General features: G+C 46.0%; 1 long non-coding RNA gene across 1 annotated transcript; it reads left to right on the top strand.

Annotated features, from left to right (window-relative positions):
* Positions 1-20,514: 20,514 nt before the first annotated feature.
* On the top strand, positions 20,515-38,294 carry LOC144889857 (uncharacterized). Its single transcript, XR_013622119.1, has 5 exons — positions 20,515-20,580; positions 30,481-30,562; positions 32,007-32,439; positions 37,490-37,630; positions 37,762-38,294. It is a non-coding gene; the product is annotated as an uncharacterized LOC144889857 (long non-coding RNA).
* The last annotated feature ends 33,795 nt before the right edge of the window (positions 38,295-72,089 follow it).

Raw genomic sequence — 72,089 nt, 5'->3', positions numbered from 1 at the left:
GATATGGATTGTGTGGTATAATCCAACGATTGTCGACAACATGTTTAACCTTTTGCACCTCAATGCCGCCATCAGCAACTTTTCTCCTCCGGTACAAAGGATATCCATCTCTACCTGATTGGGTCTCCAAGTGAAAATCTTTCGGGTAGTTCTTGTTGCATTTTCCAGCTCTCATGCAAGGTGACTTTCTATTAAAAGGTCCACATGGTCCATGAACCATTTTTGTCAATGTAATTTTATGGAGTAATGGATCTTCATCTTTACTGGGCAACTCTGCACAAATTACAGCATCTATTTCATTGGGCATGATCTTCTCCTTTAGCCAAATCAATATATGGGCATGTGGCAATCCACCTTTGCCATTCAAATGTTATGTGGAATCGTACTTTTCCAAATACGTCTTTTTTTCCTTGGGCAAATCCATAAAAGCAATGATTTTTTTTGTCTGAAAACTCTTGCTATTACATCATGACGCTCATCTGGCTTTGGATTTACCATGAGAGCTCTTTTGATCTATAGCCACTGAGAATTGTAAGTGTATGTAATGAATAAATCAGGTTTTTCATAATTCCTCACATAACACATTATATCTTGTATTTTCTCATTCATGTACCTTGGTCCACCAATAAAGTTAGAGGGAAGAATTACTAATTTTCCTGTTGTTGTCAGATCTCTGTCATTTCTAAATGTGTCACTTAGATTTTGGTGATCAGTTGCTCGTAACTGAGCTTGATGGGTCTGAACAAATGATATAATCTTTCCTATTCAATTTTAGCCCACATATCAACTGCAAATTGGTAGCAAACAGATATGGATCTTAGTATTGTGTTGAATTCATGTTCTTTCCATTAATCGATTATGAATAAAAATTATTTTCATTGATTATTTTCAATCGGCTGTCTCTTTGCTCGATGACGACAGCTCTTGTGCTGTGCTCCTGACCAACCAATAATATCACTACTTCATCTTTAATAGGAGCATTGCATCTCCTTACATGTTCTCCAGCTGGGGTTTTATCAGCATGGACGATTATTTTATAGTGATCTGAATTCATCTTTTCCATTGCAGACTTTATACTGGATACATAAGGATTGGTGAAGCATATCTTGAAGAGCATGAACACTGTTTGAATCAAGATTAGGAAATTGTAAATTTGTTCTTTGTTTGGCCTCTTCTTCGTCATTACTCATGAAATAAAATTGAAGAAATTTAGCAGGTTCATCTCGTAATGGTAAAAGAGAACCAGGTTTGTGATGAATCTGGCCTTGAATTCTAAAAGTGGGCATATAACCATCCTCTCTGATTTGATTTGTTCCAAAAGATGTCATCTGAAAGCAGCTGTTGTACTTTCTTATGTTTTTCAAGAACATTTTAGAATCTGGAGTTATTCCCATTAGAGCAGCATTTATTGGTTCTGGCGGCTCCCTCAAAAGTGGTAATTGAACTTCACCATTTGAGCAACACATGGAAGGTGGCTCTCTTTTCCATTTTTAACTCAACTGGACTATGCCCAGGTGAGTTTTTGTCGACACCCAGTGTCCGTCGTCTGTCGTCTGTCTGTCTGTCTGTCGTCTGTCTGTCTGTCGTCTGTCTGTCTGTCGTCTGAAAACAATTCGACGTCTCCGCTCTAAAAGTCATAAATATTGATAAAATTTGATGAAACTTGTTGTGCAGCATATTTAAGACATAAACTAGTTTGGGATTGCATTTGGGCAGGGTGGCCATGTTGAAAAATCAATTTTTGTCATATATTTTTTAGCACATTTAAACTATATAGTTTGTGGTTCTATTATGCATATTCTAACCATATTGATATCGACCAGTTGAGTTCAGGTTCCCTGGAACCTCTCTAGTTTTGCATGGCAATACTCACATATTTTTGATCTCCCAATATCATAATCAGTGTTTGATTCGTCGTCAATGTTGGGATCATAGTTGAAAGCATTTAAGAATAACGTTGGTCTCCTTGCTGCAGCTGTTCTCCAAACAATCCGTTGTTCTTGTTCAAATTGTTGCCTTCTTATTCTACCCTCGTCATCTTCTCATGCCCTTATTGCAGCTTGTCACTGTTGTTGCTGTGTTAGCCTTCTTGTTGTTGCCTCTTCATCTTCTCTTGCCCTTATTGTAGCTTTCTGCTTTTGTTGCTGTGTTAGCCTCCTTGTTGTTGCCTCTTCATCTTCTCTTGCTGTTATTGCAGCTTGTCTTTCTAGCTGTTCTCTTAAGTGGGTACATCTTGTTTCCTGTGTTTCTTGGGACCTTGTATTCTCGTTTATTTTGACACATTTGGATTTTGTTGAAAATGAAGGGTTTTTTTTGCTCTTCTTGGCATGCTGAAAAAGGGAAGGTATTTCCAAATAAAATGTGAAAATTGTGCATTGCAAAGGCATAGTAATGAACATAAAGGTGTCAGAGTAAGTAATCTAAATGATTATGACATCCAAAAATCAGAATTTTTTTTTCCCTTTTATAATTTGTTTCGTTGTCGTTAGAATATCCACATCGTAATGGACAATAAACAGTTTGGGGTGTTCAAAAATGAGGTCACGCTAAAATCTCACACCCCTTAAGATGTTACATGATGCTTGAAGTCTGCCCTCCTTCACATCACAGTCCCGAGGGATGGCGGCTTGATGACGATAAGTAATTCTGGTGCCAGGAATTGGCGAGGATAGCCAACCTATTTTCCCTCTGCATCCACTTCTTCCTCTTGACAGGGAGGTGGTGTCACTTTTTTCTTCCATCGACCAGCTTACACTTGCAGTGAGATATCTCCGCAAAGCTATAGCTGATACTTCATAGAGAAAAGCTCTATCAGAACTTCATTAAAAGTTCAGGAAAAGCTTACCCAGAAATGTCCAAAAAGTCCTTCAGCTCATTTTAATATGTGAAGAAAAAGGTCTATGTAGCCCCTTCAAGGCTCTAACACTTCATAACGTTTGGACATACACCCACCCACACCAAACACCCACCTCTCACCCACCAAACGTGTGGGTGTGCTACCCCCAAGCGTTAGGTAGCACACCCACACGTAATTTTAGAATGGATAACACATCGATAAGAGGTCGTAGAAATCGATAATGTCATAAGAAATGAAATATATATCACCTGCGATTGAATGTTCTTTAATAGTGACCAGATTTTGGAATGGATAACACATCGTTAAGAGGTCGGCGATATTGATGTCATAAGAAATGAAATATATCTCACTTGTGATTGAATGTTCTGTAATAGTGACCAGAAAACATTTGGAAATCGAAAAAAAAAAATCATGCCAAGGTTACCTGTGGATCCACCTTTGATGTGTTACTGGATCCTCCCCTATCCCCTGGTCTCGGTAAACCTCCGAATCCAGAGAGGGTCCCCGGCAGAAAATATGTTCCTTGGTTGCAATCAACCAATAATGACCCTCAATGGAACCAGCAAATGAAACGGTCAAATCAATAATGCAACCACACCAGGTTATGAACAAACAATAATATATTGTAAATCACACTGGAATTACGACACCCATAATAATATTCATTCACCCTACGATACCTATCTGAAGATGGTACCACCTTATCGAGCCCCTTGACCCCAAACTCACGGCACTTCCCCAATGTCTCTGTACTCCTCCAAGGTGAAGTCCCAATGCCTCTGTACCCCTCCAAGGCGAAGTCGATTCGCTCCCGCGATCGGGGAATCAATGCCCGATCAAAGTCAATTGAGGCGTAGGTGGTTGAAGTGACCCCGAGGTCATGTGGTTCAGCACCCAGCAGTATAGTGGTGGAAAGGAAACCTCCCAAAGACGTGCTCTGATGTACACATTTGCGATTCAATCACCGGGTCTCCTTATAATTCTCAAGCGCCCTTTCTTGCACAGCCGCCCTGGCAACCCACCGGGGAATAATGCCCAGCCGACGCGACAAAAACTGGTTCACTGCAGGTTGCGCACGTGGCGAAGATTGCGGACGGCTTTCACTCGAACCCTGGCTTTGAGGCAAGGATACTCTGGAACCTCAATGAGGATACCCGACGACACAGGCTCCACAGCACTCCGGCGATATCTCTTATCGCCCGAACTTCCCTTCAAGGACACAAAGTTCACTCGCCATGTACGCTCGGCCAAGCTAGGTCCGGAGCGTTTACCAAAAACCTCCTTTTCCTTTTGCCTTACGCGCTCTTCCTCCTCGCTCCCTTTCTCTTCCGGGTCAGCATCCGGATTTCCGGCCACATTTTACGAGGAGCACTTTTACCTTTTAACCACAATAACCCTTACTGAGAATGGGAGACAACAATAATAATAATACAATAATAATAATAATATAATATTAATAATAATACCAACAATAATAATAATACCAACAATAATTAGGGCCGAATCCGTAACAAATGTCTCACGCTGACGGAACCTCTTAATTAAATGAGATGTTCGAAATCTGTTTCATTGTTGGACAATTGTAACGCATTCTCTAAACAACTATGTGGGTTTTACGGATCAACATCGCTTGTTTTAAACTACAGGATGTATATTTGGAGGTGTATATTTAGTAAAGTTAGTTTGAGGTAACCTTTTTCTTTTTTCAAACTGTTTTTCACACTTGAGAGTAACGTTGTTAGATGAGCAGTAAAATTACCTTTAAAACAATGTATCGGTTGTATTTTTTACTCTTTTCGGTTTTTGGATAATTAGCGCATTTTCGAGGTCATGTGACTTTCTTTGCCGAACTTCCCGATCATGTTAACTTCTTAAGAGCTGTTTCTCCCATATCAAAACATATTTGATGATCGGAGCTCACCATAAAACTATATCGCTATATCCGTGTTGAAATCCGATAAAAATTGGGCTTTTAATAAAGATTTGTACATGTGAATCGACCCATGGAGATCTTGGAAACAAGTGGTGGCTCGGATGGTCTTCAGTTATGAATTGTGAGAAAATAACTGTTATAATAATAATAATAATAATAATTCATTTATTTTGTATAGCGCTTTTCCAGAAGCCCAAAGGCGCTTTGACAGAGTGGAAAACATAATGCATAACAATACATGAAAACAACAATTGCAAAAAGACAAGAATCAAGAAAACAAACAGCAGCGATATACGGCATATATATAAGACAAGAATCAAAAAGACAAGACAAGAATCAATAGGGAGATATTTAAAGCAAAAGGAGGGAGAAGGAGAAGAGATAGTCAGGGGTTAAATGCTGTGGGTTGAATGTTGAATGCAGCGTTGAACAGGTGGGTCTTTAGTGATGTTTTGAATGTGGTGAGTGAGGAGGAGTCTCTGATGGTGTGAGGTAGTGAGTTCCAGAGGGTGGGAGCAGCGATGGAGAAGGCCCTGTCCCCCCAGGATCTGAATTTGGTCCGGATGGAGGGGGTCAGGAGGTTGGTACCAGCAGAGCGGAGGTTGCGGGTGGGAGTGTGTCTGGAGAGGAGGTCAGCCAGGTAGGATGGGGCCAGGTTATGGAGGGCTTTGTATGTCAAGAGGAGGATTTTGTACTGGATTCTCTGGGGGATGGGGAGCCAGTGAAGCTTGTAAAGGACGGGGGTGATGTGGTCACGGGTCCGGGAATGAGTGAGTAGACGGGCAGCGGAGTTCTGAATGTATTGGAGTTTATTGGTGATTTTTGAGGGGGAACCATAGAGGAGGCTATTGCAGTAGTCCAGACGGGAGGTGATGAAGGCGTGGATGAGGGTTATAAAACACCTGTTTAGGTGCAGGGTGGTAAAAGATGTTGTCCTTTAAAGTTTCGTGCTGAGTAAGCTTGGGAGCTCAGAGGAGTATGTTCACAAACAAACAAATGTACATTTCGCTTTTATATATTGTCGAATACCCGTTCACTACGGGGTGGCAGGAAGGGTCATTCGTCTTTGGGGTAAATAGATTACAGTCGATCTATGGTGAGGTCTCAAGAACATTGGGTATGTGTTCATTTACCAAGTTTCTTGTGGAGAAATCGTCAAGTGGTTTAAACATTCGAGCAAGCACTTCAATAAAACCCGTTAAGGAATGGCTGGCTTGGCAAGCGCAAGCTAGCTGCTTTGTAAATGAGCACAGCCCAGGCTTTCTCCCTTTCAGTTTCGGGTTAAACAGCAGGATAATTTTTCAAACGATTGCTACAAAAAACGCCACGGTAGCGGCAGGAAGGGTGATTTTATTAACCCAACACTTGTGGGGTACATAGAGTAGTAGAGTACAGTCGATCTTTGCTCAGTTCTGTAAGGAAAACTTGCCTCACGGATGTCGTGATTTCTTAATTTAGTGTTACGAGCAACGGTACCTGCCCTTTGGGCGGGGCTTCAAATGGGATGCCCAAATGAAAAGGCAAAATATCAGAATTTGAAGGCTTTTTTTTATTTTAAAAGATTCATATCAACATCCATAGAATATCACACGCAAATCCTCAAAATCTAAACAGTACATGGCGCCCATTTTGAAGAAAGATTGAAATCTGCAAAACGGAAGTGGCTGCTGCACGTCTTTCTCAGTCGCACATTTATGTGTGAAGAGTGCGTGCCGAATCTCACACGGAAGCGGCCGCTACACCTGTTTCTCAGTTGCTTTGCACACGCTGCCATGTTACTTCGGAGCCGCACGTTTATGTAGGAAGAGTTTGGCAAGAGTTGATTGAGTCTCTCCTGGTACATAGAATAAACAGTATTTGTAGAATTTCAACAAAAGCCACATCACTGTTCATATCGGTAAATATTATTCCATCGTGTTTGGAAAAACTGGAAAATTGGAAAATTGGAAAAACAATATGGCCTATTTTACTCCCAGGAGTCCGAGGAATACCCACCCAAAATATCGTTGCGATTGGTTAAGCCGTTTTTGCGGTACCTTCGAACGGACGGACAGACATTTGGTGAATTATTGTTAGATAAAGAGCATTAGCGACTGTTTAAAAAGATAATCATACGTATTTGTGGTTTAATATATTTTTACTTCTGTTAGAGGCCTTTGGGCCATTGCTCACATGAAAACGCCATGATAAGCTATTTATAAACGTTGACTCGCCGTTTGTTCAAGGAGGAAAAACCCCTTGGGTAGGTGGGATATTTATTGGTGTTGATATTGTTTTGTAATAACATGAATATTATGCTACTATCGTTAGTTTGGTGATAAGCAGCGGCCTGGGCAAACGCCACGATAAAGCTAATTTAACATGGATATACACCTCAACACACAACACCATTGATGGCTATGGTGGGGAAGACCTGCCTGGGGAAGAAAACACCCTTGGGGAGGGGGGGCAAACGAATGCACTTCAACCTTCATTGTGTAACCCTTGGTCATCCCATCAAGTTTGATTGAGTTTGGATGAGTACCGACGGAATGTATGGCGGTCAAAAAATCATCATAGTGGGGGGGGGGGGGGGGGGGCATGGGTAATTTTTTTCTTTTTATGTCAAATTGATGCAAATGTTTCGTTTTCAGTACAAATTTGAAGGTAAGGACCTTTTGAACAATTTTTGTTCGAGTGTCAAGCACTCAGATTAAAAAATGGGGCTTCTGGGGACGTGGGGTATTCCAGAACCCCCCTCCCCCCTGTCCTCCCTCTCCCCACCCCACCAGCCTATGCAAAATATGGAAACTGTTGTAGCTTATGATTGGATGATCCGATCTGAACATATGAGGTATGTATGGATTCAGGATCAGGGGTAGCAACTTGTATTCCAAGCATATTGCCCATAGAAGCAATAATTTTGCCGGTATCGGCGCATATCCACAAAAAAAGACCAAGGATCAGAGGCCCGTTAAGCTGAAACATGTTTAAAAACAAACAAACTGGACAATTGTACTCGGACCCAATGATATAGTGACATTTTTATTTATATTTGAACTGTTCTGCAATATGGTGGTGAGTAACTGCTTAGACAATTGCTTAAATAACTCCTTGAACAATAGTTTGAATAAGAAAGTGGCGAACAAATCGACCATATATACATGTCGGTTTTGGAAATTGTTCTGGTCCAGCTACTTCTCGCATTTGCATTTGCACAGACGTGTGCACTTCAACTTTGTCCTCATGCACTTGCATAGAGCGCAGGTACTTGTGCAAGTGCACTTCACATCCATGTGGAATACATCCTTGGTGAGGGGCAGCGAGGTCCAAATGGGAAGCAGCTTGCTGTCCCCTTCCTTCCACCCATGATTATTGGGGTTGTTGACAGGCATCATGGAACTTTGGGCTGTTGTCCAGATGCTCACTTGGAAGACGCTCCTTTTGAGATGTTGATCCAAAGAATCACTCGTTGGGGGAATTCTCTCCACGTCCCTCGTCTTCTGTAAGAACATTCTCTTTCGGACGAGGTCAACGTCATTGTCCTCGTTTGACTCATTGGAGTGCAGCCTCCAGACAAAGTTCGTTGCCACGTCTTTCAGCCTTGGTGATATTTGGAATGGAGTGTCGATGATCGTTTCAAATTCCTCCATGAGGGATGGCGCTTCGTGCATCAACTTGCAGCAGTATCGCTTACCCTTAAACTTGAAGGAAGATGTGCTGTCTGATCCAGTGAATGCATGGAAGAGGGCCATCACGTTGTTGTGCCCAGGTTTGTGGCGATAGTGTTTCGGGAGATCATTCTGGTTGTCTTTCCTGCTTTGAAGGAGATCCAGATTTCTGCGGCCGGATTCAGAGCCATGATGTGAAGGCAATTACTCAGAAGGATTACGACAACATCTGTGTCTCCAGTATGAACCATCCCAAGTGACGATGTTTGGAGGGTGTGGAGGAGATGGACTAGGACACTTCCTCATGTCGGCCTCCTCATGGTTGCATTGATCCATTGGTGGACTGTTTCCAACATGGTGGACTTTATCACCTGCAGTGATGTAGACATCCTTGTCATCTGGGAACTGTCCTTCTGTTATCTTTTTTGACAGAAATGAGAACAGTTCCTTCTTGGTATCAACGTTCGCCAGAAACTTCTGCCAATTTCCTGGGATTTTGGCAGTACCAGATACGCGTTGTCGGGTGCCTGGTCCTCGTTTTTCCCTTGTGCCTCCTTTGATTGTCAGTGCAACCTAATGAAGGGTTTTCTTCTGTTTGATTTTGGCAAAAGACAGACCATCCGCAGCTCGTTGACACAGCCCTCATGAAAAAAATGGAAAACGTTCACCAGGAAAGGGATGAAAAAGAAATACCAGATTTGCGTTGTTACTTTTTGTATTTATTGTCTCATTGGTGTGAAATATCATGTCAGATATGCTCCAATCATGTTTATTTAATTTTTATTCAATAACTCATACATGAAAAACCTGGGTATAGACACCAAAATCGCCATTCTCGGTTCAATCGTACAGAAGCTATGAGGCATAATCCAAAAAAGGCCTGAAATTGGCAGCCATCTTTGATTTTTGGCATACCAGAATATTCAAAACATCAATATTTTGAGAAGTTGATTCCTCACACAGTGTTATCTTAAGATAGCAATACAAGTTATATTACACAGCAATTGTGTGAGATTTATGAGCTTTTTCAAATAAATTTTGTAATTCATGATTTTCGATTGCTGCCATTTTGGAAAATGGTCAAAAAAAAAAATTGTGTGAGTGCTTGACGCTCGAACAAAAATTGTTCCATTGGCCCTTACCTTCAAATTGGTACTGGAAACGAAACTTTTGCATCAATTTTAAATGACTGAGAATCCGGGCACCCCACTATCAGACAGACAGACAGACGACAAATGGCGTATTTTAGTATGACAGATATGTAATGGCACATAATGTTTAATTCTCAGTCAGTGGAGAGTTTGGAGTTGTCCATATCCCCATAAGTAATCCTGATCAAACCGAGAGATGTTCACCAAACCAGTTGAAAGCCTTGCATGAGATTTACCATCATGACATGACTGCACTTCATGCAATCACTGATTTCTGCCAAGCAGCTTTGTTAAACAGGTCACAATGTGGAAAGCCACACAGCTGGTCGCTTCCACATTTTTCTCAACATCAATGGTAAAGTATTGTTAATGGAGGGAATACCAATAAACATGGACTTCCAAAGAAAAGAAGGGGGGAACGAACCTCTGTCCCCTAAAAGGTTGAGATTCAAGTGGATGTGGCCACTACCCAGACCAAGCAGCAAGAATCTAAATCAAATCAAAAATGCCTCAGCGGTCCGCCTTTTGTGATCCAATAACTTTCGTTCTCTGTTTTCCCAGTCTTTTCACCCCATAGCCTACTTCCTTGTGTAAATCTCAACTCAAAAAAAAAAAAAAAAAAAAAAACATTTCCTTCTCTGTTCTCATTCGTTTATTCATTCTTATTCGTTCGTTCGTTCTTCGACCACGTGTTTCTCCCCCATTTCCCCAGATAGTTTTCACTGTTATTAACCTTCAATGTTTACATTTTCCCCTCGTTATGTATTCCGTCATATATTATAACACCTTTTTCTTCTTCTTCTTTAAAAGGCTGCTTTCAACTTGCTCACCTAATCTATTCATCCCCCCAAAAAATTCCATCTCCTATAGTGCCTTTTTTCTACATTCCCTAAACTCTCCTGCACTCCATCCTCCATCCAGCATCCTAAAACGTATTTTTAACTCGAAGGTCACAAGAAACTCATTTTGCAATAAATGTTCGTTTCCCATTAATCGTACACTTTCTAAAATCAAATCTCACCCCTCCCCTCCAAATCTTCCCCATAACCCCTCCCCTCCAAATCTTCCCCATCACCCCTCCCCTCCAAATCTTCCCCATCACCCATCCCTTTCAAATCTTCCCCCTTTCCCCTCCCCTCCTAATCCTCCCCATCACCCATTCCTTTCAAATCACCCCCTTGCCCCCTCCCTCCTAAACTACCACCTCCCCCTCGCCCCTCCCCTCCAAGACTCCCCCTCGCCCCTCCCCTCCTAGACTCCTCCCTCACCCCTCCCCTCCAAATCTTCCCCATATCCCATCCCTTTCAAATCCCTCCCCTTCTCCCTTCCCTCCCAAACTCCCCCCTCGCCCCTCCCCTTCAAATCTCCCCACCCTCATTTCTTCTCAATTTCCCCCCTCTCACTTCCCCTCCTCAAAGCGTCCTCCCCGCTTCTTCCCCCTTCCAACTCTCACCTCCATCTCCCCCAACCTTCTGCCTCGCTCTTCCCCATCCTCAAATAACACCTCATTGTGCCTCACCCAATCACCATCAAACCTTTTGTCCGCCCCATCCTTCCCTTTCTCCGAGCTATTCTGAAATCTCTGACACACCTTCAACAGCTCTCCCTACCTCTTCCACCTCTTCCACATCTTACCCTACCCCTCCTCCCCCCTGTTCTGTATCCGATGCTCCCCCTTCCTCTTCATTAACGGTATGGACCTCAAACATCCGGGGCCTTCGTTCAAACTTAACTGATCTCTCCATACAGGTTGCTTCTGTCAAACCAGACGTGATCTGCTTCACAGAAACTTTCCTCCTTCATGATTTCTCTGATTCCTTAGTATCTCTCCCGGGTTACTCCCTCCTCCGGTATGATAGACCTGAGCCTCGTCCTGGAGGTGGGGTTGCTATCTTTATCAAAAACTCTCTTCCTCACTCGCCCTGCACTGCACTCTCTCCATCTCACCCCCAGGAATACCTCTGGCTATGGCTTCTCCTTCGCTCCCACCTCTTGTTCATATGTGTGTTGTACCGTCCACCAAACAGTGATGACTCCATCTACATCTCGCTGTCTGATAATATGGACCAACTTCTATCTACTCATCCCAACTCTCTCTTCCTCATATGTGGTGATTTCAACTGTCATCATGCCAGTTGGCTGGGTGTGGGTACCTCTCTCACCAGCCACGGCTCTTCAGCAAAGGACTTCTGTGACTCACTGGGACTGACACAATCTGTCAATTTCCCGACCAGGATCTCAGTCAACGGAGCATCTTCTCTTCTGGACTTGGTTATGACTAACTTCCCTGAAAATGTCTGCTGCTCTTCTTCTGCTCCAATCGGATCATCTGATCATGTCCTTGTTAAAGTGGACATCTCTCTGACCATCCTCAGGGAGCCTGCACAGCGTCGACGAGTCTGGCATTTCACTCAGGCCAACTGGCACAGTCTTCAAGCAGTCATCAATCATCTGGACTGGTCTCCCATCTCTACCACCCCTGACAACAACTCATCCTGGGAATTCTTCGAAAGTAAATTGCGCTCTCTCATGCACAGATTAATCCCATCTCGTCTTCAGTTGTCATACCCTTCCTCCCATCCAGGGTACACGGAATCTTGTGGTGAGGCTGTTGCCCAGAAACAACTTGCCTTCGTCTCCTCGAAAGCAAATCCAATGGAAGGAAATCTCATTTCCTTTCACAAAGCCCGAAACAAGTGTGTGTCCACCCTCAGGAGAGCCAGGAAACAATATCTCTCCGTTCTCAAGACCGAACTCTCTTATCTGTCTCCCTCTTCCAAATCCTGGTGGCATCTGGTCAAATCCGTTTCTGGTGTTTGTTCCCCCTCCATTCCCTCCCTTACCTCAAACGGCAACACAGCTGACTCTGCACGTGAAAAAGCTGAATGCCTCAACTCTGTGTTTGCCTCTAAATCTTGTGTCCGAAACCCATCCCTCTCTGTACCCACCATACCCAGTCGTACCCAGCTGCTCCTGGACTCTGTGTCCTTTCCTCCTGACAAGGTGGAAAAGTTTCTGTCAACCCTCGACTCTGATTCTGCAACTGGACCCGACGGCATCAGCCCACGGGTCCTAAAATCCTGCTCTGCCGCTCTATCTCACCCTCTCTCTGTTCTCTTCACCCTCTCTTTTGCTCAACGTCAACTGCCATCTGCTTGGAAATCAGCCAACATCACCGCTTTGCACAAAAAAGGTGCAAAAACAGATCCTAGCAACTACAGACCAATCAGCCTTCTCCCAATCATCAGCAAAGTCATGGAATCCATCATTGCTTCGGATATGAAATCTTTCCTCTTCTCCAATGGCTTGATCTCTGATCATCAATTTGGTTTCAGACCAGGTCACTCTCCTGTGGACATGCTGCTTCTGCTGTCTCAACAATGGATGGAGGTCCTCAATGCCAAACAGGAAATTAGAGCTGTCTCCCTCGACATATCACGTGCCTTCGATATGGTCTGGCACCCCGCTCTGCTCACCAAACTCTCCTCCTTTGGTATCCATGGAAATCTCCATGCATGGCTGGCGGACATCCTCTCTAGTCGTCGTCAACGTGTGGCCCTGAATGGGTTTCTCTCATCTCCTCTTCCTGTTCAGGCTGGAGTTCCCCAAGGCAGTGTTCTGGGCCCTGTGCTTTTTCTGGTCTTCATCAATGATCTTTCTGACTCTCTTGAAAATCCTCTCTATCTCTTTGCTGATGACTCCACTCTCTGCCACTCCATTCCTCTTCCCTCAGATCGGCAGTCTGCAGCCTCCTCACTCTCTGAAGATTTGGACAAAATCACAGACTGGTCAAACAAGTGGAACATGTCTTTCAATCCTGACAAATCTCACACTCTTACTATGTCTCTCCGAAAAGATCGACTGGACAACCCTCCCATCTACTTTCTCAACAATCCTCTCCAAGAAGTTGTCGCTCAAGCTTTTGGGTCTCACTATCTGCCATGATCTTTCTTGGGAAAACCACATTTCCAAGCTGGCCTCCAAAGCCAGTCGCCGACTGGGCATCCTCCGTCGTGCGAAGTCCTTCCACGGCACAACTGAGCTCCTCACCACATACAAGGCTTTCATCCGCAGCTCAATGGATTTCTGTTCTCCCCTCTGGGCCGGTGCTCCTGCCTCACACCTAGCTCGGCTTCACGCTGTTGAAACCAAAGCTTTCAGAATTATTGGAATCTCCCGCGATGAAGCTATCTCTGAGGGCCTTTCACTCACTCACCGCAGGCAGGTAGGTGGTCTTTCTATCTTCTACCGACTCCTCTCCGGCCTTGCACCCCCAGCTCTCTCTGTGCTCTGTCCCCCAAATATTCCTACAGGTCGCACAAGATCTGCCAGCAACCCTCTGATGGTTAAACTGCCGAAATCTCGGCTCTCTGCTCACCTTCACTCTTTCATTCCTCTTTTCTCCCGCCTCTGGAACAAACTCCCTCACTCCCTTCAATCCCACTCCTCCCTCCAGGTCTTTAAAACAGCTGTTCACCACCATCTCTTATCTTCCCCCATCCAAAACCTTGATCTTTTCTACCCCCGCTAATTCACCCCAGATCCACCTTGTTTGAAATTCCAACTTCATTCCTGGAAGTCCGGGCAGTGTCCATATGTGTTATACCTCTCCCACCCCCCCTCCTTCCCATGCCCCCCCCCCCCAAAGCCCTCGCCCTCTCTCAGATCTCTCGATGTCTGATGTCTCGATGTCTGATCTCTGATGTGCTGTCTTTCCCTCGCGGTCCCCATGTACTGTCTTTCCCTCGCGGTCCCCATGTACTGTCTTTCCCTCGCGGTCCCCATGTGCTGTTTTTGTCTTTCCCTCGCGGTCCCCATGTACTGTCTTTGTCTTTCCCTCGCGGACCCTATGTGCTGTCTTTGTCTTTCCCTCGCGGTCCCCATGTACTGTTTTTGTCTTTCCCTCGCGGTCCCCATGTGCTGTTTTTGTCTTTCCCTCGCGGTCCCCATGTGCTGTTTTTGTCTTTCCCTCGCGGTCCCCATGTACTGTCTTTCCCTCGCGGTCCCCATGTGCTGTTTTTGTCTTTCCCTCGCGGTCCCCATGTACTGTCTTTTCCTCGCGGTCCCCATGTGCTGTTTTTGTCTTTCCCTCGCGGTCCCCATGTACTGTCTTTGTCTTTCCCTCGCGGTCCCCATGTGCTGTTTTTGTCTTTCCCTCGCGGTCCCCATGTACTGTCTTTCCCTCGCGGTCCCCATGTGCTGTTTTTGTCTTTCCCTCGCGGTCCCCATGTACTGTCTTTCCCTCGCGGTCCCCATGTGCTGTTTTTGTCTTTCCCTCGCGGTCCCCATGTACTGTCTTTCCCTCGCGGTCCCCATGTGCTGTTTTTGTCTTTCCCTCGCGGTCCCCATGTCCTGTCTTTGTCTTTCCCTCGCGGTCCCTATGTGCTGTCTTTGTCTTTCCCTCGCGGTCCCCATGTACTGTCTTTCCCTCGCGGTCCCCATGTACTGTCTTTGTCTTTCCCTCGTGGTTGTCAGCTCTTTCACGAGCCTCGATCTTGTATACAAAAAAAACAAAAAACAATATCAAAAAATTAAAAAAACAAACAAAAAAAAATCCAAAAATAGATCCTTCCAACTACAGACCAATCAGCCTGCTCCCAATCATCAGCAAGTTCATGGAATCCATCATAACTACTGACATTAAATCCTTCCTCTTCTCCAATGGCTTGATCTCAGATCATCGATATGGATTTAGACCAGGCCATTCTACTCTGTACATGCTGCTTCTGCTGTCTCAAATGACAGATGTCCTCAACGCCAGACAGGAAATCAGAACAGTCTCCTTTGACATATCTCGTGCCTTCAATATGGCCTGACACCCTGCCATGCTCACCAAACTCTCCTCTTATGGTTGGTATCCATGTAAATCTCCACACAGGGCGCACGGATGTTCTCCTGTCGGAGTCAACATGGGGCTCGAAATGGAATTCTCTCATCTCCTTTTCCTGAGCAGTCTGGAGTTCCTCAAGGTAGTGTTCTGGGCCCTGTGCTTTTTCTCATCTTCATCAATGATCTTTCTGACTCTCTGGAAAATCTTTATTGTGATGCTGATGACTCCACCCTCTGCCATTCCATCTCTCATCCCCCAGATCGAAAGTCCCGGGAAAAAGGCAGCCTCTATCAATAACTCTGGATAAAATTACAAGTTAGTCAAACACATGAAACATGTCTTTCAATCCTGATAAACTCATACTCTCACCTTGTCTCTCTGAAAAGACTGTCTGGAAAACCCTCACATCTACTTTCTCAACCATCCTTTCCAATAAGTTGTGTCACTCAAGCTTTTGGGTTTCACTGTCTGCCATGAGCTTTTATGGGAAAACCACATTTTCAAGTTGACCTCCAAAGTCAGTCGCCAAATGGGCATCCTCCGTCGTGCGAAGTCCTTTCTTGGCACTGCTGAGCTCCTCGCCACCTTCAAAGTGTTCATCCGCTGCCTGATGGAGTCCTGCTCTCCCCTTTGGGCTGGGGCTCCTGCCTCAGACCGAGTGTGGCTTCATGCTGTTGAAACCAATACTTTTAGGATTGTTGGTATTTCCCACGATGAAGATGATAAGGAGGGCGTTTCACTCTCACCACTGGCAGGTTGGCGGTTATTTTATCTTTTGTCGACTTCTGTCTAGCCGAGCACCCCCTGCCCTGTCTGTGCTGTGTCCCCCAAAGATTCCTGCATTATACACAAGATCTGCCAGTAAACCTCTTCTTGTGAAACTGACACAATCACGACTCTCTGCTCACCTTCACTCTTTCATTCATCATTTTGCCGCCTCTGGAATGAACTCACGCACTCTTCACTTCCACTCCATGCTCCAGGTCTTCAAAACAGCTGTTCACCACCATCTCACGTCTTCCCCCATACAAAACCCTGATCTTTTCCACCCCCTTTAATCCATCTTAAATCCACCTTCTTCAAATTCCGATTTATTTCGTGAATAAAACGTCCCTGTCGTATTCATCTTGTTTGTCCTGTATACCCCACCCCAACCATCTCTCTTTCACAGATTTCCTGATTCCCTGTTCCCTACTGCTGTTGTACTTCTAACCCTCGCTCTCCCCCTGTTGTCTCCCCCTCCCTTTATCAAATGTTCCATGTTTTAGCTCTCATAGGAGCCTAGACTAAGCATACCAAAAAAAGTTTACCTGTCTCCCCTTCTGCCCAATACTGTCCTTGGTCAGTTTCTCACTGTGTGGGTGTTTTGACTGCAAGTGGATGAGAACAAACAAAAGGGATATTTGTTGTTCTCCCAGGAAGAGTATGGCGACTGTCTGCACGCATGGAAACTGGTTCCTCCTCGATTCTGCACGTCTGGTTGACTGTGTGTATTTGTGATCGGTGCAGTTCCGGAAACAAAGAAATGAATGACTTCGGTGGCACTACTGATCATCAGACTTGGCCTTTTTCTGAACCATCAACTCTGAAATTACGTTGAAGACAATTAAAGGGTCTGTCACCAGTCCCATACTGACAAAAACAGGGACTAAAACGGACTCTTCTCTGCCACCGTTGTGAAGGTTAAACACTGCTTCAAACCTGACCAGGCTTCAATTGGAATGGGGCTTGAACCTCAATGCCATTCAGTTTACAGTGCGTTATGAGTTAGCCGTAGTCGTACAATGACGAACATCGACATTATTTAACCCAAACAATGGACGAGTTGGTTAAATCATGCATCAGTTCAACATTAAAGTGATTAATCGGAGAAATAAAAACGGGACTGCGGGTCCTGAAGCTTCCTGGATCAGAAGCAACAGTCACTCAAACCCCACAGACCTCCTCAGAGTTTGAATTTTTTTTTTCGTGAACAAACTTTGGTGCATCACGGGTGAAGATGGTTGTAGTCAAGTTTCATCGAAATTGTGTGTGTAGTTTCGGAGAAGAAAGTAAATACCTATTTGGGGTTGGGCCAAACATCCCCCCCCCCCAGTCGGCGCCCAAAAATGAGCGTAGATTTTGATGTGGTCAATCAATACACCTTGATTAGGTATCAGACATGCAGCTTGTGGTCAGGTTGGTCCAAATCGTGTTTGGTTCAAGTAATAATGACGAGTATTTGTGGACTCACTGACTCACATACGCTCTCACTGACTCAACTCACTCACAAACATACTCACCCACTCATATGCAGACTCACTCACTGACTCGATCAACTCAATGACTGACTCAACTCACTCACAGACTTACTCACACACTCACACACTCACTGACCCACACTCATTCACTCATTCACTCACTCGCTGACTGACTCATTGACTCACACTCACTGGTGTGAGTGGCGGATTAACGCCCGGGCACACGGCACGTGCCCAGGGCTCCCAAATTCCATGGGGTCATACAACAATGGAACCCGAGATCACGAGAGATGAGAGATAACGTGAGATCACGGATTGTGGTTTATATTATTTCGAGATGAGACCGAAGGTGGGTCTCACTTTGCTGACAAAGCAATCACCTGGTGAGTGGTGACAAACACAGCGCAAAGGGGTTACTCCATCTCGAGGAAGGAAAGCACTGTCACGTGATTAATCGATGAAAAAACGTTTTCCCTGGTGTTTACCTGGACAGGACTATTACAAAGTTAGGGATTATGAGGTTAGTATTGGTAGAAAAAGCACGTTTAGTAAAATAAGAACAACGTTTAATGTATACAAATGCAGCAATAATAACAATAAAAATTGTACAATTCCTAATGTTAATACATATATCGACATTGTTGATCAAATCCGCAATATAATATATTGCACGATCACAAATCACACACAATATAATATATTGCACAATATAATAATATTGCACGATTTAAAGTCAGAACCAAGTCCCAAGGTGAAACAAAACAACTCCAGCAATGTTGAAAAGCGAATCACAGCTCAATTAGTGCGGCAATCGGAAGAGAGCATACCTGCACCAGGTGAACAATTTGTGTTTTGTTAGGTCGGACACTGAAAGGTCGGATCTGGATTCGACTTGAACCAAAATCGAATCGCTTGTTATCGTCGCTTAGCAACTCATGCACCAAGTTTTGTCATAATTAGTTCACAACTTTTTGAGATGTCGTGCTGTAATATATCGTTTTTGGCCCGATCTCTCATTGGTGAAGAATCACTGAAAAAAAAAAAAAACTCGGAATTAGATTCGGATCTTCACCAAAATCTAATATTTTCGTGCTTGTCACATCCACAACCTCTGCACAAAATTTGTCCGAATCTGTCCACAATTTTTGAGAAAATCTGTTCACAAACCAACAGACAGACAAACAGGTGTGAAAACATAACCTGCATCCACCTTCGGTTGCGGAGGTAACAAAAGGTGAAAAGGGTTCAACATCACCCGAAATTAACTTTGTTCATTACACAAGCAGCAGAATCAGAAAAGGGTCTCTCGGTCTGTCGAGCTTGTGTGTTCAGACACCAAGCAGCTTGCTATCGCTTGCCAAGCCAGCCGTTCCTTACCAGCGGTGTTGATTAAGTTTTTGCTTGTGTGCTTAAGCCAGTTGTCGATCATTCCACGATAAACTTTTTGTTCTTCCACGAGCCTCGAGTATGCAAACAAAAACAAATAAAACAAGACTGGAAGTCTAACAGCGGCGTCGCCAGGCTTGTTTGATACTTTGGATGAAGAGGAGATAGTACGACCTGGGTGGAGATACCAGTTTGCAAATAATGTAAGTATCACATTATTTTGAAGTACAGTACTGTAAGTATCTAAATTGTCTGTCACCATGGAAACGAAGAGATTACATTGAGATCCTGGTTTATTCCATATGTTGGTGAGTTAGTCAACACTATCAAAGTGCTCTCAGCACCATCCCGTCATACACCACTGTGTGTGTTTCGAAATGAGGTGTTTTACAGCAGCCGGAGTGCAAATCCTGCCACCACCTTCTTGAGAGAGGAACCAGTGAGTTGGTACTCATTTTGCCGACCTCGGAAGCCTGACAGGTGAGTTAACCCACCTGGTGTTAATTCAACAGCTGACTGGGATTCAAACTCAGCACCCGAGGATCCCAATCCCTCCACCAAAACCGTTAAACCAACACCAGGCTTCGGGTGGATGGAGACAGTCATCAGAAATGCTTCCATATTTGAAGATCCCATAATCAAAGTTTTAATTAAACCGACGTGGATTGGGCGCTTCGCCACACGTCGGTTCACAGGGATCGGTGTAAAATGATAAGGCCCAATAAAAAAATTATTAGCTTATCACCCGATCCAGGCTGGAGAAATGATGAGGGAGGGCGGTTTTTTTTTTGGTTTTTTTTTTTTCCAAAGCCAAATCTCACCCGGTGTTTCTGGCGCGTTGACGGTCAAGGTAAAATACGTAACATTGTGGTAACTGCGCATGCGCATAAAGTAAAAACTATCGATCCGATGACTTCCGGAGCGCGATTCAATCGTTTGTTGTTATTCGGAAGGAATCGTCCGCTTTTCGAGCAAAGAAAGACCGAAACGATGATCGAAAAAAAATAATCGGAACTCGACCACAAGTGATGCGCGCGGGGGTGAAAAGATAATAATTTTTTTTATGGGGCCAAACATCGCATAATTATATTGGCTGTTACTGGTTGTTAAATATAACTTCATAGTATGACATATTTTCATTTTCTTTGTACTGCAACTGGTAATGTTAAATTTAATCAACCTGACCCCGAATTTTTTTCTGACGCACTTCCGGTCATACAGTGCACTGTTCTTGGCGGGGAGCGCCTCACAACTCACAAGTATGTGTACATACGTAATCAGGAAATAGTGCTGCATAATATCCCTGATTTGTATCGATATACTTTAGTTTGAACACTGTTTCCACAAGATGTGTTTGCCAAGCCCAGAGTCATGCATAGGAATACCTTGTAATGTGCGTGTGATTGTTTAGATTTTAGACCATGTTCAAAAGTAGGTCCAACGGCTTTTATTCATTCGCCAAACGTCCTTGAACGGAAGAGAAGCCGCCGAATCGAATCACGGCACCTCGTCTTTGGATCCCAGAATAAAGAGGTAACAAGGTTTTCCTTCATTATAATTCAGTGTATAAATATGGCGGACATCTATGGAACAAAGCATAATGTGGTTTCAAGGGTTTTTAATATCGAGCTTTAGTATTAGTTTATTTAGTTTCTGTGCTCTCCTCCGCCTCGTGTTTCTGGGCCCAAACCACGTGGTTTTGAGGTCATGCATCATGCTCTCCGTCTCTGTCTATTGGAAAGTTAAACTATCGAGGTGTTTAACAGATAATGTGACATTGTTATAACTATTGTTATTTTGTTTGTACCGTAGGCCTAATCGTTTATACTGTGTTATTCGGAGTTCGTAACTTCCTTGCGGTGTGCGAGCGTTTTATTGTGAGAAGATTTTCTACACAAGACCCCCGTGTTGAGATCTTTGCTCCTGATTGTGCTGAGACATCTACAGGATCTTTGAGGGTCGAGAACTCCACTGTCTGCAAAGTTTCACTTAATTTAATAAATTTCCATGGATGGATCCACAGCATGGATTACTCTGCGGCTCTCCCTCATCGGCCTAGGAATTTGACACGAAATCCGAACCTCGTCAAATTGCGATCCTCTCAACGCCTCGTCCCGTCCATCTCAACACCTCGTCCCGACCCTCTCAACACCTCGTCCCGTCCATCTCAACACCTCATCCCGTCCATCTCAACACCTCATCCCGTCCATCTCAACACCTCGTCCCGTCCATCTCAACACCTCGGCCTGTCCCTCTCAACACCTTGTCTTATCACTCTCAACGCCTCATCCCGTCCATCTCAACACCTCGTCCCGTCCATCTCAACACCTCGTCCTGTCCCTCTCAACACCTTGTCTTGTCCCTTTCAACACCTCGTCTTGTCCCTCTTAACACCTCGGCTTGTCCCTCTCAACACCTCGTCCCGACTCTCTCAACACCTCGTCCCGACGCTCTCAACACCTCGTCCCGACGCTCTCAACACCTCGTCCCGTCCATCTCAACACCTCGTCCCGTCCATCTCAACACCTCGTCCCGTCCATCTCAACACCTCTTCCCGTCCATCTCAACACCTCCTCCTGTCCATCTCAACACCTCGTCCCATCCCTCTCAACACCTTGTCTTGTCCCTCTCAACACCTTGTCTTGTCCCTTTCAACACCTCGTCTTGTCCCTCTCAACACCTCGTCCCGTGGCTCTCAACACCTCATCCCGTCCCTCTCAACACCTCGTCCCGTCCCTCTCAACACCTCGTCCCGTCCCTCTCAACACCTCGTCCCGTCCCTCTCAACACCTCGTCCCGTCCCTCTCAACACCTCGTCCCATCCATCTCAACACCTTGTCCCGTTTCTCTCCGCACCTCGTCCCATCCTCTCAGCACCTCATCCTGACCCTCTCAGCACCTCATCCCGATCCTCTCAGCCCCTCATCCTGACCCTCTCAACACATCGGCCCAACACTCTCAACACCTCGTCCTGACCCGCTCCACACTTCAGCCCACCCTCTCAACACCTCGTCCTGATCCTCTCAACTCCTCGTCCTGACTCTCTCAACACCTCGTCCTGAGCCTCTCAACATCTCGTCCTGACCCTCTCAACACCTCTTCCCGTCCCTCTCAACAGCTTGGCCTGACCCTCTCAACACCTTGTCCTGAGCCTCTCAACACCTCGTCCCGACCCGCTCCACACTTCACCCCACCCTCTCAACACCTCGTTCTGACCCTCTCAACACCTCGTCCCGACCCTCTCAACACCTCGTCCCGACCCTCTCAACACCTCATCCTGATCCTCTCACCACCTCGTCCTGATCCTCTCACCACCTCGTCCTGATCCTCTCACCACCTCGTCCCCATCCTCTCACCACCTCGTCCCCATCCTCTCACCACCTCATCGCCATCCTCTCACCACCTCATCCCCATCCTCTCAACACCTCATCCCCATCCTCTCAACACCTCGTCCTGACCCTCAACACCTCATCCCCACCCTCTCAACACCTCATCCCGCTGAGCACCGATTTGAATTCAATTAATGGATCGCCAGAACTCAACTTTTTGTCGCTCGAAACGTTGCCGAATTCTTTTTTGATAAATTCCACCAACATTATGGGATTATTAGGACCCAACGGTTTGGACCCATAGGAGGCCGATATTCTCACCAATAATTTGACTTGGGGATCTTTAGGGGAAGGGGAAGCCCCTGCGCTTGTCTCCTGAGGGGGGAACGAAGAATCCATGTACTCGGAATAGGACGAGCTGATTAGTAATGAACACACCCAGCACCTTCACTGGGTGTTCATTAGAAACTTTTTAGTTCTTGCCAAATCGAAGATTTCTCAACTATTTTGCTTGATCTTATGCGTTATTGTGAAAAAAAGAAGAAATGATTTGATTTTGGTGAAGATCTGGATCTGAGCATTATAAAAGATTTTTCACCATTGAGAGATCGGACAAAAACCGATTATATATCACGTGATGTGAAAAACTTGTGGACGAATGATAACAAAACTTGGTTCATGAGTTGGAGAAGAGACAAGAACAAGCGATTCGGTTTTGGTTCAAGTGGGATCCAGATCTTAGCTGTTTGTTTCCGATCGAACAAAACAAACGGTTCACCTGGTGCAGGTGTGCTCTCAACAGAGTGCTGTTCTCTTTGAGCTATGTTTCGCTTTTCATCACCGCTCGGGTAGTTTGGTTGCATCATCACCGCTCGGGTAGTTTGGTTGCATCATCACCGCTCGGGTAGTTTGGTTGCATCATCATCCTCGGGTCGTTTTGTTGCATCATCACTGCTCGGGTAGTTTGGTGCCACGTTGGGGCCACGGGAGGCACCTCAGCCTCCACCTGGGAGCATGAGGTCCCATTGGCCACGCCCACGACAGGACGCAGAGTTGCAATCGATCGCTCAGAGCGATCACGTGATGTTCCTTGCCGCGCGATTGCGTTTTTTCACATTTGAGCGAGGAACATTGCCATTCACACCACATAGGTTTTTTTTCTTTCAACTTTAGATCCATATTTTTTGCCATAACGTAGCGCATTATGGCTCTCGAGCTCGAGTTAGCCAATCACCTGGGAGCATGAGGCCACATTGGCCACGCCCACGACAGGACGCAGAGTTCCAATCGATCGCTCAGAGCGATCACGTGATGTTCCTTGCCGCGAGATTGCGTTTTTTCACATTTGAGCGAGGAACATTGCCATTCACACCACATAGGTTTTTTTTCTTTCATCTTTAGATCCATATTTTTTGCCATAACGTAGCGCATTATGGCTCTCGAGCTCGAGTTAGCCAATCACCTGGGAGCATGAGGCCACGTTGGCCACGCCCACGACATGACGCAGAGTTGCAATCGATCACTCAGAGCGCCGCGCGACTATATATATATATCACTCAGATCCCTCACAATCGACCACCACCCCCTCCTCCTGCAATACTAAATATCACCCAGATCCCTTGGAATCGACCACCACCTCCTCCAACAATACTATATATCACTCAGATCCCTCGGAATCGACCACCACCTCCTCCTGCAAGACTAAATATCACTCAGATCCCTCACAATCGACCACCACCCCTCCTACAATACTATATATATCACTCAGATCCCTCACAATCGACCACCACCCCTCCTACAATACTGTATATATCAATCAGATCCCTCACAATCGACCACCACCCCCTCCTACAATACTGTATATATCACTCAGATCCCTCACAATCGACCACCACCCCTCCTACAATACTGTATATATCACTCAGATCCCTCACAATTGACCACCACCCCTCCTACAATACTGTATATATCACTCAGCTCCCTCACAATCGACCACCACCCCTCCTACAATACTGTATATATCACTCAGATCCCCCCTTCCCCCTCCCCTCTCCCCTCCCCTCCCCCCTCCCCCCTCCCCCCTCCTCTCCCCATCCCCTCGCCCCTCCCCCTCCCCCTCCCTCTCCCCCCTCCCCCCACCCCCATCCCCTCCCCCCGCCCCCATCCCCTCCCCCCTCCCACCCCCCTCACCCTCCCATCCCTCACCCTCCCATCCCTCACCCTGCCATCCCTCACCCTCCCCCCTCCCATCCCTCACACCCCCTCCCCCTCCCATCCCTCACCCTCCCCCTCCCATCCCTCACCCTCCCCCTCCCATCCCTCACCCTCCCCTCCCCATCCCCCCTCTTCTCCCCTCTCCCCCTCCCCCTCTTCTCCACCTCTCCCCCTCCCCCTCCCCCTCTTCTCTCCTCCCCCCCTCTTCTCCCCTCCCCCCCGTTCCCCTCCCCCCTCCCCCCTCCCCTCCCCCGCCCGGCAATGCCGGGTACTTCTGCTAGTATATTATAATGTGCATTTGATAAACAATATCCATATGTATTAACAGAAACACGAGCATTTATAGAATTGTAATGTGATTATTGTTACATTTGTATACATTCAATGAGTTATGCATTATTACACTTAACCTGCTTTTTTAGCAATACGAACTTCACCCCTTAATTTTATAATAGTTTCGTTTCGTTAAACATCAGGGAAAAACGTTTTGTTTTTTTTAATCGATTAATCTTGTGACAAAGCTTTATTTCCTCGAGATGGAGCATTCCCTTTACACTGTGTTTAGCACCACTCACAAGGTGATATGTTTTGTGGGTAAAGTGAGACCCACCCTCGGTGTCATTTCGAAACATTGTGGACCACAATCGGTCTCGCGTTATTTCTCATCTCTCATCTCTCGTGATCTCGGGTTGCATTGATTGCATGACGTCATTGCATTTTTGGGGCCCTGGGCACGTGACCAGTATTCACATACGTTAATCCGCCATTGCGGACAGAGCAGCGCTCACTCGCATGTGGTTCACTCTTAACCTGGAAGCCATCGCTGCTTATTCTTTCGGCCCAGAAAATGTATTTCCGGTCTCTCGTCAGCGCGCACATCGATTTTGACGCTGCGCGTCAACAATTTTTTTGTTTGTTTCAAATTTCCAACGGTACCGACAACAGCGCGTGCCTGATGTTGCCGGGCCGGCGCGCTATCTCGGGAAATACAGGCCTGTGATGGTCGCCATTGGTATCGACGTTCACGCACGGTTCTCCCCTACAAAACTACGTTTAGTTTTTCCAAACCCAACCAGCCGTTCCAAAGATATGAGTCGTTTTGTGTGCTGTGCCGTCATGAATCCAATGGGCTGGATATTGTCATTTATTGAAACGAAGACGTTCTTTGTGTGGGTTCGTGTGAAGCAACCACAAGGCGGAGAGAGATGCGGTTGGTCTCGTTAGTTAGGGCTGGATCCTCTGTCGTTTGGCATGACGTTGTAAGTGTCTGTGATAATCTGGTGGACTGGGAGAAGAGATCGTGGAGACCATCGGCATGGATTCAAGCGCATCCACATTAGCCCAGCTGCGAATGCGCCGATTTGAATAACACCATACAGCCCCTCTGCGCATGTGTGACTTTGATGCACATGCAGCGTGTCATCCCATACACGAAGATTGGTCCAGGGTGTGTAGTCATTTGCGCATGCGCAGTTTTTTCAGCATTCAAATGCTTCGGCAATCGCCTGTTAGACCACTTGCGCATGTGCAGTGTTGATGTGATCGACACATTGGAATATTTTATTGTACTTCGAGTCTATTTCGAGAACAAAATGGCAGTCTGTAATATTGTTATGTCAGGGGGTTAAGGGAATATCTGGAGTCAGATAGATCTGTGTAGGTAGGTATTCGACTGTCACGATAGGGAATCTACGTTGTAATAAGTTATATGTGTCGTCCGGTTTGTCGGTATAACTATAAGCTGTGTTGATGTCCCGGCTACGAGGGAGCAGGGCGTGCTAAATAGTGCAGGGATTATGGGTAAAGATTCCTTTGTTCGCCGTCCCCTCTGTCGTCAAACCTTTGTCCCTTATGGCAACGCACACCTGTAAACCCTCAGATAGGTCCTTTAGTGCACACAGTAATTAAATTCCCTCACCACAACAACTTTGGAAAACAGACAGGAAGCCAGATCGGGGCACCGCCGGGTGGCTGCCGCTGGTTGCACCATCAGCTGGCCTGGTAACATCGCGGAAACACGGACTGTAACCATGCCCAGGGAACGTGTGATTGGTTGGCGCGAACCTCCTGCCAATCAGGGCGGGAGGCGCGAATACGCAACTGAGGAGGAGGTTGTTCATTGGAGGGAAGGCGCTGGAAGGTTCAGTGGACAGCGGGAAGCTGGAAGGGACTGGTTGGTGGCGCGCCAAGACTGACGTCACCGGGGAAGTTACAAAAGAGCGCGCTGCCCAACATTCTCTCTTCCCTTCGGCTCTCTGACTCGTCTGGGCTCTTGTCTCTGCGCTTCCCTTCTTGGTCTTGGGAGGTCCATGGTGGTCATTGGTTTGCCATCTTTGTGGTGCTCGGTGCTTTTGGTGCTGTGAGCGGGTGGGACGTCGTGTGTGATCGATTTGGAGCTTGGAGCGAGACGTGCTGCTGAACAGACGAGGCCGGGGCGAGCGGGTCGTTCGAGGCCTAGTGGCGCACGAGCGGGGCCGAACGGAGCCGCGTTTGGACGGTGGACATGACAAGATGGACAGTTAAGACGCACCACATTTCACAAATACATGCCATAACGCTTTATTGTCCACTGTCGCACCGCAGAGCAAAAGGGGGACTATGGTTTTCCCCTCCGTCCGTGTGTCCGTCCGTCCGTGCGGGCGTGCGTGCGGACATGCATGCGTGCGTAAGCGAAGGACCGAATTCTAATTTGGTGTGTGGGTGCAACCCACTTCAAAATCCAACATGGCCGCCGCCATGTATGTCTGACGCCATGTATGTTTGAACCTTGTGAGCGGAATATCTTGAAAAATAAGCGAAGTACCAACTTCTAATCTGGTGTGTGGGTGTATCTAGGCATCAGGAAGAATGCTATTGAAAATTGGGTCGCCACATCAAAATCCACGACGGCCGCCACCATATATATGTCTGAACCTTGTGAGCGAAATATCTTGAAAAATAAACGAACTACTAACTTCTAATCTGGTGCGTGGGTGTATCTACGCATAAGGGAGAACGCTATTGAAAATTGGGTCACCACGTCAAAATGCAAGATGGCCCCCTTGCGTCTTCCACTTTGTCAACTCACCTCACTTCACTGACGGGGGACCTAGACGAAATGCTTGTTTTCCTTTCATTCATTCCTGTGTCCTGTTGTTGAGTCTGGTGTGTGGGATCCCAATTTAGGATCATTATTTATTTACCGTCGCATTTCATTGTATCGGGTCCGTAATAAATCTCTTTTTGTACATTCAATCTTGGGTTGTTCGAGTTCGTTAATTCCCGACAGGACCGGAGCTGCAGTCGGTGCACTCCAGGTAAGCGCTTTTCCCGCTTCTTCCTCTCCCCTTCTTCCTCCCGCGTTCATCGTGAAATCCGTGTTTGGTCATCGCCTCCATTAAATCCGTTTGAGTATTAACTCAAACGAGTCCCTGCTATTAACTGGAGGGATCGCGTGTCAATATGCTTGAATAACATAATGATTTTCAGAATAAATACATTTTAAAATAACTCATTAAGCTTGTGTTCCTTATGAAAAAAAGGCCAACCTGTCCCATTGGCTGTCTTTAATTTCTCTCTGGATGGCGCCACGCCAGATGAGGAGGACAGCAAGGCATGAGAACACAAAAAACAACACCTTTATATATGCAATCAATGCTTTTCAAAAAAAAAAGAAAGAAAAAAAAACCTCATCGCCACATAAATTCTGGAACTTTGCTCTGACCAGAGACCAGCAATATATTTTTTCGACCTTATCTTCAATTTTATTTTCGCACTATAATGTGGCGGTGATATACAAATTGCTGATGTCACAAAGAAGCTTCTTACAAAGAAGAAGAAGAACTCCGTACGCAACTGGAAGTATTCAACAACGATGAAGAACTTGGACCAGGTTATATTGTAAACCTCGTGGTGAAACTGCAACTGTGACGAAGGTTTACTTGATCAGATCTGATCTCATTTGAAGAGGTCATAGATTCTCATTTTATTATTAATACTGAGAAAGATCTGCAAAATGCTTATTTGAAGATAAAATAATTTTCTGTTCGTTGATGACGGAAATGATGATAAGTTAAACGAGTTTTTATCAAATGTATGTGAGGCATTTGATTGCTCATTTAATGAGTTGTTTTTCATTCTTTTTATTTTATTCACTGCATTGTTTAATATCACGTCATCACCAAACCTCATACAACGATGTTTCAACCTATTTCTTCCTTTTAACTATGAACCAGGCAGAAAGTTTTTATAATTAACTTGTATATCCAATGTGACCTCAAAACGAGGAGATGTTATCAAGGTTGTACATGGATGGATGGATGGATGGGTGAGGGATCTATGTGGCGTTGATACGGAAAAAAATGTCGGTCCCATCTGCTACATCCAAAAGTAACCCTAACCCTAACAACTCAGGGAGGGGAGAAGGCGAGGGGGTAGGGGCGAGGGGGGAGGGGAGGGGGAGGGGGGAGTCAAGTCGGAAGTCATTGTCGTCAATTGAATGTCGCATTTATTTTTTATTCCCTGTCAAATGGCATTGGTCCCGCATGCCGAACCCGGAAGTCGGAAGTCATTGTCGTCAAATAAATGTTTCACTCTCTGCCACATGCCGTTGGTCCCATGTCAATTGGATGAAGTTGAAAAATTAACGTTACGAAGTTTCTCTGGGACGTATTGATTCCGAATATGAAGTTTAACAATTAACGTTCCAAATAACGCGAAGTTTTCAAAATTTTAAGGTGTGCTGTAGTTGCTCTGAGACGTACTGATTCCGAATATGCCTTTGGTTTCGCTCTGCGATGAGTAGTTCTCGAGTTATAAGAGGACAAACAAACAAACAAATAAACATACTTTACTGCTTTATATATACTAGGGCATTGCCCGTACTATATCTATATCTAAAATTATATCCCCCCCTCTATTTACATGAAATGGTTTGGTCCAAAGCGAACGGCTTGCGAGTACGGTGACAATCCCCCCCCCCTCTATTTACATGCAATGGTTTGGTCCAAAGCGAACGGCTTCCGGAGTTTGGTAAAGAAATCGCCATCGCGTGCACAAACGCGCAGGAAAGCGAATGAATCGCAAATTCGGTTTTATTAGTTTTAAAACATAGTTTAACGCCAACATAGTTTGCAAACGTGAAATAAATGAATACGCTCTCAAATGTGCCATCCGAGGCAGAGTGTGTCCTCCACGTTCGGCACACGCGATCGTTCGCTGCTCTCTGATTGGTTGAATCGTTTTTTGGACATAGCTCGGTAAGTAATTGTCCGATTAATATGAAACCTTGAAAAGGCACATCCTCGGGTCCCCAGCAATATACCTGGCAAGTTAAAAGTATATCGGACCCGTGGTTGTCGAGAAACAGCGGTCACAGACAAACAGACGTACAAACGTACAGACGTACAAACAGAGATTACTGGAATTATAGATAGATAGATGGAGTTATGCTGTTTGGAATGAAAAAAAAGAGATATCGAGTTCAAGTGAATGACGAAATGTCGTGATGGTTTCTACTTTCTTAACGTGAAATTCGCGGATCGCCATATGCAGATTCACCACGGACCCACAATCGATGTTTCTGCACGTGAACATACCTGTTTGTTTGAAAACGGGTATGTTTTTCATGGAAGTCCTTCACGAACTTGCTGTCTATGTCTGATGTGTGACTGAAGGTGCAACAAGAATGTGGAATTTATTGGTTTCATGCTTTAGCATTCGCCGTTTCTGCATTGTTTGTTTGCTTCTGGCCTCCCATCCGTGCTTAGCATGTGTACCTCACTAATTGTATTAATTTGTGATTGGAATGATGCTGTTTAACATGAAAATATAGAGAGATTGAGTTTGAAGGTGATAAAGGAAATGACGTGAGGGTTTCCATCCGTAACATTCACGGATTTGCTATTTGCAGTTTCGCCATTGACTGTATTTGGTTGATTGAAGGTGTTTCCAGTATGGAGAACGTCTCGGGCACCTCGTGTTGATACGCAAAGGCAAGCTGATGTATTTTACTTTTACTGTATTTTATTTGGACAAACATGAACCATTTACTGAAAAGAAAAACTGATTATCGTGGCGACACTTCAGGGGTTGCGAAATGGTGGTGAAACGCATCGTCAGAAAATCCGACACTAAATGCAGTAAGTTTGGATTTACAGTGGCAGGGGATTCAGTCAGAGCAGGCAATCAAGTGCCTGTTAACTTGCCCCACCATATACCTGTGTGAGTCAGGGTTTTCACTTGTAATTGGCACAAAATTGAAGACCAGGAATAAACTGAAAGCAACTTTGAATGGTACTCTCTGAGTCAGACTCTCACCCATCCCACCTCGGATTGATCTGATTGGAAGTATCCCACTGAAGTAAGCAGCACTCTATGTTTAAGGCTCAAATGTCTTGAATGAGTAATCAAATAAAGTTATTATTATAATTACGAGGAGAGTACCCACCTTACGGTTGACCCTACGGGCAATCTTGTTCCAAGCGTGCAACACATTTTTCTGCTGACAACTGCTTTGATTTGAATTTCTTGCTGATTTCCTTTGGTGATATAGCTCTTGCAGATTTGTGTTCAACTTATGTGTTCTTGGTTTTTGAGGCATCTCAATTTTCCAGAAAAAAACAAACAGCAAACGTCAACCTCGTTAACAATACCCATAACCAACCCGCACCCCTTCTTTCCCCTCGCTTCCACCATCCCCTCACAATCCCCCATCAAGCATCACCCTAGCTAACAATACTTATGGCAACCCCACACGACTGCCCCCACTCCACTTTGCCTCACAATCCCCATTCAATTGTCACCCGAGCTAACAATACCTATGACCACCTTACCCCCCCCTCCTCCCTACCCCATCCCCTCACAATTCCCTATCAACCGTCACCCAAGCTAACAATACCCACGACCACCCTACACCCCTAACCCTACTCCCCCATCCCTTCACATTTCCCCATCAACCATCACCCTAGCTAACAATACCCATGACTGACCCACACCTCTCAACCCACTCCACCATCCCCTCACAATCCCTTATCAACTGTCACATCACTTTAACATCACCTTCAAACTCGGATAGCATCCTGGTGCTACTCGGGTCTTTGAAGACATCGTTGAATTAGAGTGGTCGATAAATTCTGGTCACAACGACATTGAATTAGAGTGGTCGATCCAGCTTATACCCTTATTATGGGCACCTCAGGATAACTTACTGGCAAATCATTTATTTGTGACCATGCTTCACATCTCAAAGGCAAGTGTGGCTGTCTCTTACATATACTGTCAGTCCAAATGTGGTGATCAAGTTGTATACGTTTACAGTTTAGCTGAATATGTGAACAAATTGGATGAAATTATAACTCTCCAAACACTTCAAACTGAGTAAAGAAAATGACATGTATAACGTTTCCATGATTAACATAAGCATTGTATCCTTGGCAGGTTATCGGTGAAATGGAGAACTTCTTGGAATGGCTCAAATCCCAAGGACTAAGAGCAGAAACAGCCCAAGCAGTGATAAATACACTTGGAATTGAGGATCAGAAGGTTATTCGAGCTTGTACTGAGTCGGATTCATTGTGGACCGAGCTCCTCTCTCTCGCCAAAGAGAAATTGCAATTTGCAATGTATGCTGACCTCTGTAAATTTATGAATTCTTTTTTGAAACCGCAATATGTCCAGATTGCAGGTTCTTCTCTTTTGGGAAGTATCTTCGTCAACTTAGAGAATGTTATTCGGGAACTTTCCAGTTTCTGTGAAAAGACTTTTGGATCCCAAAATGTGCACCTGGACAACGTTTCTGGTTTCTGTGGAATCGGGCTCGGTGATTTCGGCAGTCTCCAATTTCAGGATGATGGATTAACACCCAAGTCTGGTACGTGCATACTTTTTAAATGCAACATAGCATGTCAAGAAGTAACCTTTATGATCTGTGATTTCTTTTTTTATTTGAACCTCTGCCACAAAAAGGTGGGTGGAGGTTATGTTTTCACCTCTATTTGTTTGTCTGTGAGCAGAATATCTCAAAACATTATGGATGGATTCTGACGAATCTTGGACAGGTTGCGTGTGTGACGAGGACTATCGGTTAGATTTTGGGGAAGACCCGGATGTGGATCCAATAATTAGCCCTTCTGTCGCACAGCAAGAGACAGGATTTTGCCTTGTTTTTCTTTAATCCAAGTATGATATCCAGTCAAAATGCTTTATTTTATATGCTCGATGGGATAATTAGGCTGTACCTGAGCCAGGGATTACCAGGGATTGTTTTCCATGATTGCTTTTGGATAACGTTTCCATGAGTTTTCTGGAACGGGAATATTGAGACTTTTGCAGATGCATTTGTGGATTGCTCCACATTTCTTGTTGTGTATTTGGGTGTCGCCTAAACAGCAATTTTGTCTGTCGGTTGTTTTCTCGTATAGTTGTGGTCTTTCCCCAAACGGTGCAATCTCATCTCCACTATTTTGCCTGCCAGCTCTTATTCCAGTCTTCGCTGTTCCTCATTAGCCTTATACTCCTTCACCTCCATGTTCCCTTCTGTCCTGTGTGTTATCATCCGCTGTTCTTATTTTCATCCCTTTCATTTATGTTGGTGTTTTCACTCGGTCCACGATTGTAAGTCAGGTCTGTTTCCCCTCCCCATTCGTACAGGCATTTTACGAAAAATAGCTGTGTAGCCTCACACAAATTGCAACAAAAACAAACAACGAATTTTGATTCATGGATATGTCTTCCATCACATGAAAAAAGTCTTAAGGAATCCTCTGGGGGGGGGGGGGGGGGGGAAATTATGAAAATCATCAATGCTTAACCCTTCCAAAAACGGATTTTTTTTGCCACAAATCAGTGTTCTTGCACGGTTGTTCAAATTACTTATTAGTATATACCATGCTTAATGTTTGGTGAAGAGGATTTAAATCGATGAAGAATTCAAGTTTATAAAGAAATTCAGAACCTTTTTTTCGTCGTCGTCGTCGTCGTCGTCGTCGTCGTCGTCGTCATCACCATCACCATCATCATCATCATAATCATCCCCCTGCAGTTTCCACAAGCTAGAGTACACAACGTTATTTTTCTTGCATGTGCATCTCAGGGTGCTGCAGTCAGCCTGACAGGTGCACCTGATCACCTGCAGCAGTTTTTCAGGCGCAGGAGCCTGGGGCTGTCTGGAATGGCACAAGCCCCTCGTCACACTCTTTCCACCCCCACTCAGTCGGACGAAGTCCATCTGCCGATCCCTTCCCTTCCATTCTTGAACTTGCAGGTACACACGCAGGCTGTGGTACATTGCTGCTCCTGCTGTTGGAGGCAACATCTGTGGTTGAACGGGAGATAAGCTTGAAGCCACCTTCTCACAGAAGTTGTTAGGGTCAAACCTTTTGTCCGCCTCATCCTTCCCTTTCTTCTAGCTTATCTGAAATCTCTGACACAGCATCAACAGCCCTCCCTACCTCTTCCTCCTCTTCCACATCTTACCCTACCCCTCCCCCCCCTGTTCTGTATCCGATGCTCCCCCTTTCAAACATCCGGGGCCTTTGCTCAAACTTGACTGATCTCTCTATACAGGTTGTTTCTGACATACCGGACTTGATCTGCTTAACATAAACTTTCCTCCTTCATGATGTCTTTGATTCCTTAATATCTCTCCTGGGTTACTCCCTCCTCCGGTATGATAGAACTGAGCCTCGTCCTGGAGGTGGGGTTGTTATCTTTGTCAAAAACTCTCTTCCTCACTCTCCCTGCACTGCCCTCTCTCCACCTCACCCCCAGGAGTACCTCTGGCTGTGGCCTCCCCTTCGCTCCCACCTTTTGTTCATATGTGTGTTGTGCAGTCCACCAAACAGTGATGACTGCATCTGCTGTGCACCTCGCTGTCTGATAATATGGACCAACTTCGATCTACTCATCCCAACTCTCTCTCTCCCTCATATGTGGTGATGTCAATTGTCATCATGCCAGTTGGCTGGGTGTGGGTACCTATCTCACCTTCTGTGACTTCTGCGACCAGCAAAGGACTTCTGCGACTCATTGGGACTGACACGATCTGTCAATTTCCCGACGCGGATCTCAGTCAACGGAGCACATTCTCTTCTAGATTTTGTTATGACCAACTTCCCTGCAAATGTCTGCTGCTCTTCTTCTGCTCCAATCGGCTCATCTGATCATGTGCTTGTTAAAGTGGACATCTCTCTGGCCATTCTCAGAGAGCCTCCTCAGCGTCGACGAGATTCCGGCATTTCACTCAGGCCAACTGTCATGGTCTTCAGGCAGCCATCAATCATCTGGACTGGTCTCCAATCTCTACCACCTCTGACATCAACTCATCCTGGAAATTCTTCCAATTAAATTGCTCTCTCTCTCTCTCTCTCATGCAAAGATTTATCCCATCTCGTCTTCAGTTGTTTTCCCTTCCTCCCGTCCATGGCACACGGAATCGTGTGGTGAGGCAGTTGCCCTGAAACAACTTGCGTTCGCCTCCTGGAAGGCAAATCCAATGGAAGGAAATCTCATTTCCTTCCATAAAGCCCGAAACAAGTGTGTACCCAGCTGCTCCTGGACTCTGTGTCCTTCTCTCCTGACAATGTGTGTAAGTTTGTCAATCCTCGACTCTGATTCTGCAACTGGACCAGACGGCATCAGCCCACGTGTCCTAAAATCCTGCTCTGCCACCCTTTCACACCCTCTCTCTCAGTGCTCTTCACTCTCTCTTTTGCTCAAGGTCATCTGCCATCAGCTTTGAAATCAGCCAACATTACTGCTGTACACAAAAAGGTGCAAAAACAGATCCTTGCAATGACAGACCAATCAGCCTGCTCCCATTTATCAGCAGGTCTTTTCGGTCCTTTCGGAGAGACGTCGTAAGAGAGTGAGATTTGTCAGAAGTGAGATTGTTGAGACAGCAGAAGTGCCTCCGATACGGTCTGGCACCCCGCTCTGCTCACCAAAGTCTCCTGTGGTATCCATGGAAATCTCCACGCATGGCTTGCAGATCTCTCCGACTCTCTGTAAAATCCTCTCTATATCTTTGCTGATGACCCCACTCTCTGCCGCTCCATACCTCATCCCTCAGATCGGCAGTCTGCAGCCTCCTCACTCTCTACAGATCTGGACAAAATCACAGACTGGTCAAGCAAGGGAAGCATGTCTTTCAATCCTGACAAGTCTCACACTCTCCCGATGTCTCACCGAAAAGACCGTCTGGACAACCCTCCCATCTACTTTCTCAACTATCCTCTCCAAGAAGTTCTGTCACTCAAGCTCTTGGGTCTCACAATCTGCCACGATCTTTCCTGGGAAAACCGCATTTCCAAGCTGGCCTCCATTGCCAGTCGCTGACTGAGCATCCTCCATCGTGCGAAGTCCTTCCTTGGCACACCTGAACTCCTCACCCCATTCAAGGCTTTCATCCACCGTTCAATGGAATACTGTTCTCCCCTCTGGGCCGGTGCTCCTGCCTCACACCTAGCTTGGCTAGACGCTGAAGAAACCAAACCTTTCAGAATCATTGGAATTTCCCACTCTGAAGCTAACTCTGAGGGCCTTTCACTCACTCACAGCAGGCAGTTTGGTGGTCTTTCTGTCTTCTACCGACTCCTCTCTGGCCTTGCTCCCCCAGCTCTCTCTGTGCTCTGTCCCCCAAATATTCCTACAGGTCACACAAGACTTGCCAGCAACCCTCTTCTGGTGAAACTGCCAAAATCTAGGCTCTCTGCTCACCACTCTTTCATTCACCTTTTCTCCCACCTCTGGAACAAACTCCCCCACTCCCTTCAATCCCACTCCTCCCTCCAGGTCTTTAAAACAGCTGTTCACCACCATCTCTTATCTTCCCCCATCCAAAGCCTTGATCTTTTCTACCCCCATTAATTCACCCCCAATCCACTTTTCTGAAATAGCGACTTCTTTCCAGGAAGTCCTAGCTGTGTCCATGTTTTTTTTGTTTGTTTGTTTTTTACCTCATGTGTTTTTACCTCCCGCACCCCACCCACCTTCCCACGCCCTCTCCTCCCACAGATCTCCCGATGTCCGTGCTCTCAAATGTTGTACTTGTGTGCTTCCCCTTCTCCCCATCTGGTCTCCTGCTCCCTTTATTTTGTCTTATGTGTCTGTTTGTTTGTTTTTTGTCATTAATGTTAGCTCTTCATGTCTCATTAAAATAGCCTCTATCTTGTATCCAAAAAAAAAAAGAAGAAAAAAAGGGAGACTGCTCTGATTTCCTGTTTAGCATTGAGGCCTCCATCCATTGTTGAGCGAGATACCAGAAACAGCACGTCCATATTGGAGTGGCCTCGTCTGAATCCAAAATGATGATCACAGATCAAGCCGTTGGGGAGAAAGAAGGGTTTATTAATTATCAGGGGTGATGATGGATTCCATGAGCTTGCTCATGATAGGGAGTAGGCTCATTGGTCTGCAGGTTCAGGGATCTGTTTTTGCACCTTTTTTTGTAAAGCGATAAACTTGGTTAATTTCTGAGCAGATGGCAGATGACCTTGAGCAAAAGAGAGGGTGAAGAGAACATAGAGACGGTGTGACAGCATGGCAGAGCAGGATTTTGGGCAGAGCAGAATTTTTAACACCAGTTAATTCCAGAAATATTTTTGATGAAATTTATAATCTTTATATTATTTAAATTGAATTGAATACTTGAACAATGTTGAACACAAATCGCCTTCTTCTTACTTCCACTAATCTCCAGTTTAGCAGGACTTGGACATGGTAAATATGGTGGTGTATCAGGGTGATGTAGAAGACTGTTTCAATAGTGCTTAACATCCGGAAGTATTCTTTTTAACAATCTTTAACTTCATTATTGTATTTAAATTGAAGTATACATTCCATGACGTAACATGTTCTATCAACTCTCAAGATGGTTCTCAATCTCATTTACCTGAAAAAGACTGATGCTGATTTGTACACAGGTGATGTCCATCCTGCAAATTTGGAAGGCAGACAACACAACAACGATTCATCTGTCACAGAAGATTCAAAATGTGCGTATGCAAAGGAAGGTTCAGATGATATTCACATGACAATCGGAAGTGCTTCCCGTTTTGCAACTGGTGAGTGGAAAATTTACGTACAATCTTTTGTGTTGAAAAAACATAATTTTCGGCGAAGTGTTTCCATGGTTAAATATTTTGCATTTTGATTTTGACAAAAAAAGATGAAAATGTGTTCTTTGTTTCTGTAGAACAATCCAGAAGAAATATGGGACAAATAAGCTGCAGTCGCAGCTCGACAGTGAAGAAGAAGCTTTTTTTTGAAGAAACAATCACGACATCAAGACTCACTTTCTATAAAATATAAGTGCATGTCTGGGCTTCGTAAAACCAAGATTAATATTAAATTAGAAAAACACAATAAGGGTCGAGAAAGGCGAATACATTACAAGTGTAATGTGTGCAGAATGGAATTTGCTTCAGCGAGTAACAGCAAAATACACATGAGGATCCAAACTGGAAAACACCCCCACAAGTGCTCTGTCTGTGAAAAAGGTTTCTCTTTTAACAGCAATTTGAAAAGGCATATGAAGATCCACACAGGAGAGCGCCCTCACAAATGCTCGATATGTGATAAAGGTTTCTCTCAAAACTGCAGTTTGAAAAAGCATATGATGATCCATCCGGGAGAACGACCTCACAAATGCTCGATATGTGATAAAGGTTTCTCTCAAAAATGCGATTTGAAATTACACATCATGATCCATACAGGAGAGCGACCGCACAAATGCTCGATATGTGATAAAGGTTTCTCTCAAAACAGCAGTTTGAAAAAGCATATGACGATCCATACAGGAGATCGCGCACACAAATGCTTGATATGTGATAAAGGTTTCCCTCTAATAGGCCATTTGAAATTACATATGAGGATCCATACAGGAGAGCGACCCCACAAATGCTCGATATGTGATAAAGGTTGCTCTCAAAACAGCAGTTTGAAAAGGCATATGATGATCCATACAGGAGAGCGACTTCACAAATGCTCGATATATGATAAAGGTTTCTCTCGAAAAGGCAGTTTGAAATCGCATATGATGATCCATACAGGAGAACGACCTCACAAATGCTCGATATGTGATAAAGGTTGCTCTCGAAACAGCAGTTTGAAATCGCATATGAAGATCCACACAGGAGAGCTGAAATCTGAAATACCAGGATCTGAAAAATGAAGTTAAGAGGATTTCAAAATTAAAGAAATCTGAAATTGTTACCAGTGATAGCCGGAGCAACAGGGAATCCGGTTGCTCAATAAAACCCTAGCTCAGTACTTAAAAACCATTCCATGAAATATCACAACAAACAACCTTCAGGTGGAGGCTGTCAGAGGTTCAGTAAGGATTCTAAAACGAGCCCTGAGAACAAAGCTATAATAATGAAGTTTCACAAACTGGTTCATTAATAATGATCCTTTACCAAAAAGGGATTTGGAGATTTTGAGTTATGGGAGAACTGCCTCCCACCTTCTGAAACCCACCTATGGATATAACAACCAACCAGGGGGTCCTTAAAAATGTTCTATGTGTGACGATTTATTTTATTTCTAAACAGAGCTTGAACTTCAATAGTGCAAGCCATGCTGGAATGCTCGCATAAAAAGTTATCTGACTGTGGGAAAGGATTTGCTGATTCAGTTTTGTTAAATTCACATAGCATTACCCATACTGGCTTGTATGGATCTAGCGATCCTCAGCAGTAGGCAAGGTATTCAGTGAGCCTGTAAGGAGAAAGCTATTGTGAAAGCGTACAGCCCTTTGCGCATATACTTTGTGAGCACAACTTCTCATAGTACCATCTGTAACCCCTGACAACCAGCCAGACTCCATAAACCCCTTGATGAAAGCCATACGACTGGCTGTCACCAGAATGTTCACAATGACTGACTGCAAACTGGTGTCGGAATACAACAAGAATCTCAAAATTCTAACACATCTGTGTTTTCAAACAAAGTTTAATGAAAATGACATCTTAAAAAAAAATAAAAAAAATTTATTAATTGGGTTCTCTCCATGTTCTCATGAGAGAGAATTGTTGAAAAATTGATTCTAAAAACTAAAATGGTAACAGAACTTAATGTCTCAATCTGATCTTGGATCTCATCCTGCTTCTTTCAGGGTCTTCCTCAGGTTGCCAGTTTGTAATTTTTGTCTATTTTTTCCATGTACCCAGGCAAGTTCCATTTGAGGTTTTTGATTGTGACCAGTGTTTAGGAATTTTGTTTTCTCTCTGGTGTAGTTGTTTTTCTTGTCCCTCCTTGGTTTTGCTCAGATGGAATCTTTCCATGGCAGTTTGAATATCAATTTTTGCTGTAGTCAATGTTTCATGGCCATGTGTGATATGGGGAGAACACCCTTATTGTAAAATTGTTTATCAGAAAAAAACTCCTGCTATTTTTTTAAACTTGAATTTGTGAAGTGTTTCGTAACAAAGAGAGTTCCTGAAAGCACAAGTGCACTGTCTGTGTTGTTACCCTGTGCTCGCGAAGCGAAAACAGCGTTAGGCATTCGGTTACCAACTTGTGCCGCACATGCGTGTCTACATTTTTAAAATTCATTTTCTCGGCAACCTTTGGCCCGATTGACATCAAATTTTACCGTAGGGGCACCCTTGCCTGTAGTTTTTTTTGCTGATAATTATGACGTCATAGGTCACGTGGTACGAACGCCATCTTGGAAAAACGTTACACCTCGATATCTCTCAAACCGCTTCATGGAAAAAAATTGAAACATGACTCATTGTCAAGTGCACCCCATTGGGAATAAGATATGTTTATGATGATGTCATCAGTGCCTCCATTTAGACGTCATAATTCGACAAGTACAACGCTTGATCTGATCAATATGAAAAAAAAATTCCTCTGCAACTGTTAGTCCGATGAACACGAAATTTGCAGAATATGTGTTTCCTGCAGAATTTTTTGAATAATCATAACGTCATAGGTCATGTGGTACAGACGGCATCTTGGAAAAAATCAAAAAAATTGCACCTCTATATCTCCAAAAACGCTCCATTAAAAAAATTGAAACATGGCTCATTTTCAAGGACTCTCCTTGGGGAATAAGATATGTTAATGATGATGTCATCGGTGCCTTCATTATGACGTCATCATTCGACAAGTACAACACTTATCCGATCATTGTGAATTTTTTTCTCAGAAACTGTTGGTCTGATGGGCATGAATTTTTTACCATACGAGCGCCTCCTCCTTCAGAATATTTTAATGATAATCGTGATGTCATAGGTCATGTGATACAGGCGCCATCTTGGAAAAACCGAAAAATGTTGCACCTCCATATATCCAAAACTTCTGCATGGAAAATATTGAAACATGGCTCATTGTAAAGAACTCCATATGGGAAATAGATGTTTTTTTGTTTTTTTTTGTATGCAGAATCGAGGTGCGTGAAAGAGCTAACATTTATCACAAAAAAATAATCAAACACACAAACAAAATATATTAAAAGAGGGAGTGGTAGACAAGATGGGGAGAGAAGGGGAAGCACCCAAACACAACATTTGAGAGCAGGGACATCGGGAGATGTGTGGTAGAGAGAGGGCTTGGGCGGAGGAGGCGTGGGAAGGGGGAGGGGGGTGGGAGAAGTATAAACCACAAGGACACCAAGGACTTCCAGGAAAGAAGTTCGTATTTCAAAAAATTGGATTTGGGGTGAAATTAGCGGGGGTAGAAAAGATCAAGGTTTTGGATGGGGGAAGATAAGAGAGGGTGGTGAACAGCTGTTTTAAAGACCTGGACGGAGGAGTGGGATTGAAGAGAGTGCAGGAGTTTGTTCCAAAGGAGGGAGAAAAGAGGAATGAAAGGGTGAAGGTGAGCAGAGAGTCTTGATTTTGGCAGTTTAACCATAAGAGGGTTGCAGGCAGATCTTGTGCGACCTGTAGGGATATTTGGGGGACAGAGCCCAGAGAGAGCTGGGGGAGCAAGGCCGGAGAGGAGTCGGTAGAAGACGAAAAGACCACCAACCTGCCTGTGGTGAGTCGGTGAAAGGCCCTCGGAGATAGCTTCATCGCGGGAGATTCCAATGATTCTGAACGCTTTGGTTTCAACAGCGTGAAGACGAGTTAGGTGTGAGGCAGGAGCACCAGCCCAGAGGGGAGAGCAGCACTACATTGAGCTGCGGATGAAAGCCTTGTACGTGGTGAGGAGCTCAGGTGTGCCAAGGAAGGACTTCGCACGACGGAGGATGCCCAGTCGGCGACTGGCTTTGGAGGCCAGCTTGGAAATGTGGTTTTCCCAGGAAAGATCATGGCAGATAGTGAGACCCAAAAGCTTGAGTGACAGAACTTCTTGGAGAGGATTATTCAGAAAGTGGATGGGAGGGTTGTCCTGTCGGTCTTTTCGGAGAGACAGTAAGAGTGTGAGATTTGTCAGGATTGAAAGACGTTCCACTTGTTTGCCCAGTCTGATTTTCTCCAGGTCTGCAGAGAGTGAGGTACAACCAATGTTGTTAACGATGACGTCATTGGTGCTATAATTATGACGTCATAATTCGACAGGAAAAACAACACAGTCTGATCAGTTTGAAATCTATTGAGCGTGATCTATGCAACAATTATGTTGGAGAATATCAATTTATGATGTCATCGCTCACGTGGTCTGGCAGCCATCTTGGATCAAAGAAAAAAAATGCTCAAAAACAGAACAGTTGGCTCGTAACAAGTTGACTACGCAGGGTAAGCATTCTATGAATACCATCGAGTTGTGAATATGTACTGGCACATTTTGATCAATTTCGCGATACCTGATGAACGTTCTGTTAATTCCATCCATGGATCCACATTCTACCTGTGATCCGATCCAAACCCACTCTCACCTTCACAATTAAGATTCACGCTCCTTTCCAAGTAAACACAAAGGGTTTCATCGACCTGGAAGGACTTTCTTAAATCAAACATCCCATTAATTGTGCTCCGTTGTTATTGTTCGTTATTTAAACTATGATTAAACGTTATTGTGTATTTTACTATTTTTGTAATTGTTTTGATTACAAAATGTTTTTATTCATGTAATTATTCACACAATTGATGAGGTTGGTCATGATCACGTGATCTCCTTGAACTGCCCGTCAATTCCTCCCTTCAATCCCCCACATCATCATCACCCATCGATCAATAGAATAGATCTTCTCATTGGTTGTACCTGTGATCGATAGAATAGATCTCACATTGGTTGTACCTGTGATCAACAGAATAGATCTTCTCATTGGTTATATCTGTGATCGATATTATAGATCTTCATATTGGTTGCACCTTTGATCGATAAAATAGATCCACATTGGTTTTCCCTGTGTTGGATAGAATAGATCTTCACATTGGTTGTACCTGTGATCAATAGAATGGATCCACACTGGTTGTACCTGTGATCAATAGAATGGATCCACATTGGTTGTACCTGTGATCAATAGAATGGATCCACATTGGTTGTACCCTGATCGATAAAATATAACTTCACATTCGTTGTATATGTGATCGATAAAATATAACCTCACATTGGTTTAAAAGTTATCTTTGAATGAAACGTCTTTTGAAGAAGAAGAATCTGTATTGTATCGTTATATAAACAATGAACTTATTTAATTATATTAACTTCATCAAAATATGAATCAGGAATCAGATCGTCATGAACAAGTAAATTATTTTATTGATTTGAACCAAAAATAACCTCTTCAGTTTGGGGTAAAAGTTTATTTCACTTAACGTACAAAATGAACGGAAATCATCAACATAATAAACCCCAACGGCGGGTTTAACGGGGTCCATGAAGTTCCTCCCGAACACGTGCAGGACCCGCGAGTCCCCGAAACACGTCAACTCTCCCGCCTCGCAATCCAAGAAGAACCCAAACCGTTCAGGATCCCCCGGCACGGACAGGGAGGCTCGTTGATTGTTGTGATGTGCGGAGTATTTGCTGTACCATTTCTCAAAACACCAAGACTCAAGATTTTCTCCCAACACGCTCCCTCTCCCTTTCCTCCCCATACAGTTTAAACAGATTCCGGTGTCCCACCAACTACTCGACCTCACATCGACCTCCCAGTCATGACGACCCGAGGAGAAACTCTCACAGGAAACAACTTGTAGATAATCATCAAACCGATCACGACGTTCCGTGTACTGATTCTCGGTCCTGTTTCCAGTCACCATCCTGAGATCCCGGGAGATCTTGATCTGTCGATTTGCAGAGTTTGGGTCCAGACTCGGGCTCCGTCCATCTGTGGATGCAACACGGGGTCACAGACATTGTTAGACAAAGGGACAAAAACAAACACATTTATCTCTTTAATAAATTTTGGGAATCACATTTATCACAAAAACTTTTATTACAACAACTTTTATTACAACAATTGTTTTTATTTATTTACTTCATTACCAACAACTTAATTTATTTATTTATTTTCTTCACGACCAACTTACATTATTTGTGAGTTGGCTGTTTTACATGTGTATTTTTTATTGGTATAATAATTATAACTACATTAATATATCGCACAAAAAGTGCGAAAAGTGAAAGCAGATCGCACAAAAAGGGGGGAAACAAGACATATATAGCAGGTGAGGCACCGTCGGAGGCACTGCACGTCGCCGGGGACCACACACAACACAGGCATGTGGCGGCTGAGTTTGAAGAAGAAGAAGAATTTATCAGAAGCAGATTGTTTCTCTGTAATATTTTCCAAGTTTAAATAAATAGTTTATCATGAGTTTGAAGAAGTTCAGGACGGTGCATTTTGCCACAAACAGGGAATAATAAAATTTGTTGTTTTTAGCTCACCTGGAACGAGGTTCTTGGGGAGCTGATGGGATGACCCATCGCCCATCCATCAGTCTGGAAACACTTGATACTTCTCCAAAACCGCTTATGCAATTGTGACCAAACTTGGCACAAACGACAATTGTGATGTGACTAAAGTTTGTTGACTGCATTAGATAAATACATTAATCGGGGTTTAAGGCGGTCTACCGGGGTCAAAGTGGCTCCAGGTTTGACCTCCCAAAATCGATATTTGCTGTTTCCTCTGAAAATACAAACACTATTTGGATGAAACTTGACCACAACCTTCATTACCCGTGATGTACCGAAGTTGGTTCATGGCACGAAGTAAATTGAAGTCTTCGGAGGTCTGTGGGGGGAGCGAGCGGGGGAGGGGTCAAAGTGGCTCCAGGTTTGACCCCACAAAATAGATATTTACTTTTTTCTCCGAATCAACACAAACAATTTCGATGAAACTTGACCACAACCTTAATCACCCGTGATGTACCAAAGTTTGTTCACGGCATTAGAAAAATTTGGGTCTGAGGAGGTATACAGAAGTTTTATGAGTATGTTCGTATAATTGTACATGCTGCCCTGTCTTCTTGCAACCATCTTACCTTCCATATCAACAATTTTCCTTTTATTATTACCAAACAGGTATAAAATGAGTCCTTCATTTATCTCACAAAGCTTAAATCATGCATTTGAAATAATTCATTAATAAAATGGTTAAAATCACAGACAGGAATACCGAGCTGAAAGATGTGTATATCTTTCCATCACAAGGCAACTTTTGAGTCCACCAGAGTCTGAGTTATACTCTTGAATTCCTAAGTTTGTAATACGTAGAAATACACACATCTCAATAATATAATTAATCATTTTCTGCAAGATCATTATGAACTATAGCATCGTATTATTAAGATTCAGCAAAGAACTAAATTATTTCCATCTCATTGTCATGACAATACATTTTATTAATTAAGAAAATCAGGGACAAGTTTGAATTTGAATGCCTGTGATAACTCGCCTCCTCCTGGCTTGTAGAGGTCTTTAAAATTCTCCAGTGGAAACGTAAAAAATTAACAAATGATCTTTTGTGTTGAGAAAATCTAAAATTTTCGGAAAAGTGTCAAATATTTTGCATTTTGATTTTGACAAAAAATAAAATGTGTTCCTTTTTTCTGTAGAACAATCCAGAAGTAATATGGGACCAATAAGGTCCAGTCACAGCTTGACAGTGAGGAAGAATCATTTTTTGAGGAAACTATCACAAAATCAAGACTCACTTCCTATAAAATAGAAGTCTGGGCCTCACAACACCAACATTAATATTAAATTAAATAAACACAAAAAGGTTCTAGAAAGATGAATACGTTATAAGTGTAATGTGTGCAGAATGGATTTTGCTTCAACGAGTGACATCAAAATACACATGAGGATCCACACCGAAAAACGCCCCCACAAGTGCTTTGTCTGTGATAAAGGTTTCTTGACAAAAAGCAATTTGTATACACACATGAAGATCCATACAGGAGGGTGACTTCACAAATGCTCGATATGTGATAAATGTTTCTCTCAAAAAGGCCATTTTCAAATTACATATGAGGATCCACACAGGAGAGCATCTTCTCAAATGCTTGATATGTGACAAAGGTTTCTCTCATAACGACAGATTGAAATCACATATGAAGATCCATGCAGGAGAGAGACCTTACAAATGCTCGATATGTGACAAAGGTTTCTTTCAAATAGGCAATTTGAAATCACATATCAGGATCCATACATGAGAGCTGAAATCTGAAATACCAGGATATAATTTGTCTTAATACCTAAGTACTACCACCGGCCGTAAGTGAGGAAATACTCCCACCCGGGCAGCAGCGTGGTTGGATTGCGCCGAGCGAAGCGAGCTGCGACTCGAGCCGTTACCAAGAGAATAAACCCGATTAAAAGCAGTTCAGCCAAAATCGCGCCACAGATACTCAATTGAAAGAAATCACGAAAGCGATCAGATGACAATGAAACTAAAGTAAGAAGAAAGAACACAGGTTTATTAACTAACTAAAGGGAAATGTAAGGGCGAGTATATACAGGAAATGGATGTGCAGAAGAACACAGAGCAATTCTTAAACAGGCTTACTTATCCCCAGGACAATACAGACAGAACAAACTCACGTACACGAATGGGAATTGCAGGCAGGAATGGCTGGAAGGATGAGAGGGGCAAACGGTCCACAGAGCTGGCGGGCAGGGAGGTCCGGGGATCGCGGCACACCGTTGGTGTCCCACGTTCCCGCCCTCACCTGGGTTCAGTGGCGAAAACCCGGTCATCAGCGCTGGTTATTACTCAACTCAACTGCAGCTCGTCTCTCGCAGCTTATCTGGATTCTCTCTGAATTCTACTGCAGCACGTCTCTGACTCAATTCAACTGCAGCACATCTCAGCTCAGCTGGTGTCTCTTGGTTCTTCCTCCTCGGTCATCTCACTAAGCAATCCCTCCTCTTGCCTTTTATCGGCCGTCGCCGGATCAAGCCATGGGCTGCGAGGGCACGCATACCGGGTCGCTCACCACGGTGCTGGTTGGCTGGTTCGAGCTGGCTGACTCCACCTTTGATGACGAGTTGGTGCCACGCCCATGATCCGGTGGCTCCTCCCCCCCTTCTTCTCCGAGATGAACACATGGGCAATGGCGGCTTGCGGGATGGAAAACCACTCGCACGGCTTTTGAAGGGAACTTTGGAGAGCGGAGATGATTGGGGAAATTGAAAGGGGACCTATCTTATTTGATTAATGCAACGTAGAGTCCAACTATTGGAAACACAGCCTTACCTGAAACACATAATAACGAAATAACTACGAAGAGGGCCTATGGTTCGCTACGTGTTGCAATGTGGACTAACTAGGGGGCGACCGTTGACCTTTAGAAGAAATGGAGGTATTTACAAAAAGAATTATTTACAAAGGGGTATATTTACAACACTTTACAAAGTGCAGGGTTCTCAAAACCCCAACAATATTTTATGGGAAAACCACATTTCCAAGTTGACCTCCAAAGTCAGTCGCCAAATGGGCATCCTTCGTCGTGCGAAATCCTTTCTTGGCAATGCTGACCTCCGCGCCACCTTCAAAGTGTTCATCCGCTGCCTGATGGAGTCCTGCTCTCCCGTTTGGACTGGGGCTCCTGCCTCAGAGCGAGTGTGGCTTCATGCTGTAGAAACCAATGCTTTCAGGATTGTTGGTATCTCCCACGATGAAGATGATATTAAAGGAGGGCGTTTCACTCTCACCACAGGCAGGTTGGCGGTTATTTTATCTTTTGTCGACTTCTGTCTGGCCGAGCACCCCCTGCTCTGTCTGTGCTCTGTCCCCCAAAGATTCCTGCATTATGCACAATATCTGCCAGTAAACCTCTTCTTGTGAAAGTGACACAATCAAGACTCTCTGCTCACCTTCACTCTTTCATTCAAAATTTTGCCGCCTCTGGAATGAACTCCCGCACTCTTCAATTCCACTCCACGCTCCAGGTCTTCAAAACAGCTGTTCACCACCATCTCACGTCTTCCCCCATACAAAAGCTTGATCTTTTCCAGCCCCTTTAATCCATCTTAAATCCACCTTCTTCAAATTCCGATTTATTTCATGAATAAAACGTCCCTGTCGTATCCATCTTGTTTGTCCTGTATGCCCCACCCCAGCCATCTCTCTTTCACAGATTTCCTGATTCCCTGTTCCCTACTGCTGTTGTACTTCCCTCGCTCTCCCCCTGTTGTCTCCCTCTCCCTTTATCATATGTTCCATGTGTTAGCTCTCATAGGAGCCTAGACTAAGCATACCAATTTTTTTTTACCTGTCTCCCCTTCTACCCAATACTGTCCTTGGTCAGTTTCTCACAGTGTGGGTGTTTTGACTGCAAGTGGATGAGAACAAACAAAAGGGATATTTGTTGTTCTCCCAGGAAGAGTATGGCGACTGTCTGCACGCATGGAAACTGGTTCCTCCTCGATTCTGCCCGTCTGGTTGACTGTATATATTTGTGATCGGTTCAGTTCCGGAAACAAAGAAATGAATGACTTCGGTGGCACTACTGATCATCAGACTTGGCCTTTTTCTGAACCATCAACTCTGAAATTACGTTGAAGACAATTAAAGGGTCTGTCACCAGTCCCATACTGACAAAAACAGGGACTAAAACGGACTCTTCTCTGCCACCGTTGTGAAGGTTAAACACTGCTTCAAACCTGACCAGGCTTCAATTGGAACGGGGCTTGAACCTCTATGCCATTCAGTTTACAGTGCGTTATGAGTTAACCGTAGTCGTACAATGACGAACATCGACATTATTTCACCCAAACAATGGACGAGTTGGTTAAATCATGCATCAGTTCAACATTAAAGTGATTAATCGGAGAAATAAAAACGGGACTGCGGGTCCTGAAGCTTCCTGGATCAGGAGCAACAGTCACTCAAACCCTACAGACCTCCGCAGAGCTTGATTTTTTTTTTTTTCGTGAACAAACTTTGGTGCATCACGGGTGAAGATGGTTTTTGTCAAGTTTCATCGAAATTGTGTGTGTTGTTTCGGAGAAGAAAGTAAATACCTATTTGGGGTTGGGCCAAACATCCCCCCCCCCTCTCCCCCAGTCGGGGCCCCCCATGAGTGCAGATTTTGATGTGGTCAATCAACACACCTTGATTAGGTATCAGACATGCAGCTTGTGGTCAGGTTGGTCCAAATCGTGTGTTTGGTTCAAGTAATAATGATTGAAGTATTTGTGGACTCACTGACTCACATACGCTCTCACTGACTCAACTCACTCACAAACATACTCAACCACTCATATGCAGACTGACTCACTGACTCGATCAACTCAATGACTGACTCAACTCACTCACAGACTAACTCACTCACACACTTACACAGTCACACACTCACTGATCCACACTCACCCACTCATATGCAGACTCACTCACTGACTCGATCAACTCAATGACTGACTCAACTCACTCACAGACTTACTCACTCACACACTCACACACTCACTGACCCACACTCATTCACTCATTCACTCATTGACTCACTCGCTGACTGACTCATTGACTCACACTCACTTGTGTGAGTGGCGGATTAACGCCCGGGCACACAGGGCACGTGCCCAGGGCCCCCAAATTCCATGAGGTCACACAACAATGGAACCCGAGATCACGAGAGATGAGAGATAACGTGAGATCACGGATTGTGGTTTATAATACTTCGAGATGAGACCGAAGGTGGGTCTCACTTTGCTGACAAATCAATGAGTGGTGACAAACACAGCGCAAAGGGGTTACTCCATCTCGAGGAAGGAAAGCACTGTCACGTGATTAATCGATGAAAAAACGTTTTCCCTGGTGTTTACCTGGACAGGACTATTACAAAATTAGGGATTATGAGGTTAGTATTGGTAGAAAAAGCAGGTTTAGTAAAATAACAACTACGTTTAATGTATACAAATGCAGCAATAATAACAATACAAATTGTACAATTCCTAATGTTAATACATATATCGACATTGTTGATCAAATCCACAATCTATCTATAATTCCAGTAATCTCTGTCTGTACGTTTGTACGTTTGTACGTTTGTCTGTCTGTGACCGCTGTTTCTCGACAACCACGGGTCCGATATACTTTTAACTTGCCAGGTATATTGCTGGGGACCCGAGGATGTGCCTTTTCAAGGTTTCATATTAATCGGACAATTACTTACCGAGCTATGTCCAAAAAACGATTCAACCAATCAGAGAGCAGCGAACGATCGCGTGTGCCGAACGTGGCGGGCACACTCTGCCTCGGATGGCACATTTGAGAGCGTATTCATTTATTTCACGTTTGCAAACTATGTTGGCGTTAAACTATGTTTTACAACTAATAAAAACGAATTTGCGATTCATTCGCTTTCCTGCACGTTTGTGCACGCGATGGCGATTTCTTTACCAAACTCCGGAAGCCGTTCGCTTTGGACCAAACCATTGCATGTAAATAGAGGGGGGGGATTGTCACCACTCGCAAGCCGTTCGCTTTGGACCAAACCATTTCATGTAAATAGAGGGGGGGGATATAATTTTAGATTATAGATATAGTACGGGCATGCCCTAGTATAATAAATTGCACGATCACAAAACACCCCTCGTTTGTAAATGGACCAACCCGTGATCATGGCGGAACGTCACGGTTTTAAAAATCAGAACCAAGTCCCAAGGTGAACAAAACTACTCCAGCGATGTTGAAAAGCGAAACACAGCTCAACTAGTGCGGCAATCGGTCGAGAGCATACCTGCACCAGGTGAACAATTTATGTTTTGTTCGGTCGGACACTGAAAGGTCGGATCTGGATTCGACTTGAACCAAAATCGAATCGCTTGTTATCGTCGCTTAGCAACTCATGCACCAAGTTTTGTCATAATTCGTTCACAACTTTTTGAGATGTCGTGCTGTAATATATCGTTTTCGGCCCGATCTCTCATTGGTGAAGAATCACTGAAAAAAAAACAACAACTCGGAATTAGATTCGGAACTTCACCAAATTCTAATATTTTCGTGCTTGTTGTGATGAAATCGTCATATGCAATCGTCATCCAAGTTACGACACGGATGTTGTTCGCCTCATGGCCGCTACGTGACCCTTTCGCGGTTCCTATATATATATCAGCGCGGACAGGAGATGTACATCCATAATCGAAATGTAACTCTCTCTCGCTACTCTGGGCTTCCCTAGAAAGGTAACGACTCTGCTATAAATATCACAAGCTCGCTTATAGTTATACTACCTGTACGCACCTGTATGCAACCGTTGCTACTCATGTGATGCTGATTTAATGCCTGTTGCTTGAATGTATCCTTTTAGGAATGCCTTTGGATCTAAATGATATTAAAGCCTACCTAGAGGTCCAGTCGTGTCAGAGTTCGATTTTCACGACATTTAATATCATTTAGATCTTTGAGATCGCCGGATGATGATCGTGGTACCGCCTCGCGGAGCCGACCCTCAAGCGGAGGGATCTGCGTCGGAGTTGCTCCTTGGCTCAACGCGCGGCAGAATAACTTTGCGGCTCACGAGACAGAGCCCACCGCTCCGTGTTACAGTCCAACTTTCTCCTGACATCGCTCGGAATCAACCCACGCTCCCGCACTGCTCGCTGCGGCGCTACGGAGAAGAACGCCCGGCGGAGGACCCGTCGAGCTAGCTCCAGCGACGGAGCTCCGACTCCTCTCGCCACCGGTCTGCCTCACGAGGGCCGGATACGATGGGGACCTCGCAAGCCTTCTGCGGGACCGCGTCGTCAAAACGCAGGCTGCTCTCCTGTAGGCCCGAAAGCCGGAGCAGGCATGACGGACTCCGGCACAGCACCTGCTGAAGGAGGCCACTGGGAAATGACCTGGGCCGCAACCCCCTGTCGGAACAACGGACCCGCTTGGAGCCGAAGGTATGAACCTCGCCTCGGTTACTCAAAACGCTAACGGCTCCGTCCGAGAGAACCATCCCGCTTCCGGAGCTCCCCCGCAGCCGCCGCTGCCCGGCCATGGCCTACCCGGTATGCAAAACGTTACTCGTGTGGACATCGGCCGCATCCTCGCTCCGAATGCCGGCCCGAGAGGCGACGTGTCACCTGTGCTCCACTAAGGCCCTTTTGCGAAAGGTCTGCAGAAAGACCGCTCGGGGCACGCATTCCGCTGATCGTGATTCCGTGACGAGCGGAGATCAGCGGAACATAGAGCTCACGACCGGCTCCACTCCGACAACTCGCTACTCTGTGGCCCCTCTCCTCCGCGTGAATCACGCACTGCTCGTCGGAATCACGCCGCGTCTCTCTCACGACCGGCTCCGCTCCGACCACTCGCTACTCTGTGGCCCATCTCCGCCGTGCGAATCACGCACTGCTCGTCGGAATCACGCCGCGTCTCTCTCACGACCGGCTCTACTCCGACCACTCGCTACTCTGTGGCCCATCTCCGCCGTGCGGATCGCGCACTGCTCGTCGGACTCACGCCGGCACGACCGGCTCACTCCGACCACTCGTTACTCGGTGGAACCACCACCTCCTCCACGCGAATCGGGGCCTCCATTCTGATTCTGAGCACCTCCTCGCCGCACGTTGCTCCCGCACTCGGCGTGGCCCACGACGATCGGCGTGGCCCTCGATTCCGTTCGTTGCTCGGAATCACCTCCTACTCGCCACACGTGGCACCCATCGCGGCCCTCTCTGCGTTGCCGGCGATTCCTCGCTGCTCGTCGGATCCCCTCTTACACGCGAATCACGCGCCGCACCGTCGCTGGATGGAATCCCTACTATGCACGACGCACCCGTTGCGCGTGCCGCATCTTCGCTGGATTCCTCTCGCCGGCCCCACTGAGTAGGGGATCGCCCGGAAACGCCTCAATGGAGGCTCGCTTGGGCCCTGGCGAGGACTCGTCGCAGCACGGATGAGTTTCTATGGACGTCGAGCGGGACCTTCATAGCCTTTCACGACACACGGGCATATGCTTCTAATGGTTGATCGTATACCTGGCTACCATGTGTATTCTATAAGTGATCGTCCTTTGTTTTACTTGATTTGGTGTTCCCGATCTTCAAACGGCGTATTCGTTAACCACCTGCGACCATTGTAAAAAAGCTGTGCATGGAATGTATGTGGACCGTATGCTTTCATTTTCTTTTTCACACCCCGCGTTTCACCCAATTAATTTAATTTGATAAGCTGTTGGATTGCGTTTATGTGGTGTAGAGCAGGCCTGACGGACCGAAAGGCCCCTCTTCATCCTTCATGCTCAATGCACCTCCAAATGAGATGCTACTTCAGGGCGTTGTATGTGTTCGCTCCTTAGACCCGACAGCCAGGCAGGCGGGGCGCTGCTTCGGGTCGTGCGGTCTGTCGCTGCCGGGCGTGCTCGCCAACTCGACTCGGCCTGCTCGCCCCTCGGCTCGGCGGGCTCGCCCGCTCTGGATCAACGGGCCGAGACGCGGCTTTCGGTTTCCCTCGTACGCGGTGCGCCCTAGATGTTGCTTTCGCCGTCGGCCGGGTTCGTGTGCCGTGTGCCGATCTCGGGCTCGCTCGGGTGCTGCTGCGCGCGAGACGTTGGATTTCGGTGCTGCTTTGCTCCGTCTGGGGAGGCCGCTCGGCTGGAGCTCGCCGTCAAACCCGCCCGACCTACTTGTTGACGTCATCGACTGTATCACGCGTTCGCTTTACAGCATCTTTGACGCGTTCGCTTCGCGGCGTCATTAGCGTAATGGCGTGCTTCCCGCGATCTCATCGGGGATTCGTTTGCCTTACCGTGTACCTTGGTGACTGCGTACCCATTGTCCTTTACGTAACGACGTGAACAACGTAACGCGGCGCTCCCTCAGGGTCACGCGCCAGCACCGTTTAGGGTGTACACGGTGACCTCGTGACATTGAGCGTCGCGCCCGACTCCCTTGACCGCATGCTCGTCCTTGACTCTGGGCTCGTTGTTATCGAACAGAGCTCTTGCCTCGTACATTTCGAGACTGCGAGACGCCTCGTCTGATTCCAATCTCCCCTCTGCCCCAGTCTGACTGTGACTCATCCTGACCCAGACTGTGAAGGCCGTCTGTCTTCGGTATGCAGCGCGCTGCAGCCACCTCCTTAACAGTTGTTTTGTCTCGTGTTTTGTCTACCTCGATGTTCTTGCGGTTTGTGGATAGTATGTCCAAGGGATATGACCATGTTGCTAATCTGCCGCGCTTCCTTGAGGTCGCGCTGGTGGATAGTCTTCTGGGTACACCGTGACCCATGGCCCCTGCGACCCTTCCTCGACATGACCCCTCCCTGAGATCGGGCCACCTCGGGAAGTTCTTGTTGCTCGCTCCGGGAGCCGTCCGGTATTCTTGTTGACTTCGGTATGTTGACCATAGATGGTCGATCCGAGCCATTCCATGTGTTACCATGGATGCCTTTGTGTCTTTGAGCGTGACTTTGAGTCCATGGATGGTCGATCCGAGCCATTCCATGTGATGAATGGATGGACGATCCGAGCCATTCCATGTGTTGAATGGATGGATTGGTCGGACATCCGTGGATGGACAGCCCATCCGGGGAGACCTTGCGTCCGTGGATGGTCGATCCGAGCCATTCCGCGGTCCGGCTGGATCCGTGCCATGCAACGATGGCGTTAACTGGATGGATCCGGGATGGCCAATCCATCCGGGACATCTAGCATGACAATCATGACAATCATGACAATCAATCTTAACGATCCGGGACGACGCTGGGACAAATATGGTTTGTCCAGCCGGGGCTCTCTCGGTCTGCCGATCTTCTCCGATCCTCCGCGCGCTGTGCTGCTGGACAAGCTTGCCATATGCATCCCGGAGGACCTGCGCGTTTCGCTGGAGAGGCGCGTCGTAAATGCCGGTCATCCAGGCAGCCTTCAGAGGCCGCTCGTGTCTCGTGCGATCGCTGCCAACGGTAGATTCGCGTGCCGCTACATGAGCTTGTACTGCGTATGTACCCTTGGGAGCCAAGGCAGGTACAGACCTACTATAATGGTCTTCCTGTAGTGGCCTCCTGTTATGTAATCTTACTTACTGTTGAGGTTTACTGATTTACTGTTGAGGTTTACTGATTTACACATCTTCCGCTTCGACACCTCTTCCTGAAATGTGTTGCCCTGCGACGAATAGACATGACTTACTGAATTACACATCTTCCACACCGACACATCAGCCTGAAATGCGTTGCTTTGCGTCGTATGGACAGCCGCTCTTCGTCATGGCACACCTTATGAGCTGCGAATCGCAAAGGGTACACTTATCTACTCAGACTACCCCACTGGAAGACTACTGCTACCCACGGGCTCAACGTCTTCTCCCTGGGATGACCACTGCTTGCTCGGTCCGATATCTTCTTGACTGGGACTTCCTCCTCGACACATCTATAGCTGGGGATTGATTGCTAACCAGGCTAACAGGCTGAAACGCAGTAGCCCTGCCATCGGGATTGATGGCCCCTTGGACGTTCGACCGGCCGTGACATCTTTCAAATGTATTTCGTTCTTTGCATTCCTACGTGTTCCTCTGTATGTGTCTGCTGTTCTTCACCGCCGAGTTAGGATCTAAGCGCGGGGAGAATGTGATGAAATCGTCATATGCAATCGTCATCCAAGTTACGACACGGATGTTGTTCGCCTCATGGCCGCTACGCGACCCTTTCGCGGTTCCTATATATATATCAGCGCGGACAGGAGATGTACATCCATAATCGAAATGTAACTCTCTCTCGCTACTCTGGGCTTCCCTAGAAAGGTAACGACTCTGCTATAAATATCACAAGCTCGCTTATAGTTATACTACCTGTACGCACCTGTATGCAACCGTTGCTACTCATGTGATGCTGATTTAATGCCTGTTGCTTGAATGTATCCTTTTAGGAATGCCTTTGGATCTAAATGATATTAAAGCCTACCTAGAGGTCCAGTCGTGTCAGAGTTCGATTTTCACGACACTTGTCACATCCACAACCTCTGCACAAAATTTGTCCGAATCTGTCCACAATTTTTGAGAAAATCTGTTCACAAACCAACAGACAGACAAACAGGTGTGAAAACATAACCTGCATCCACCTTCGGTTGCGGAGGTAACAAAAGGTGAAAAGGGTTCAACATCACCCGAAATTAACTTTGTTCATTACACAAGCAGCAGAATCAGAAAAGGGTCTCTCGGTCTGTCGAGCTCGTATGTTCAGACACCAAGCAGCTTGCTATCGCTTGCCAAGCCAGCCGTTCCTTTCCAGCGGTTTTGATGAAGATTTTGCTTGTGTGCTTGAGCCACTTGGCGATCACTCCACAATAAACTTTTTGTTCTTCCACGAGCCTCGAGTATGCAAACAAAAACAAATAAAACAAGACTGAAAATCTAACAGCGGCGTCGCCAGGCCTGTTTGATACTTTCGTTGAAGAGGATAGTACGACCTGGGTGGAGATACCAGTCAGCAAATAATGTAAGTATTACATTATTTTGAAGAACTAAGCACCTAAATTGTCTGTCACCATGGAAACGAAGAGATTACATTGAGATCCTGGTTTATTCTATATGTTGGTGAGTTAGTCAACACGATCAATGTGACCTCAGCACCATCCCGTCATACACCACTGTGTGTGTTACGAAATGAGGTGTTTTACAGCAGCCGGAGTGCAAATCCTGCCACCAACCTCCTTGAGAGAGGAATCAGTGAATTGGTACTCATTTTGCCGACCTCGGAAGCCTGACAGGTGAGTTAACACACCTGGTGTTAATTCAACAGCTGACTGGGATTCAAACTCAGCACCCGAGGATCCCAAGCCCTCCACCAAAACCGTTAAACCAACACCAGTCAAAATAAGACAGTCATAAGAAATGCTTCAATATTTGAAGATCCCTTAATCAAAGTTTCAAAGTTCTATCTGTGTCCCTCTTCCAAATCCTGGTGGTGTCTGGTCAAATCTGTTTCTGGTGTTTGTTCCCCCTCCCTCACCTCCCTCACCTCAAATGGCTACACAGCTGACTCCGCACGCATGTGAAAAAGCTGAATGCCTCAACTCTGTGTTTGCTTCAAAATCTTGTGTCCCAAACCCATCCCTCTCTGTACCCACCGTACCCAGTAGTACCCAGCTGCTCCTGGACTCTGTGTCCTTTCCTCCTGACAAGGTGGAAAAGTTTCTCTCAACCCTCGACTCTGATTCTGCAACTGGACCTGACGGCATCAGCCCACGGGTCCTAAAATCCTGTTCTTCCGCTCTTTCACTCCCTCTCTCTGTTCTCTTCACCCTCTCTTTTGCTCAAGGACATCTGCCATCTGCTTGGAAATCAGCCAACATCACCGCTTTACACAAAAAAGGTGCAAAAACAGATCCTAGCAACTGCAGACCAACCAGCCTTTTCCCAATTATCAGCAAAGTCATGGAATCCATCATTGCTTAGGATATGAAATCTTTCCTCTTCTCCAATGGCTTGATCTCTGATCATCAATTTGGTTTCAGACCTGGTCACTCTGCTCTGGACATGCTGCTTCTGCTGTCTCAACAATGGATGGAGGTCCTCAATGCCAAACAGGAAATTAGAGCTGTCTCACTTGACATATCACGTGCCTTCGATACCGTCTGGCACCCCAATCTGCTCACCAAACCCTCCTCCTTTGGTATCCATGGAAATCTCCACACATGGCTGGTGGACTTCCTCTCTAGTCATAGTCAATGTGCGGCCCTGAATGGGTTTCTCTCATCTCCTCTTCCTGTTCAGGCTGGAGTTCCTCAAGGCAGTGCACTGAGCCCTGTGCTTTTTCTGGTTTTCATCAATGATCTCTCCGACTCTCTTGAAAATCCTCTCTGTCTCTTTGCTGATGACTCCCCTCACTGCCGCTCCATTCCTCATCCCTCAGATCGGCAGTCTGCATCGTCCTCGCTCTCTACAGACCTGGACAAAATCGCAGACGGCAAACAAGTGGGACATGTCTTTCAATCCTGACAAATCTTACACTCTTACGATGTCTCGCCGAAAAGACCGACTGCACAACCCTCCCATCCACTTTCTGAATAATCCTCTCCAAGAAGTTCTGTCACTCAAGCTTTTGGGTCTCACTATCTGCAATGATCTCTCCTGGGAAAACCACATTTCAAATCTGGCCTCCAAAGCCAGCCGCCGACTGGGCATCCTCCGTCATGCGAAGTCCTTCCTTGGCACACCTGAGCTCCTCACCACTAATAAGGCTTTCATCCGCAACTCAATGGAATACTGTTCCCCCCTCTGGGCTGGTGCTCCTGCCTCACACCTCGCTCGTCTTCACGCTGTTGAAACCAAAGCGTTCAGAATCATTGGAATCTCCCGCAATGAAGCTACCTCCAAGAGCCTTTCACTTACTCACCGCAGGCAGGTTGGTGGTCTTTCTGTCTTCTACCGACTCCTCTCCTTGCTCCTCCAGCAATCTCTGGGCTCTGTCCCCCCAAATATTCCTACAGGTCGCAGAAAATATGCCTGCAACCCTCTTGTGGTGAAACTGCCAAAATCAAGACTCTCTGCTCTCCTTCACTCCTTTATTCCTCTTTTCTCCCGCCTCTGGAACAAACTCCCTCACTCTCTTCAATCCCACTTCACCCTCCAGGTCTTTAAAACAGCTGTTCACCACCATCTCTTATCTTCCCCCATCAAAAACCTTGATCTTTTCTACCCCTGTTAATTTCACCCCAAATCCACTTTTTTGAAATACCAACTTCTTTCCTGGAAGTCCTTGGTGTACTTGTGCTTATACTTCTCCCACCCCCCACCCCCCACCCCCCTTCCCACGCCGCCTTCCCCCAATCCCTCTCCCTCCCACACATTCCCGATGTCCCTGCTCTCAAATGTTGTGTTTATGTGCTTCCCCTTCTCTCCCCATCTTGTCTACCACTCCCCTTTTTATATACTTTGTTTGTTTATCTCTTTGATTTGTTTTTGTGATAAATGTTAGCTCTTTCACGAGCCTCGATTCTGTATACAAAAAAAAGAAGAAAAAAAGTTTGTTTTAAACACGTGGATTAGGCGCCTCACCACACGTCGCTTCACAGGGATCGGTGTAAATGATAATGCCCAATAAAAAAATTCTTCTCTTCTCACCCAATCCAGGCTGGAGAAGTGATGGAGGACGGTTTTTTTTTTTTGTTTTTTTTTTTTGCCAAAGCCAATATCACCCGGTGTTTGATGGCGCATTGACGGTCAAGGTCAAAGACATAACATTGTGGTAACTGCTGATGGGGTAACTGCGCATGCGCATAAAGTAAAAACTATCGATCCGATGACTTCCGGAGCGCGATTCAATCCTTTGTTGTTATTCGGAAGGCATCGTCCGCTTTTCGAGCAAAGAAAGACCGAAAAGACGATCTAAAAAAAAAAAAATCGGGACTCGACCACAAGTGAAACGCGTGAGGGTGAAAAGATAATATTTTTGTTTTATGGGGCCGAACATCGCATAATTATATTGGCTGTTACTGGTTGTTAAATATAACTACATCGTCAGACATATTTTCATTTTCTTTGTACTCGACTGTTAATGTTAAATTTAATCAACCGACTCCTGATTTATTTCTGACGCACTTCCGGTCATACAGTGCACTGTTCTTGGCGGGGACCGCCTCACAACTCACAAGTTTGTGTACATACGTAATCAGGAAATAGTGCTGCATATTACCCCTGATTTGTATCGATATACTTTAGTTTGAATACTGTTTCCATAAGATGTGTTTGCCAAGCCCAGAGTCGTGCATAGGAATACCTTGTAATGTGCGTGTGATTATTTAGATTTTAGACCATGTTCGAAAGTAGGTCCAACGGATTTTATTCATTCGCCAAACGTCTTTGAACGGAAGAGAAGCCGCCGAATCGAAGCACGGCACCTCGTCTTTGGATCCCAGAATAAAGAGGTAACAAGGTATTCCTTCATTATAATTCAGTGTATAAATATGTCGGACATCCATGGAACAAAGTATAATGTGGTTTCAAGGGTTTTAAATATCAAGCTTTAGTATTTGGCTATTTAGTTTCTGTGCTCTTCGCCGCCTCGTGTTTCTGGGCCCAAACCACGTGGTTTTGAGTTCATGTGTCATGCTCGACGTCTTCCGGTTCGGTTCCTATTGCTCGGTTCGGCAAAAAATTCCTGAACGCTCGGTTCCTATTGGAAAGTTAAATTATTGAGGTGTTTATCAGATAATGTGACATTGTTATAACTATTGGTATTTTGTTTGTACCATAATCGTTTATACTGTGTTATGAGGAGTTCGTAACTTCCTTGTGGTGTGCGAGCGTTTTATTGTGAGAAGGATGAAGTTCAACACAAGACCCCCGTGTTGAGATCTTTGCTCCTGATTGTGCTGAGACATCTACAGGATCTTTGAGGGTCGAGAACTCCACTGGCCGCAAAGTTTCACTTAATTTCATCAATTTCCATGGATGGATCCACAGCATGGATTAGTCTGCGGCTCTTCCTCATCGACCTGGGAATTTGACACGAAACCCCAACCTCGTCAAAATTGCGAGCCTCTCAACGCCTCATCCCGTCCCCTCAACACATCGTCCCAACGCTCAACACCTCGTCCCGACCCTCTCAACACCTCATCCCGTCCATCTCAACACCTCGTCCTGTCCCTCTCCACACTTCACCCCACCCTCTTAACACCTTGTCCTGATCCTCTCAACACCTCGTCTCGACCCGCTCTACACTTCACCCCACCCTCTTAACACCTCGTCCTGACCCTCTCAACACCTCGTCCTGACCCTCTCAACACCTCGTCCTGACCCTCTCAACACCTCGTCCTGACCCTCTCAACACCTCATCCTGACCCTCTCAACACCTCGTCCTGACCCTCTCAACACCTCGTCCTGTCCCTCTCAACACCTCATCCCCATCCTCTCAACACCCCCATCCCCATCCTCTCAACACCTCATCCTGTCCCTCTCAACACCTCATCCCCACCCTCTCAACACCTCATCCCGCTGAGCAACGATTTGAATTTAATTAATGGATCTCCAGATCTCAACTTTTTATCACTCGAAACGTCGCCGAATTCTTTTTTGATAAATTCCACCAACATTATGGGATTATTATTACCCAACGGTTTGGACCCATTGTAGGCCGATACTCTCACCAATAATTTGACTTGGGGGATCTTCAGGGGAAGGGGGAGCCCTATGCTTGTCTCCTGAGGGGGGAACAAAGAATCCATGTACTCGGAATAGGACGAGCTGATTAGTAATGAACACACCCAGCACCTTCATTGGGTGTTCATTAGAAACTTTTTAGTTCTTGCCAAATCGAAGATTTCTCAACTATTTTGCTTGATCTTATGCGTTATTGTGAAAAAAAAGAAGAAATGATTTGATTTTGGTGAAGATCTGGATCTGAGCATTATTAGAGATTTTTCACCATTGAGAGATCGGACAAAAACCGATTATATATCACGTGATGTGAAAAACTTGTGGACGAATGATAACAAAACTTGGTTCATGAGTTGGAGAAGAGACAAGAACAAGCGATTCGGTTTTGGTTCAAGTGGGATCCAGATCTTAGCTATTTGTTTCCGATCGTACAAAACAAACTGTTCACCTGGTGCAGGTGTGCTCTCAACAGAGTGCTGTTCTCGTTGAGTTATGTTTCGCTTTTCATCATGGCTCGGGTAGTTTGGTTGCATCATCATCGCTCGGGTAGTTTGGTTGCATCATCATCCTCGGGTAGTTTGGTTGCATCATCATCTTCGGGTCGTTTGGTTGCATCATCATCCTCGGGTAGTGTGGTTGCATCATCATCCTCGGGACAGGAGTTCTGATTTTAAAAACCGCAACGTTCCACCGAACTCACGGGTTATTCCATTTACGAATGAACCTTCTTTTGTAATTGTACAAATATTATAATGTGCATTTGATAAACAATATCGATATGTATTAACACGAGCATTTGTGAATTATAATGTGATTATTGTTATATTTGTATACCTTCAATGAGATATGCATCATTACACTTGACCTGCTTTTTTACCAATATGAACTTCACCTCTTAATTTTATAAGTTTCGTTTCGTTAAACATCAGGGAAAAACGTTTTTGTTTTTTTAAAATCGATTAATCATGTGACAAAGCTTTATTTCCTCGAGATGGAGCATTGCCTTTACGCTGTGTTTATCACCACTCACAAGGTGATATGTTTCGTGGGTAAAGTGAGACCCACCCTCGGTCTCATCTCGAAACATTGTGGATCACGATCGGTCTCGCGTTATTTCTCATCTCTCGTGATCTCGGGTTGTATTGATTGCATGACGTCATTGCATTTTGGGGGCCCTGGGCACGTGACCAGTATTCACTTCCGTCAATCCGCCATTGCGGACAGAGCAGCGCTCACTCGCACGTGGTTCACTCTTTACCTGAAAGCCGTCGCTGCTTCTTCTTTAGGCCGAGAAAAATATATTTCCAGTTTCTGGTCAGCGCGCATCGATTGTTGCCGGGCCGGCGCGTTATCTCGGGAAATACGGGCCTGTGATGGTCGCCATTGGTATCGACGTTCGCGCACGGTTCTCCCCTGCAAAACTACGTTTAGTTTGTCCAAACCCAACCAGCCGTTCCAAAGATATGAGTCGTTTTGTGTGCCGTGCCGTCATTAATCCAATGGGCTGGATATTGTCACTTATTGAAACGAAGACGTTCTTTGTCGGGTTCGTGTGAAGCAACCACAAGGCGTAGAGAGTGGCAGGTGGTCTCCTTAGTTAGGCCTGGATCCTATGTCGTTTGTCATGAAGTTGTAAGTGTCTGTGATAATCTGGTGGGCTGAGAGAAGAGATTGTGGGAGACCATCGGCATTGATTCAAGCGCTTCCGCGTTCGCCCAGCTGCGAATGCGCTGATTTGAATAACATCATACAGCTCATCTGCTCATGCGCGACCTTGATACACTTGCAGAGTGTCATCCCAAACACGTAGATTGGTCCAGGGGGTGTCGTCATTTACGCATGCGCGGTTTTTTCAGCATTCAAATGCTTCGGCAGTCGCCTGTTAGACCACTTGCGCCTGCGCAGTGTTGACGCATCGACACATTGGAATGTTTGACTGCACTTCGAGGCGATCTCGAGAACAAAATGGCAACGAGGAGATGTTATAAAGGTTGTACATGGATAGATGGGTGAGGGATCTATGTTAGGTTGATACGGAAAAAATGTCGGTCCCATCTGCTACATCCAAAACTAAAGTTGGACTATCTTCTCTGAAAAGTCGTTTGGACCAGAGATTCTCCTCCGGTGGGTCGCGACCATCAGTGGGCCGGAAGGGTGCAACCTTGTGGTCCGCGGACATCATACCCACCTGCAGAGGCAGGTGATTAGTTTCCCTCATGATTGTTTGTAAAATTTGCCTCATGAAAAAAGTTATATTAATGATATTGTTGCGGTTTTGTGGTTGTGCAATAAAAGGTTAATTTCCCTCCCATAGTTAGTTACACTACAACATGTAGCCTCCTTTAAAGCTCAGTTATTTCTTAGTAAATGTCAGCGTAGTCCTTTTCCTGTGTTAGTTTTGCGTTGAGTAGAATAATGAGAGTTAGGTCCTTCCAATGCTTTCTGCCGCCTCAATGCTTTGGGTTTTGGTGCAAACTACCACGAGGCTGGCCTGACAAGTCGAGGCAGGCCGAAGGAAGGCTGGACGGGACAGTGGGAATGACGGCAAGCACGAGCCGCCATTCAGGGCTCAAGGGAGTGGCTTACCACTGCGTCAGAAGGCGTGGTTTGGAACATTCGAGCAGGCTGAGGGCATGGCAATATAACCCGTTGCGCGAAGCCCCCACCTCAGTTATGGGAAGGGAGGCATACAAGTTCTGAGGAGAGGTGAGCTGAACCAAGTTTTGAGGGGAGAGGTGCTTGAACAGTTGAACGCTCGGTTGAGCTTGAGGCAAATCCCCTCTTGAGTTACGCGAGTGAAAGCGTGCCGCTGATAAATCGCGCTGTGAGGAACCGCCGAGCCGGGCGAGAGACACGCATATTCGCCAGCCTGCCTTTGTCCGAGAGAGGTTCTGCAAGGATCCCTCCAGCCTGCCTGCCTGCCTTCATCGATTGACATGCTGTGACCGCAGAGGGCCACGCCGGGCGAGCTGTTCCTGAACCACAATGGAGCTGGCGCGTTCAGTGGCTGAACCAGTGAACCATCCTTCCCTCATCCCCCCTGTGAGTGTGAATGGGCCCGTATCTGGGGAATACGCAAGACTGTATAAGATCTGCTCTGTGTCTCTGTTCTTCTACCGATCCTTGTACATAATAATGATTCAACCTGTGTTCTTCCTTTGATTCGACCGTTTCGTCCTTGCCATCTATTGACTAAGCGTGGTACGAATAAAACCGCTCGAATCGGGTTCCAATACCAGGTAACTGCACGGACCACGTGGTATGCCATCCGCTCGGACGTACTCAAATTACACATGGATCATGCGAGACTTGATCCCTGCTTCCGCGGTGGCGTGAGTACTTAGGTACGCATGAACATCGTCCCGAAACCCTGTCTCGCGTCTGCCCGGGAGTGGCGATTCAAATCTCACGGTTGCGACGACCCAAAAATAACGAGGGGCTTAATCTCCCCTTGGTAAGGGCAGTAGGGTCGCGCGAGAACCCTAACATTTGGTGTCCGGGAGTGGGATTGGATCTAGAGTGCGCTTCACGCACTCAAAATTACGAGCGAACGAAATTTAGTTTTTAAAAAGCCAAATTTATATTCGTACCATGGCTAGCCAAAGCGGTCGAATGCCGGTAGGGGTAGAAATAGAGGAAGAATTAATGACCCATGACTCACAAGAGAGACTGTTGGTAATGGAGGAAGCCGAAGAGGGGGCGGCAGCTGGGGTAGAAAATGGCGGCGCCTCACACATGGCAGTGGCAGCCGGGCCCGCTGTGCAGACCGCGCATGACATTGGGTCATACCTGGCCCAAATTATGAAGGACACAAAATAAATGAATGCAAAAATTGGCGCCCAAAGTGACAAATCCGCCAAGGAAATGAAAGATGGGTTAAAAGGGTTGGAAAACAAAATAGATGCCCAAAAGAATGACATGAATAAAATAAATGAGAGAATGGACACCCGAAGGGAGACATTAGAAAAAAATGATGGCAGAGTCAAAGAGGGACATGGAAAAAACGGGGGAGGACATTGGGCTCAGGTTGAGCGAGGAGGTCGCATTGGTACACGACGAGGTGGTGCGGTGTGAGGAACGCATGGAGAGCGAAGTAGAGCAGAGGACAGCCAAGTTGACCAGGGATAATGAAGTCACGACACAAGAGGAAATTGTAGAAGAGCCGACGGTTGCCGAATTGGACGAAAATTTTTTATGGGCGCCGGCGGTCGTCGAAGAAATAATTGGAATTAAAGAAATAATTGGGGTCGAAGAGACAGAAGAAACAGAAAACAATTCACGGGAGGAGGTATTGGAATGCACACAAAGTCTGTATTCGCACCATGATGCTGTGCTTGCTAACCCCAATAAAGGTTTACAGGTGCTGGCAGAAAAGCCGGGGAAGGAGGACCCCGAGGTGAGTGGAAAATATGGCGCGAATATGTTTGGCGCGAACGGGTTTTTGGCGCTCTTGGGACAAAAGCGAGACCCGGGCGGTCGCAGAAGGTCCATTGTGCGGTGTACGAAGGCGACTGGCACGAAGTATGAGAGAGAGTGTGCCCAGAGCATGCGATGATTGGGTGTGTAACAGGAGAGTGCACACCCGAGGTTGTTACGGAGTGTGTAATGAGAGAGTGTGCACCGAAGAGTGTGAGAGAAAAGTGTGTGCCAGGGTGTGCGATGATTGGGTGTGTCACCAGAGAGTGCGCACCTGGGGGATGTGGAAAAAGTGTGTGCCGGAGTGTGCCAGAGAAGAGTTGTGTTACAGAGTGTGTGCCGGAGTGCACACCAGAGCGTGTTGCAGAGTGTGTGTAGGAGTGCACACCCGAGCATGTTACACAGTGCGAGGGAGAATGCACACCAGACTGTGTGCGGGAAAAGTGTGTAACGGAGTTTGTGGAAGGTACGAGTGCGCCTGGGTGGTGTGCACAAGAGTGCAGCAACGGAGTGCATGGGAGGCACGGGGACGCCTGGGTGTGCGGAGTGAGTCGCGAGTAGTGAGGACGCGGCTCATGCATCGACACAGACCGGGGGCGGGGAGGGGGGTAGCGCGTAGTGGGACGGGTAGCGTACGCGAGCTCCCGGTGAGTTGTGTGCAGCTGGGATCGGTGCCGCGGCGGTTTCACAGGGACCGACGTGCACGATTCGTGCCAGCCCCCGAACTGTGTGTTTCGTGCCGTGCCGTGGCAGCAAAGGCAATCGGCTAGGTTCAAGGGGAGGTAGGAGATTTCGGAGCCGTGCACCCTAGCGGGTGCGGTGCTCCGACCGTGCGCGGTTGTGTCATCGTGTGTGGGACCGTGAGGCCCTGTGCAGGGATGGAGCTCCGCACCTTGGCCCCATCCATACCTTCCCCTTTGGATCGAAAATGCCGGATGGACATCCCATACAGGAGACAAACCACCCGCATGGATCGCTCGGCCTTGCGAGGCCGAGCCATGACAAAGTACATCCACTTGGTGAGGATCGAGTGTAGTGGACTGGTGAGGATAGTGTACCCTACGTGGAGGAATGGTAGTCTGACCATTCCTCACACGGACAGGGCCCATGAGCATTAGATTAGGGGGATGGCAGTGACAGGCACATGGGGGTGCCAGCCATGGTTACCTCCATGGGGCACCGAAGCTGGCCGAGGGAGGGCTAGGATAATGGTAGGGAATTAGAAGGCTGTAGGGACATGAGAATTAAGTAGTGACATCTGAACTATAGTGGGGACGTAGGTAGCTTAGATGGTTGATAATGACGAAGGGAGTGCATCGTGTAACGGGATGACGGGGAAGCACGAGTTTTAGGGGAAAAGCAGTTGGGTCGATGATGCTGTGTGCTTGGTGAGGAATTGTGCTGGAATAACGGAGTTGTGTGTGGAAATAAAAGGAATTGTTTTTAAGGTGTGTGAGTGCAAGAGGTGTGCAAGATATTTGGTGTATGGAAGTAGTGGTGTGAGAACTTAGTGGTGTGCGAGATAAGTGGTGTGGAATAAAGGGTGTGGAATGCGTGGTGCGAAGGAGTGAATGGGGGGAGATGGACCCATTCACGAAAGCCCGGGGTCGGTAGTGTAAATTCAGGTAAAGGGCTCAGGTAAATTTGTATGGATATTGACACCTGTGGTGCAGGTAGTGGCAAAGTAGTGCTTTGGAGGGTGCATTAATATGTGGAATGGCTGGGCGTGTGGTTTAATTGGTGCGTATGGTTATTGGGGCACTCCGCCACTGGTAGTTTGTCGGCCAGGTGAGGCTGCAGGTAGGCTCTGGGAGCCAGTTCGGGTAGTTGTGAGTGGGGCCCGAGGATCCAAGGGAAGGACCCGGGTTGCCCAATGCCAAGGTGGGCATCAGGGGGTAAAGTGCCAGGAGGGGCCTTCCCCAGTTAGAGTAGTTGTGAGTTGTTGAGTGAGGCCCAAGGATCCAAAGGAAGGACCTGGGTTACCCAATGCAAAGGTGGGCATCAGGGGGTAAAGTGCCAGGAAAGGCCTTCCCCAGTTTAGGTAGTCGAAGAAGCAGGTAAGCTCGGGTGGCGACTTCAGTGGCAGAGGTGCGCAGGTAGTTGGACCTGCTAGTGGAGCCACATGACGCAGCCCCGAAATTGTGCAAGGGCACAGAGTGAAAATTTGAGGGAGTGAGACCCAAATTCGAAGGGCACTGCAGAGTGGACAATGGGAATTCGGGTTCTAAGAACCACATAGTTTAAAGAGGCCAATTGGCAGGGTACGACCCCGGGTAGTTTAAATGAGTTAATGTCAGTAGTGTAGTTAGGATGAGAGAAATCCCTTCGCACCATCCACAGCCAATCACCAAGGAGGACGAAGCTCCACACCAAGTCTCTAAGCTCCACACCAAGACTCTGTGAACCGTTTGAATGGTAAAGACGCATCACGACGTAGTGTGACATTGTGGTTGTTCCATCCCTTCCTTCCTGGAAGGGATTGGGAGACGAATTTGGAATTAGAGGGGGATATGGGAGACAGGACATAGAGACGAATTTGTAAATACAAGGAGGGCTAGGGTGGAGTTAGCCGACGGTGGTGGGTACGGACGGCTCGGGACGAGTCTGCTCTGCTCGATCCTCTGCGCCCCTCGCGCTGCATTACCTTGTTTTGCTGTGTGCCGTTGTGCCCTTTCCGTTTTGCTGGTCGTGCTTTGTCTCTCCCCCCACCCCAGGACCATTTTGGAGGTGGAACTGTGCAGCACCATCGACGTGTGCAGCACTCCTTCTGCACATTGCTACATATGTGCAGCATCCCTGCTGCACTTTGTTACGTCTGTGCAGCCGAACGGCATGGCATTTGCTGCCACATCCTTTTGTTGTAACTTTGCTGCACGTTTGCAGCACTTTGCTGCCACAAACACTTTGCTGTACCTTATACACTCATGGACCACAAGCGTTGTGGCCTTGCACCTCTGCTGTGCAGCACCTTGCTGCAACATCACCTTGCATCTTCGGACCACTTGTTTGAGTGGCATTAATGTCACGCAGCCGGACCACATAAGGTTGGCCCTGCCTGGCAAAGACATACAATAAAAGCAATTTTTGTGAATTTTTATTATGGTGTGCTAGGGACGAGAAGATTTGTAAGTTTATGTAGCCTTGAAGATCAAAAATGGCCTGCATGCCTGTCCGGGGGCTAACCGGTTTGATATATGCACACAGAAGATGCAAGAAGCAAGCAGCAAGTGTTATGATTTTGAGTGTGTTTTGGTTTTGCTGTGCTTTCCCTCCTCTCCAATCTTCTCTTCCAAAAAGGACAGGTCCTGGGTCATAGAATTGTAAATAAATTAAGTTTTTGTGCTTGTAAAAATAAATGCTGCCCACCAGCTATGTGTTTAGTTTGAAACAATTCCGGAATTCGGTTAGTTGTGGGCGTGATCGTGTTAGATAGCTACTCAAGGCAATGGGGGGAGGGGGGGGGGATATTTAGTGTTTTAAATCTGTCGCATACACGGGTTAGAGTAAATGCCAGGGGGAACCACACCTACAGTCACGTGAAAAAGTAAGTACACCCCATGTAAAGTTTTGATTTTTTCAACATATTTCAACATACAGCTATTTGATCTTCATTTCAACAATATTGACAGATAAAGGTGATATAATACAACAAATATCATGAAACATTTACATTTTGTAGTCCATTGTATAATTTAAACAAACATGAATGCAAATTTCGCATGTGGAAAAAGTAAGTACACCCCTACATTTATCACTACTTCAAATACCTAAAATTAGAATCAGGTGCACCAGCTCAGGTGCAAATGATTAGAACATCATTAGAGAGGATTTTGGAGGAACCTGTCTTATTTAAACCTCAGACATTTAGTTTAGTTTGCTCTTTGTTGTTGAAGTGTGCGGCGTCACCATGCCTAGATCAAAAGAGCTCTCTGAGGCCTTCAGAAAGAAGGTTATAGATGCCTACGAGTCTGGGAATGGATTTAAAAAGATCTCCAAACAATTTGAAATCAATCATTCGACTGTCCGGAAGGTCATCTGCAAATGGAGAAGATTCCAAACAACTGCCAACTTGTTCAGGCCAGGCCGCCCCAGCAAGTTCAGCCCGAGAGCAGACCGCAAGATGCTGAAAGCAGTCTCGAAGAACCCCAGAATGTCATCACGGGACCGACAGGTCACTCTTGCCACTGTTGATGTCAAAGTGCACGAGTCTACCATTAGAAAGAGGCTGCACAAATTTGATCTACATGGGAGGTGTGCCAGGAGGAAACCTTTGCAGTCCAGAAAGAACATCAGGTGCCAGACGAAAGATTCCTTCTTCGTCTTCTTTCGTCTTCTACTGACTCCTCTCTGGCCTTGCCCCCCCCCCCAGCTCTCTCCGGGCTCTGTCCCCCAAATATTCCTACAGGTCGCACAAGATCTGCCTGCAACCCTCTTATGGTTAAACTGCCAAAATCAAGACTTTCTGCTCACCTTCACTCCTTCATTCCTCTTTCTCCCGCCTCTGGAACAAACTCCCTCACTCTCTTCAATCCCACTCCACCCTCCAGGTCTTTAAAACAGCTGTTCACCACCATCTCTTATCTTCCCCCATCCAAAACCTTGATCTTTTCTACCCCCGCTAATTTCACCCCAAATCCTACACTTTTTAAAAATACCAACTTCTGTCCTGGAAGTCCTTGGTCTCCTTGTGTTTTATACTCCCCCCCCCCCTTTCCCACGCCTCCTCCCCCCAGGCCCTCTCCCTCCCGCGCTTCTCCCTGCTCTCAGGTGTTGTGTTTGTGTGCTTCCCCTCCTCTCCCCATCTTGTCTTCCGCTCCCTCTTTTTGTATGTTTTGTTTGTCTGGTTGATTTGTTTGTGGAATAAATGTTAGCTCTTTCATGAGCCTCGATTCAGTATACAAAAAAAAAAAAAAAAAATTGCCAATGAACACCTCGGCAAAGACCAGCACTTCTGGAACAATGTGCTCTGGACAGATGAGTCAAAGGTCGAGCTATTTGGCCACAGTACCAGAAGACATGTTTGGCGAAAACCAAAGACAACATTTGACCACAAGAACCTGATACCAACTGTAAAGCGTTGTGGTGGAAATATTATGGTTTGGGGCAGCTTTGCTGCATCAGGGCCTGGGCAGCTCACCATCATAGAATCCACAATGAATTCTTCATTGTACCAGAGGGTGCTTGAGGATAATGTGAGGCCATCTGTCGGAAAGTTGAAGCTCAACCGAAAGTGGACCTTGCAACATGACAATGACCCTAAACATACCAGTAAATCCACCAAGGAAATCTGAAAAGAAAGAAATGGAAGGTTCTGGAATGGCCAAGTCAAAGCCCGGATCTAAATCCCATCGAGATGTTGTGGGGGGGATTTGAAATGAGCTGTGCATGCAAGAAACCCCTCAAACATAGCACAGCTGAAATAATTCTGCATGGAGGAGTGGGGAAAAATTTCTCCCAGTCGATGTCAGAGACTGGCAGACAGTTATAAGAAACGCCTACTTGAGGTTGTTTCTGCCAAAGGGGGCAATACCACCTATTAGAGCCAAGGGTGTACTTACTTTTTCCACGTGCGAAATTTGCATTTATGTTTATTTAAATTATACAATGGACAACAAAATGTAAATGTTTCATGATATTTGTTATATTATATCACCTTTATCTGTCAATATTGTTGAAATGAAGATCAAATAGCTGTATGTTGAAATATGTTGAAAAAGTCAAAACTTTACATCGGGTGTACTTACTTTTTCACGTGACTGTGTATGTCACATTTAAAAGTAAAAGTAATTTTGCAATATTATTCCCTGAACCGGTCGTTTCATTTGTTGGTTTCGACTCGGGGACGAGTCTGACGAGGGAAGGGGGTAGTGTTGCGGTTTTGTGGTTGTGCAATAAAAGGTTAATTTTTCCCCCTTAGTTAGTTACACTACAACATGTAGCCTCGTTGAAAGCTCAGTTATTTCTTCGTAAATGTCAGCGTAGTCCTTTTCCTGTGTTAGTTTTGCGTTGAATAGAACAATGAGAGTTAGGTCCTTCCAATGCTTTATGCTGCCTCGATGCTTTGGGTTTTGGCATAAACATCACTTGGCATAAACTTGTTTTTTGGCAGAAACCGCCACGCCGGGCGAGCTGTTTCTGAACCACAATGGAGCCGGCGCGTTCAGTGGCCGGCCTGACAAGTCGAGGCAGGCCGAAGGAAGGCGGGACGGGACAGTGGAGTGACGGTCAGCACGAGCCGCCAATCAGGGCTCAAGGGAGTGGCTTACCACTGCGTCAGAAGGTGTGGTTTGGAACATTCGAGCGGGCTGGGGGCGTGGCAATATAATCCGTTGCACAAAGCCCCCACCTCAGTTATGGGAAGGGAGGCATACAAGTTCTGAGGAGAGGTGAGCTGAACCAAGTTTTGAGGGGAGAGGCGCTTGAACAGTTGAACGCTCGGTTGAGCTTGAGGCAAGTCCCCTATTGAGTTACGCGAGTGAAAGCGCGCCGTTGATTAATCGCGCTGTGAGGAACCGCTGAGCCGGGCGAGAGACGTGCATATTCGCCAGCCTGCATTTGTTCGAGAGACATGCCGCAAGGATCCCTCCCACCTGCCTGCCTGCCATCATCGAGGGACGTGCTGTGACCGGGGAGGGCCACGCCGGGCGAGCTGTTCCTGAACCACAACGGAGCCGG

This window comes from Myxine glutinosa, chromosome 1 (assembly GCF_964187855.1).
Source record: "Myxine glutinosa chromosome 1, kmMyxGlut1.1, whole genome shotgun sequence".
Lineage (NCBI taxonomy): Eukaryota > Metazoa > Chordata > Myxini > Myxiniformes > Myxinidae > Myxine > Myxine glutinosa.
This window is presented reverse-complemented; position numbering and strand designations above follow the sequence as displayed.